The sequence below is a fragment of the Schistocerca americana genome, chromosome 8, assembly GCF_021461395.2.
Source record: "Schistocerca americana isolate TAMUIC-IGC-003095 chromosome 8, iqSchAmer2.1, whole genome shotgun sequence".
NCBI lineage: Eukaryota > Metazoa > Arthropoda > Insecta > Orthoptera > Acrididae > Schistocerca > Schistocerca americana.
Window position 1 is genome coordinate 142464912 of NC_060126.1, and position 72089 is coordinate 142537000.

The following is a 72089-nucleotide window of genomic DNA, read 5'->3' on the forward strand; positions in this document are numbered from 1 at the left end:
CCAAAACAGAGTTGGCAAGAGCTATGACCACTTTCCTTGTGTCAAGTTGCAGCCCTAGAATGGCGCCATTTTCCTGACTACAACAGAGTTCAGCGCGAGCTACTGCCACTTGCCGTATGTCCAGCTGCAGTGCCAGAGTGACGCCGTCTGTCTGAATGCAAAGGGGTTTTGCATGTGCCACATGCTGTGTGTCCAACTGCAGCACTGGAATGGCAGTGTCTGCCTGACAACCACGAAGGTTTGTGACAGCGATGGTCCTTTCCCATCAGCGGCAGGACGATATCATCTGCTTGAATATAACGGAGTTTGGTGTGAATTGTGACCACTTGGTGTGTGTCCAGGTACAGCGCTAGAAGCGCATTGTCCACCAAATTGCAAAGGAGTCTGATGCAAGTTTGGCCACTTGCCGTATGTCCAGCTGCCGTGGCAGAATGACACTATCTACCTGAATGCAGTGGACTATGGCGTATGCTGTGGCCACTTGCCATGTGTTCTGCTGCAACCCAGAATAGCATTCTCTGCCCAAATGTAACAGAGCTTGTATCAGCTATGGCAACTTGCCGTGCATCCAGCTGCAGAGCCAGTATGGCGTTGTCCATCTGACCACAATGGAGTCTTGCGTGAGCGATGACCACTTGCTGTGTGGCGAACTACAGCACAAAAAAAGTGCTGTCTGACTGTCCACAAATGAATTTGTCAAGACCTATCACCTCTTGTTGTATGGCCAACCGCACTGCCAGAATCTTCAGCATGAGCTAAGACCATTTACCCTGTATCCAGTTACAGTGTCAAAACAGTACCATCTGTCTGACTGCAACGTATTTAACATGAGCTATGGTCACTAGGGTGTCTGACTCATCAAGAAACAAATCGACAATCCCTTTGTCATTGATAAAAATGATGACATTCATGTTTTTTAATTCCTTTTCAAATTGTAGGCTGGAAGGTCCGCCAGTTATGCAAAACACCGTTTTTTCCCAAACATGTTTCAGCACCACTCTGCCTTCATCAGTGGGTATCCGTTTCATTTAATCTGTAACGTGAACATTTTTACTAAATGATTACAAATGATGTGGACATTTAGTTCAAACTATAATTTGTTTCTTTCTGTTAATACCTTTACACTTGGTGTGCATGATTTTTCACGACCACTTGTGTATTATTTACTACAGGTAGCTTGTCATCTACAACCAAACGGTGTTGATAAGAAATTTTGTTCGGAGTTAACCTGTCATCTAGACGTAATTTCCTTTGTCGTGATATTTCGTGCCTATATTGCTTTTTACTTACGTTATCGTGTGGTGAACCCTTTTATTCTCAGCATCATGGTAAGGTGTTGTGATGCACATGTAAATATAACACGTATTTTCACAAAACTGTGTTTTGGTGAAGTGCACACTGCTTTCACGATCTTATTTGTGAAAATACGTGTCATATTTACGTGTTCATCGTAAAACCTCACCATGATGTTGAGAATAAAAAAGCTTGCCACACAAAAGCGTAAGCAAAAACGAATATAGGCGCCAATATCAAGACAAAGCAAATTACGACGAGATGACAGTTTAACTCCGAACAAAATTTCTTATCAACACCGTTTGGTTGAAGATGACAAGCTACCTGCAATAAATAGTATGCAAGTGGTCCTGAAAAATCATGAAGATCAAATGTAAAGGCATTAACAGAAAGAAAAGAATTATTGTTTGAACTAAATGTCCACATCATTTGTAATCATTTAGTAAAAATTTTCGCATTACAGATTAAAGCTGGCCGGAGTGACAGTGCGGTTCTAGGCGCTGCAGTCTGGAGCCGGGCGACCGCTACGGTCGCAGGTTCCAGTCCTGCCTCGGGCATGGATGTGTGTGATGTCCTTAGGTTAGTTAGGTTCAATTAGTTCTAAGTTCTCGGCGACTGATGACCTCAGAAGTTAAGTCGCATAGTGCTCAGAGCCATTTGAACCATTCACAGATGAAATAAAACCGAAACCCACTGATGATCGCACAGTGGTGCTGATACATGTTTGGGAACTTGGAAAGAACGGTGTTTTGCACAACTGGCGGACCTTACATCCTACAATTTTAACTGCAAGCACTGTAAACACAAGGAGCTGCAAATTCAAGATGAATATCTTTTTCAAATGTTTACATATATATGACTTCCTGTTACACCATATAGTTTAGTTTCAAATAGAATTTTTTTTAAATAATTTCAGTATATGATGGTGGAATGGGAAATACAACAACTCCCTGTCCAGGTTGTGTTCAAGTAAGATCTATGCCCCATTAAGACAGCCAGTGTTTGAGGCAGAGAATTTGTACATTGCCTTCAATACCCCAAAACGTCAACACTTTTAAAAGAGCGTTCGCTTGCTCTTTACTAGATCTATTTCGTAATTCTGGAACACCAACGAGCTGTTCACTGTCTCCAAATGTAACAATGGTTGGAAGTCTTTCTTCTTTTGGATCGCTGTATTTTATGTGGCTAACAGTTTACTATGCCAACGTGCAGTAAGCACTGCAGGGATATCTTTCTTGAAAGCTGATTTTATTGTTTCAGACCGTTCTCTTGTCTTCTTCTGTCGAATTCTATGAAGAGCAGATTTATTAATACATAGCTCTTGAGTATTGTGACCAAGTACTTCTCCTGCTGCCTGAAAAACACATACATAGTCACTCAATTGGCATCTATCCAGTGCAGTCACTAATGTTTCAGTAGTGAAATCTTTGGCACCTCACCTTGAAGCATTTTCCACGAACTACGCTTAGAAATACGTTCTAAAAACTCACCACCAGCAACGTCAACTTCATCTGAAGTTGAAAATGCCATATGTGACTCTTCATATGATGAAGAAGGATGTTCAGCAGGGGATGTAGAAGTAGATCCTATGCACTTTTGTTTTTCTTGTCTTTCTCAAATTCCTTTGCGTCTCTGTTTTTTCTTTATCGAAAACACTCGATCTACTACTGTAATGCAGCCTTTACCCTCTGGCTCTCTCTATCGAAATAAAAACGTCCAGTCTTCTTCCAACTTGATTATTTGCAGAGCACTGGCATGCGTAAAATCAAATAAATTGTCCAGATTATTTATAAACTTCTCATCATGGCGCTTAAACACGTCTTGACACTTTATTGCGTTCTCCACTCCGAATTTAGATTAATATATTTACGTGAGTGATGTTTAACAGCTGTGGCCGGTATTCATGCTTTCTCCCAAAATACAATGCACTCGAAAATCACAAATTAGTACTTGGTTCAAATGGTTCAAATGGCTCTGAGCATTATGGGACTTAACATCTGAGGTCATCAGTCCCCTAGAGCTTAGAACTAGTCCTTGACAGGGAAGGTTCTGGAGCTGAGACGGAGTTGACATCTGAGCTGTACCTGCGCATGTGCTATCAGGGACTGAGGATCTTGCTGGCTATGGGAGTACCTGCAGATCACACAGACAGTTCGCAAAACCACATGTCATATGTGGATGAGCATTGCCCTGTTGCAAAATGACATCTTGAGACTGTCGCTTTACAGGCAATATGTGAAGTTGTGTGATGTCCATGACACACAGTTGCACTCTTAGAGTTTCCTCAATCATTACCAGTCGCGACTTGAAGTCATACTCGATGGTTCCCCACACCTTGATACCAGTAATAAGACTACAGTGGCCCTCCAAAACAATGAAACAATGGAAGAACATGACCTCTCCCTAAGCCGCCACCATAGTCCAGACAATGGTCATCTGGGGTAGTGCAAACGACGATACATCGCTGAACACTATGCGACGCTATTCATCAGCTGTCCATGGTTCTTGCCCACGGAAGCACTATCTAGAAGCACCTGTTTGTGTTCTTCTGTTAACGGCAGGCTAGACATGGAACACTAATTCCCTAGTCCGGCTGCTGGAAGTGGGCCACCAGTGGGGTGGGATGAGATGGAATGAAGCAGGGACTCCACTAACTGTTCTCAGCTGGGAGACGCAGATTTGTGCTTGGTGCACAATATAGCGATCCTTCTATGCGAAAGTCAAACATAGTCGAGTGGAACCTTGACGACGAGAATATCTTCCCTCACTTTCCCATGCCGTCCATCATCGGACCGTCCCTAAATGCACCACAGAATCTGTATACTGCACGATTCGACCTGCTAGCCAGATTGATATCCGTAATGAAGTCCCTTTTAAATTCTGTCAGGTGTTGATAACTGTGTATTGCGCCAACACGGCGTCTTTTTGTCCTTCACAGTGATCACCCAGCATCTGACACTGCTCACGCTCCTTATAGAAACTGCGTGGCCTAATAACTCTACTAAACGTGAACAACAGTTATACATTCTCGTAATAGACTTACCACAGATTTTCTACTCTAGCATTTACGCATCCCAATATTTGAAACATGGCTGCGAAACAGTAACTGTGTAAATCTGAAGAGGTTTGTAATATTGGTAATTTTCGGCTCACAAACATTAGTATACGCTAAATAGTAAATGCCTGATTTCCTGAAGTTCAAACAATTTGAATGTAAAAGAAATGAACCGTCGTATAGCAGCAACAGAATCTATTATTCTTTATCTTTGCCGCTCCTGCGCTGCGGCTGTAAATCTCTATGTACACGTACCGATTAATGAAATAAAAAGAATTCTGTTGTTTCAAGACAAATGTGGCCTTGAGCGCTTCACCTATTACTGTTACGCGGACTTGCTGCGTTCCGCAATCTGTGTTTTATAATTTGTACAAAAGAGTCTGTAAATGTGATAATCATCTTCTAAATCAGAAAACATATACTTTTATGTAATTAATTACGAGCGGACACCATCAAGAAGACATTAAGTATTGCCTGTGATGTGCAAAGCTTTTGTTAATACGCACCAGCTATTGTATCTGTAATATAAACAGGTACGTAGCATTAAAAAACGTGTGTTATATATAAAGTGTGCTTAATTAGACAAATTATCCTAAAGTATCTCCATCTCCTAATTACTTCAATGTTCCCATTACATCCCGAGATATTAAGACGCGAAGTTGACGCTTGAAACACCCGACATGCGCTGCTAGCGCACGTCCCGAGGCTCAGGCATGAACCCCATGCTGCCCGTAATCGCGATGTGATTGACATGCGTAATCACACTTCCATACTTACCAAGAGGTCCGAAATGAATAATACGGTCTACTGCCATCCTGCATTAACGTCATACATTCCAGCAGGTATTTATCCCATAGCCTAGTAATGATGCGGTTCTGTAACATATATGTGTACTGCAACGTTAGTCACAAAGTTAACTTCGCTTATCGTTAATCCGTTACTAAAAAAGGTAATGCCGCTCAACGTTAAAACTTTACATTACTGTAGATCTAGCGCAAGTGACAGTTAATCATTCACTCGTAATAGTAAAATTCATGGCCGGCCGAAGTGGCCGTGCGGTTAAAGGCGCTGCAGTCTGGAACCGCAAGACCGCTACGGTCGCAGGTTCGAATCCTGCCTCGGGCATGGATGTTTGTGATGTCCTTAGGTTAGTTAGGTTTAACTAGTTCTAAGTTCTAGGGGACTAATGACCTCAGCAGTTGAGTCCCATAGTGCTCAGAACCATTTGAACCATTTTTAAAATTCATGTTGATGGTTTTAGTGAAACGAGCAAGTGGACTAAAAGTTTTACCGTTGCTTAGGTAAAAATGTTTTGATTTGGGAAGTTCAGGTAGGGCATAGAAGATGAATGGAAACATGTTTAACCAATTAGTTTTATTATCACATAATTATCAATGTTATGTTTATCTAATGCGTTAAATGACAAATTGTTGCAAACAAATGTTTCTTAACATCACTGGGTAAAATGGCCCTTTGTAGAAACTTCCACTGTGATACCAGCACTACATACTAAACATAGTGTTCAAATCTCATTCTCAAAGTTATGCCCATTGGCTTGCATACATAGGGTTACTCTGCGGATGAAGGATGCCCTACTTCGTGCTACTGTTTCCTCTTTGATGGCTGTACAAGCATCAATAATGAGTTGCTTCATGTCCCCTGGTGTTGTTGGTTCATGTTGGTAAACAGCATCCTTCACTGCTCCCCAAAGAAAATAATCCAGCGGTGTAAGGTCCGGAGATCGGGCAGGCCACCTAGCTGGGCCATATCGTCCAGTCCACCTACCAGGAACTTACGGTTCAGAAGTCGTGCTCGTAAGGCGTTATGTGCAGGGCATCCGTCATGCTGATACCACATGACCATTCTCCGGTTCAGAGGTACGGTGTCCAAGAGAACAGGAAGATTGTGTCGTGTAAATCTGGAGTATTGTCTGCCATTTTGGACGCCATTTATAAAGAAAGGTCCGATAATGGTATCTCCAATAATCCCACACCAAACATTAACTTTCCACGGACGTTGATGCTCTACCTGACGGAGCCATTTTGGATTGTCTGCGGACCAATAATGCATATTTCTCATACTGACAATTCCTTTGTTGGAGAATGATGCCTCGTCGGTAAAGAGAACATCTGCAAAAAATTTCGGATTAGTCAGAAGTTTTTGCTGAGCCCACCGACAAAATGTTACCCTATTGCGGAAGTCATTTCCATGAAGATCCTGGTGTAAATGAACATGGTAAGGATGAAATTTATGACGTTTAAGAATGCGCTGTGCACTTGATTTCGACACACCAACTTCACGTTCAATTTGACGTGTGCTGATTTGAGAATTCACAGCTATGGTAACGAGCACAGCAACTTCAGCACGTTCATCTGTGCGTGTTCTAGGACGATGTCGAGGTCTTGGATTTAAGCTTCCCGTTTCACGTAGACGAGATGTGAGACGACCAAACATCCGGCGCGAAGGCGATGGCTTGTCAGGGAATCTTCTGTACAGTTGTCCTGCCTGAACAGCATTTCGTCCACCTACAACAGGGTACAGTACAGGTATGTAGATTAGGGTAGAAAACAGACATATTAACTTAATAATCATAATGTTCGCTAACAGTACTATCAACAAACAAGCAATCTCATAACGTATTTCCCGTCAACGTACATTCTCCATAGATCAGCAGCATTTCTACCATATCTTCATGTGTGTACATTCCACAACACAACGTTTATTCACAATGTGTACTACCTCCGTGCCGTCACTAGATTACTCTGATGCACGACTACACTGCCAAGCGGTGTACTGCACGTCAAAGCAACAACAAATGGGATGCTCGGAGGGTGGTGGAGTACAGGAGTTTGCATGGGTCGCAAATCATAAACAAGGCGAAGTGGTAACTGTGGCAGTAGTGGGAACTACGTTGGAGACTTGACTAGGTAGAGCCAGGTCCTGCGCGACAGGCACAATAGGTCATATAACGCATTAGATAAACCTTATTTTGGGTGTGCAGGATAAATAAGACAACCTGACGGGTGTACACCGATCGGTACTGGTTCATATTGTGTACGTAGATACGTATAACGTGCAAGAGGGAAACCATTATGTGCTTATGAGAGTTGATGGCAGCAGACCGTATTATTCGTTTCGGACCTCTTGATAAGTATGGAGGTGTGATTACACATGTCAATCACATCGTGATTACGGGCAGCATGGGGTTCACGCCTGAGCCTCAGGACGTGCGCTAGCAGCGCATGTCGGGTGTTTCAAGCGTCAACTTCTCTTCTCAATATCTCGGGATGTAATGGGAATATTGCGATGCAATCAACGCCATTATGTATATGCTTTGTCATGCTATGGATTGCTGAAGTAAAAATATAGGAGGTCCATTTAAAAACAACATAAGTTTGTGTTAAAAAACACATACGCTTTCGTTTTAGATTGCCTCCAAATATATACATTCATGGGCCCCAGCACTACATTGATACCGGTGAAAGTCGTTTTCCAATAGCTGTTATTGTTCCAGAGATATTTTGGGTGGACAAGATAGCTGGGGAACCGACAGACGTTGTCGTGCATGATATTTCAAGCGATTAGGATATTAAACAAAGTATGAAGTGAAAGACAAATAATATAATAATTTCATTATTCTTTATTTTGAAATAACATCAATTTTTCTAAAAACAATTCGTTATAATCAGTAATGTTTGTTTAATTTTATCTTCATGTGAGTTGATGAACAATATTTTAGTCAATTCCTGAGGAGTATAAATGAATAACTTGACGGTTTTCCGACGTGAGAACACGCCACATATACCTGGCCATGTGAAAAGACCGGATTTTCTACATCCAACCCACAAATCGACATGGTTTGACCTTGCATGAAAATAAAATATTAGGTAATGACACGTGTAGATTGTACCTGTTGCTGGATTTCTTTTTTTGATATTTAAATGATATCCATCTTCTCCTTCCCAAAATATCAATGGATATTCCAAAGCATCGTGAGAGCGATGACTGTCTTCAATCGTATGCACTGTGTTATCTCTGCGTTGGATCCGTATATCTCGACGTTCAAATGGGTCGCCAACCATAGCAACTGCAACTTCATTAACGGTCGGCGCATTATACTGGCCCGTGTGCTGCCCAGTTGGTACTTCGTCTGGTTTGATGACGATCGTATAGTTGTTTTGCAGTCTGTTTGAAACGGTATTGAACAACTGGACCAACTGGTTGTGATTCTGTAAAAACGCTTCTAAAATACCCACAATTTCTCGCTCCTCCATCTGCTCGATATGGTTGTACTGGCAGCGTGTGTTTATTTGCTGCTCCTCATCGCCCATGAAGTAGATTTGCAGAAGTTTTGAGTCAGTACCAGGCATCGGAATTAAAGAACCAATATGATGGTACACTTGGCCCTGAATCTTAAACGTTGATTGAAAATTGGGACCATCCTCATTCTGAACGATTTTTGTTGCTCCAAATAATGTCATTTGAAAGCACGAATTGAATTTGCGAATTTTACGCAAAAACAATTTAAATTGAGATATAGCTCCAGCCAATAGTGTTTTAAATGGTTCTGGCGGCGAATTCAATGGTGGCAATACAAGACGCGCAGCAAAACCGGACGATTCACCCTTGTATTTGAGTGCATGACAGTGTTGGCATTGTTTGTTCATAGCACCGATTACAATTTGTGAGTGTGACGAATAGTCTACGTCCGACTCATATTCAAACGGAAGGCGAAGAAGTGACGCACGTGTCAATGCGCGATACTCTTGCAAACGCTGTTGTTCACGTGTTCTGAATGTGTCGGTGACTCGTTGACGGGCCAGTCTTTGTCTCAATGGATTAGCTCGAGGGCGTTCGTTGCGTTGCTTTGACTTTCATTAGCACGTCTGACTGGAGCCAGGTTTCCTAAATTTTGATTGTCCGTCAGCTGATTTTCTGCCGATCTATTTAAGCGACGGTTCTGAACTAATTGTGAAATCCGAGTCCGTCGACTAATATTTCCTCCTCGTTCACGAAGACGTGACGTTGTTTTATGTACGTAACTTATATGTGAATATAATACACTTAATATTCACTGGAATGCGATACCTGAAACATCAAGACACCGTACAAAAAACATTAAACTGTCAAAATAACAGAACACACTTAATATAATACACTCTTATTAAAATGTCGGAAAATAAACGAAGTCCTATGCACGCGACTTATATCTGAATATAATACGCTCAATATTGCACACAAAAATGCAACTCCACCTACCGTGCTGAGTTACGATTGTAGATTTTCCAGGCCCCCACTTGAATGCATACACAAAAATTCATTCAAGTCGATCCAGCCGTTCAGTTGCAATATAGATAAATAACCTAAATACCGACTGTAGCGCCATCTGCCGGGCTGATTTGTGAATCTAAACCATCCAGAGCGCCACCTAAAAACATACAAAAAAATTCATTCAAATCGGTCCAGCCGTTTAGGAGGAGTTCAGTGACATACAGACGTACAGTAGATATATAACACTACAGTCTGAAAAATCAGCCAACCAGCTGCAAACAAAGATGTATCAGCACTTTACCTAGATTTAGATATTTCTAAAAATATCTTCTTCAGAAGTAGTGGGCCTTGTTACATTACGTGATGGTACATTACAAGAAGACATTTTTACACATATCGAAACCTAGGTCAAGGGCTGATATGCCTTTGTTTGCAGCTGGTTGGCTGCACATCGGCCGATGGCGTGTACGTATAGGAACCTAAATTGACATCCCATTCCGTCTTCTAGGTACTTCATTTTTTGTAAGACAGTGTGCTTCGCGCCGTTCTATTGGAGTGTTGCTGTTTCAAAAAAATGCCTTTACATGGTCTGTGGTGTCCTCCTTGGACGACAGACAAACGCCCTTTCGCACCCAGTTGCGGGTGCCCTTCGCTGTGGTCGACACGCCACCAGAGGTTCGCGTGACTCACGCAGGCAGCGAGTCGCGAAAAAATCGCAGCGCCGTGCCACCGCGATCGAGTGGTCTCTCTCTCCTTGGGCGCGAAAGAGGTCGCGGCGTCGGGTTTCGGCGCGCAGAAGCCGGCCGGGATCGGTGGCGCCTCGGAACGCGACACCTCGCCTGGCTGAGCTGCTGGGCGGCGAGCGGCCGCCCGCAGCCCGCAGCGGGCGGCCAAGCCGCTTCCGCGCCCACGCCTCGCTGGAGGACCATCGGTCGTGACGAGGCGTCCGGTACAGTGAACGCGCGCGCCTAATGGCAGAGCAGCATGAAAGTTGTCCCGCAGGGGTTTCGGGAACTTTCCAGCAACTGCGTCACGCAGCCTGACAAAACAAATGAAGCAACCATGGTCGGATGTCAGTGCGACTTCGTTCATGTGCACACCCTCCATCCTACGTAACTGATTAGAGTTTCAGCTCTCCGTGACAAGTAGAACAGACACCATAGCACATAAATACCAGGTGATCAAAAAGTCAGTATAAATTTGAAAACTTAATAAACCACGGAATAATGTAGATAGAGAGGTAAAAATTGACACACGTGCTTGGAATGACATGGGGTTTTATTAGAACAAAAAAAAAAAAAATGTTCACAAAATGTCCGACAGATAGCGCTGGACAGCAGAACGTCAGTGACTGCTACCGCGACGGGTGAGAGGTACGCCGATATGTTACAGAATCGCATCATCCCCAGCCTGGCTGATAGACACCTGCTGGAACGTACGATGTTTATGCAGGATGGCGCTCCACCCCATATTGCTAGACGCGTGAAAGATCTCTTGCGTGCGTCGTTTTGTGATGATCGTGTGCTCAGCCGCCACTTTCGTCATGCTTGGCCTCCCAGGTCCCCAGACCTCAATCCGTGCGATTATTGGCTTTGGGGTTACCCGAAGTCGCAAGTGTATCGTGATCGACTGACATCTCCAGGGATGCTAAAAGACAACATCCGACGCCAATGCCTCACCACAACTCCGGACATGCTTTACAGTGCTGTACACATTATTCCTCGACTACAGCTATTGTTGAGGAATGATGGTGGACATATTGAGCATTTCCTGTAAAGAACATCATCTTTGCTTTGCTGTACGTTGTTATGCTAGTTATTGCTATTCTGATCAGATGAAGCGCCATCTGTCGGACATTTTCTGAACTTTTGTAATTTTTTGGTTCTAATAAAACCCCATGTAATTCAAAGCACATGTGTCAATTTGTACCTCTCTATCTACGTTATTCCGTGATTTATTCAGTTTTCAAATTCATAATGACTTTTTGATGACCTGGTATTATTAGTGTTTAGTTTTGTTCTCCAGGTTTTATTTTTTACTCTGGCTTGCACGCAGCTGAACCTTTTATGGCCTGTGGTATCTCGTACGATACACGTCGTACTTGCACAGCTCACTTGTTCATCCTTATTAGATTAGATTAGATTAATTATTCATTCCATAGACCCACAAAAGAAGGGATCCTCCTGGGTGTGGAACATGTCAGATAAACACATTACAAAAATGTAATTAGGAAAACTTGAGTTTCATTAATTTTAATGATCCTCAGTCTATAAACAGTAAAATTATGTACATGAATTAAAATTAAACTTCTAATATTTACAGGTTTAATATTTACATTTGCTTTCATTAAAAAGATCATTCACACAGTAGCTAGTTACTTGGGTGTTAGTTACTTGGCTATTAGAACCAAGTATTGTCAAAAATTAAAGTAAATTATTCATTTCAACGATCCTCAGTTAAGAACAGTTCAAATTATGTACAAGATTTAAAATTAAACTTCCACTATTTACAGATTTAAGACTTACATCTGCTCTCCATACATCCATCATTCACACAGTAGGTAGTTACTTGGCTGTTACAACCAAATATTGTTAGAAATTAAAGAATAATAAATTTTCGTTAATATGGTCTACTGCACTTGTTGAGAAATTCCTGGTTGGAATAGAAGGAGTTGGCACCAAAAATACTTTTAAATTATGTTTAAATTCTGCCTTGTCTGGAACTAAAGTCTTAATGGTTGCTGGTAACTTATTGAAAATATGCGTTGCTGAATACTGGTCTCCTTTCTGGGCAAGAGTAAGTGATTTTAAATCTTTATGTATATTGTTCTTATTCCTGGTATTGATACTGTGTACTAAGCAGTTAGTTGGAAAAAGAGCACCAGGCACCACGCGGTGCCAACAGTGATTGCAGACTTCGGATTCTGCACTACACAGCATGTCTACGCGAAAAAACGGTGAAGACGTACCTTTTCCTAATTACAAGTGTTTTCATATGCTTTAATAACTTATTAAAGCTGTACGGACGTTGCTCCGTTAATAACTAACTATAAATTAATGGTTTAATTGATTTATAAGCTTTAAACCTTTGGGTATCATATGTGATACCTCGCGACTCAAAACTAACTTTTCTTACGTCAGGGGAAGTGGGATTATTTTTCCTTGATTACTAGACTTCACTGCCATGTTTGACACCACAGGTCGAAATGCCGGGCGGAAGGTTGCAAAGGCCATACCTTTGTACGACGTGAGTAGTACAAAGCGTTCTCCTGCTTCACTACTGACAGGAATTGTTTCAGACGTCCCAAAAAAAAGGACTAATTGTGTTTAATACACTTCAATGTGGTAATATCAGGAAAAGCAGAAACACTCAAAAAAATTTTGCTATGATAAATTTGGTTTAAGTATTTCAAGTTGTTTACTGATGGTCATTGAAAGTTTTGCCATGAAGTGCATATTTTTCCTATCTTGAAATCTACAGCAAATGTGAGGATATGTGTAAGATATATGACTCTGTCTTTAATAAAACGACAAGAAGCGGGAAAGTGGTGTCTTCCTTAAAGTCCTGAGGTATCAGATGTGATACCACCTGCGAAAATTCTCTATGGTTTCAAAAAAATACTTTCAAGGTTGTTCTTTGCTAACTAGTATTAACACATAGCAATTAACGTATTAGCAGCCCACTTGTACTATTAATGCGTGATCTGATCTGAAGAGGTTATTTAGGCCTGGTAGGATACATAAGCGCGATCAGCGACAGATTTTTTAGTAATCACTGTGCAGCAAAAGAAGATGCTGCGTACTCGTGTGAGACACCGTTATTAGCACTTGACGAATTTGAAAGAAGCATCATTGTGGGTATCCATTTCGCCAGCTGGTCTAATAGTGCAATACTCAGATCTGACGGCCATTCCGATGTTACAGAGGCCCGATGGTGAACTGAATGAGAGCGTGAGGGAAAGCATACTCATCATCTAGATCCCAGAAGACCACGTTCGACTACCACAACTGATCATCGCCGTATCTTGCAGCAAGCACGTCGTAACCCCTTCACATCTGCGTCTGCAGTCCGAAAACAACTAATGGACACCCTGCCACTAACCCCTTCACATCTGCGTCTGCAGTCCGAAAACAACTAATGGACACCCTGCCACATTCTGTGTCGTCCAGTACCATTGGTTGGACATTAGCAGCAGCACACAAGGCAATTACCATCTACTGCACAGGCTGCTGTTAGCAGTCAGAACACAAACGGCTGCCTCTAGGGCAGTTCCGTCTTGCTGGTACCGATGTCATCTATGACGCACGAATTAAACACATTGCTGTTCTGCTCATAGATCCAGCAACACTTAACCCAGGAACTAAAATTCTTCTGCTTAAAACTGTTTTGTTTTGTTTTTACTTTTGGTTACATTTCCTAGCATTTACTTGACTATTGGATAGATGGATAGATATTCAGCGATCACAGGCCCTGCAGACCACGCGCTGCTTCCACAAACTGCCCCCATTCCCTCCTGATTTGTGCCCGGCTCCTGCAGGTGTCTTCGATTCCCAGGGCTGCTAGGTGCTTCGCCCGGTCGTTCATCCAGCGCTGCCTTTGTCGTTCAATGGGGCTTTTGGTGTTTGGTTTCCCCTCTAGTGCCATCTTCGCCTGTCTTTCCTCTGGCATACGGGCTACGTGGTCCACCTATTGTATTCTTTTGCTCTTTATCTTCTGTAGGTTAGCTGGTTGTCGCATCAGAAGGTAGATTTCCTCGTTTTTCCACCTTCTCCATTCTCCGTTATCTAAAACTGGTCTGACTATTAGACACCAATTTTCAGTTTTCGTATAATACTTTTAAGGCCTTATTACTGAACACAAACTAAATATTTTTGCCAATTTTATGTAATTTCTACAACATTTAGTCTTTTCGGTTCGTCTCTGAGAATTGCAGTGACAAAAAAAAAAAAAAAAAAAAAAAAAAAAAAAAAAAAAAAAAAAAAACACACAACGCAAAGAAGGAGTTGTCTAGCATAATTGGAAGTTGGTAGGCTCGTTTCTCCAGCTGAAAGATTATGTCTTATCCCCTTTTCACACCAGTCACGTAAGAGTGGGACTAGTTGCGCCGCTATGAGGATGCAGATTAGCTTTGCCTTAAATACGAGCTATAACGATCGTGAGCAGTAGTTATCTTTGAGATTCGACGTGGTGAGTTGATGTCAGTCAAAAATGTCTTTAAGGTGAAAAAGAAGCCATTGTAAACACCTCACTGAGTTTGAACGAGGCCGTATGATAGGGATACGAGAAGCTGGATGCTCCCACGCGATATTACGGAAAGACTTGGCAGGAATGTAGTCACTGTACATGTTTTCTAGCAGCGGTGGTCATGGGAATCTACGGTCGCAAGAAGACCCGGCTCCGGACGGCCACGTGGTGCCACCGAGGGGGAAGCACGTCGTCTTCACTTATTGGCTCTGGCGCATCGTACTGCATCTGCAGCAGCAAATTAGAGCAACGGGTGGCACCACAGCTACACAACCAACTGTTACGAATCGATTACTTGAAGCACAGCTCCGAGCCAGATGCCTTGAAGCGTGCTTTCTAACCACCACAAATCACCGCAATTTGCTATTTCAGAAGTGTCGAGCGAGAGCTCATTGGAGAGCACAGTAGAAGTCTGTTATGTTTTCTGATGAAACTGGTCCTGTCTCGGTGTCAGTGAAGACCTCGTGTTCGTTAGAAGACGACCAGTTGAGGACCTGCAACCATCCTGTCGGCATGCTAGACACACTGGCCCTATAGCTGTAGTTATTCTCTACAGTGCGATTTCGTATGAAACCAGGACTACTCTCGCGGCTATCCCACCTACCCCGATAGAAAATTTGTACGTCAGTCTGGTGACTTGACCTGTTGTGTTGCCATTCATGAACAGAATTCCAAGGGATGTTTTCCAACAGGATAACACTCGTCCACATACCGCCTTTGTAATCCAACATGCTCTTCAGGGTGTCCGCATGTTGCCTTGGCCTACTGAGTCACCATATCCGTCTCCAGTCCAGTACATATGGGACACCAACGGACAACTCCAGCGTCATCAACCAACATCATTAATCGTCCTTGTATTGATCGACCAAGTGTAACAGTCATGGAACGCCATCCCACAAACTGATATCTGTCACCTGCACAACGCAATGCATGCAAGTTTACATAATTGCATTCAATGTTCTGGCGGTTACACAGGTTATCAGTGTACTAACATTCCACATTTACAATGGTTTATCTCGCGATTACATTAACCTTTGATCTTGCAATGTTTGTCACTTAAATATGTTAGCTAGACAAATGTATTCCCGTAATTTCATTCCTCCCCATTAATTATTTTTTGGTGCTGCGATTTTTTTTTCTTTACTGCATGTCCATTTGCGTTGAATCGGTACGTAATGCAGGAGTATATCACTTTCGTTATTTTACTATCGGAAAATGCATGTAATGGGTGCAAAATCAAATGTTGGTTCTATAAACATAAGTACACGTCGTGTGCGCTCTGTCTTGAAGCCACTTCAACGATGTGTGTATCAGCGTTGCTTATTACTTTCTTGTCTTTTGGCCTCACGACTGTTGTACGTTCTTACCACAGAAAAAAAGAAATGTTGGTAATCAGGAATCGAGTCAGGACTTTAGCGTAAATTGTCAGAGAAGACAGAAAATAGAACAGGTTGGAGATTCGTAACTGGCACAAAAACAGTAACTGGAGAATCATCACATCACCTGTTTTCATTTTGCTTTCAGAAAAAGGCTGTCGAATTTTTTTCTGTTTCGCTTTTTGATTTGCCTTTACTTTGAGTAAAGGTATCTTTTTCCGGAGAGTCAATATATTGGTATAGTTATAGGAATTTTGTCATGCATGCTATATTAACAAAAAATGGTTCAAATGGCTCTGAGCACTATGGGAGTTAACATCTCTAGAACTTAGAGCTACTTAACCCTAATTAACCTAAGGACATCACACAACACCCATGTTATATTAACAGATCATCGCATGTCAGTGCCTGGTGTGCGTGATATCTGGGCATTGATTTCTTCGACTTCGTTCTTTTCTTCTACTGAAAGCACTTCCCTCAAATGTCGATTCATAGACACATCTGTTTGAACACCGACGTCTGTTTTAGCCATCCACGTCCTCACAAGCAGAAATTCGCTTCAGGCAAGGAGCAGTATTACATTTCTCACTAATACAGGCTTCAACGCCACTTTCTGTGGAAGGTTGAAACACGCCAGTCTTTTTCTGGACTGACTCGTCGTATTTTTATTTAGTTTCCTTAATTCGTTTTCGTATCTGAGACCATCTTGCAGCAGTAAAACACATCGATGCTGATTACGAACAGCCTCAGTAACAGCAACGACTAAGCCAGTAATTCCTGTTTTAATATTCTCTCCACTGTGGGCAGCTATTGCATGTGAAGTTTTTCTGTAGCTGCATGCCCAGATCGCAAAATGCGCTAAGGAAGGGATGGACAAGGTCTGGTAACTCCTGGGGAGTCCTCGGAGGCGGGCAAGGGGTGGGGGTCTGGGTGAGGGTGAGGGGATTGGGGGATTGTGGGGGAGGGGGTAGTGCCGCTGAGGTTCAATGACCCTCACGCAGGACAGACAGGTCCCGTCTATTTCGTTTAGGCCAGCCGCCATCGCCAGTGTTTGCTGACGTTTTCCCTAGATACGATGGTAAGCCCAGCAGGAAACTCGCTTTGAAGCGACGATGTAATGAGTCGTGGCGAAGACTTGGCCCCGTGTAGAGTACTGCCCATTTTTACAAGCCGAAGCGACTCGACCAGAGCATGGTTCTGTGAATTCTGGTTTTTTGTGGACAGCATCACATCGTTTTTTGAGAAAATATGTATTTGACACAGACATTTTGTCATAATTCATGGTGAAATCGAACCGATTTTTTTAATTCAGTAGATAGTTGTGTAATGTGCTGCGAATACATAGAAAGAAAGATCCCTTATCATTTAGCTACAATATAGCAGGTCAGCAACTGGAAGCAGTTAATTCCATAAATTATCTGGGAGTACTCATTAGGAGTGATTTAAAATGGAATGATCATATAAAGTTGATCGTCGGTAAAGCAGATGCCAGACTGAGATTCATTGGAACAATCCTAAGGAAATGGAATCCGAAAACAAAGGAAGTAGGTTACAGTACGCTTGTTCGCCCACTGCTTGATTACTGCTCAGCGGTGTGGGATCCGTACCAGATAGGGTTGATAGAAGAGATAGATAAGATCCAACGGAGAGCAGCGCGCTTCGTTACAGGATCATTTAGTAATCGCGAAAGCGTTACGGAGATGATAGGTAAACTCCAGTGAAAGACTCTGCAGGAGAGACGCTCAGTAGCTCGGTACGGGCTTTTGTTGAAGTTTCGAGAACATACCTTCACCGAGGAGTCAAGCAGTGTATTGCTCCCTCCTACGTATATCTCGCGAAGAGACCATGAGGATAAAATCAGAGAGATTAGAGCCCACACAGAGGCATAACGACAATCCTTCTTTCCACGAACAATACGAGACTGGAACAGAAGGGAGAACCGATAGAGGTACTCAAGGCACCCTCCGCCACACACCGTCGGGTGGCTTGCGGAGTATGGATGTAGCTGTAGATGAAGATAGATGAAGCTTTTTTTTAGCGAAATTAGTAGGTTGCTGCGTAAGTTCGTGGCGTTTTTCCATACCTTTACGGTACACGTAACAGAGGCTTTAGTCATCAATAATACACTCCTGGAAATGGAAAAAAGAACACATTGACACCGGTGTGTCAGACCCACCATACTTGCTCCGGACACTGCGAGAGGGCTGTACAAGCAATGATCACACGCACGGAACAGCGGACACACCAGGAACCGCGGTGTTGGCCGTCGAATGGCGCTAGCTGCGCAGCATTTGTGCACCGCCGCCGTCAGTGTCAGCCAGTTTGCCGTGGCATACGGAGCTCCATCGCAGTCTTTAACACTGGTAGCATGCCGCGACAGCGTGGACGTGAACCGTATGTGCAGTTGGCGGACTTTGAGCGAGGGCGTATAGTGGGCATGCGGGAGGCCGGGTGGACGTACCGCCGAATTGCTCAACACGTGGGGTGTGAGGTCTCCACAGTACATCGATGTTGTCGCCAGTGGTCGGCGGAAGGTGCACGTGCCCGTCGACCTGGGACCGGACCGCAGCGACGCACGGATGCACGCCAAGACCGTAGGATCCTACGCAGTGCCGTAGGGGACCGCACCGCCACTTCCCAGCAAATTAGGGACACTGTTGCTCCTGGGGTATCGGCGAGGACCATTCGCAACCGTCTCCATGAAGCTGGGCTACGGTCCCGCACACCGTTAGGCCGTCTTCCGCTCACGCCCCAACATCGTGCAGCCCGCCTCCAGTGGTGTCGCGACAGGCGTGAATGGAGGGACGAATGGAGACGTGTCGTCTTCAGCGATGAGAGTCGCTTCTGCCTTGGTGCCAATGATGGTCGTATGCGTGTTTGGCGCCGTGCAGGTGAGCGCCACAATCAGGACTGCATACGACCGAGGCACACAGGGCCAACACCCGGCATCATGGTGTGGGGAGCGATCTCCTATACTGGCCGTACACCACTGGTGATCGTCGAGGGGACACTGAATAGTGCACGGTACATCCAAACCGTCATCGAACCTATCGTTCTACCATTCCTAGACCGGCAAGGGAACTTGCTGTTCCAACAGGACAATGCACGTCCGCATGTATCCCGTGCCACCCAACGTGCTCTAGAAGGTGTAAGTCAACTACCCTGGCCAGCAAGATCTCCGGATCTGTCCCCCATTGAGCATGTTTGGGACTGGATGAAGCGTCGTCTCACGCGGTCTGCACGTCCAGCACGAACGCTGGTCCAACTGAGGCGCCAGGTGGAAATGGCATGGCAAGCCGTTCCACAGGACTACATCCAGCATCTCTACGATCGTCTCCATGGGAGAATAGCAGCCTGCATTGCTGCGAAAGGTGGATATACACTGTACTAGTGCCGACATTGTGCATGCTCTGTTGCCTGTGTCTATGTGCCTGTGGTTCTGTCAGTGTGATCATGTGATGTATCTGACCCCAGGAATGTGTCAATAAAGTTTCCCCTTCCTGGGACAATGCATTCACGGTGTTCTTATTTCAATTTCCAGGAGTGTATGTTCTCCTCTACTATTTACAATTGTCTGCCAACGCTGCGGTAACTTTTGTATTCCACGACTGTAGAAATCACTTGGTTTGGAAGCGAAGACCTCGTCGAGCCATGTTCGCAGCACATTTTCACCCGGAAAGAAAGTTCCTTGAACATTGTTCGATAGAGAGCGAGAAAGTTGAAAATCTGAGGGTGCAAGGGCACGTGAGTAAGGTGGGTGCGGAATGACTTCCCAACCCAACTCCTGTATAGTGTCTTTTGTGAGTCTATCAGAACGCGGTGGAGGGGGCGAGTGTTATCGTGGAACAGCATCACTTCAGGCAACTCTTCCTGGCAGTCATGCTTGGACTGCGTCTGCACAATGTCTCAGTTACTAACAATAAATTTCAGAAGTAGATGTTACACCTCGGGTAACCAATTCGTAGTACACCACACGGTCGCTGTTTCACCAGACGCATAACACTATCTTTTGTGGATGGGCGCAGGTCTCCGTATGGAGAGCTGCAGCTTTGTCTGGGCTCAGCCATATCTTTCTTTTCCTTCTGTTGGAGTAAAGACACTATATCTCGTCACTAGTAATAATACAGGACAGGAATGGTTGATGTTCTTCACGAACCAATTGATTAAGAGCAAGCGGAAATGCACATATGGTCACACTCTGATTTTTGTGACAGTGGTTTAGAGCATCTCGCACCGATACACCAGATTTTTTAACCTTTCACATTGCATCCAAATGTCGCACGATGGTGGTATGATGACAATGCATCACGCTTGCCGTTTGCCACTTCTCGAGTGCTCTGACGTGGATCGTTGTGCATTAAATGAAACAACAAGTTTACTGTTACCAGTCACTGTTTATTTATCTCCACGACGCGTTTCAAAGGTTTAAACCATCATCAGGTGGATTTACATTTGTTAATATGACATTTGTGTGTGTGTTGTGTTAAGATTTTTGGAGGAACTTGTAGCACTGTCTCCAGTGGTCACAGCAGGCCTGGGTGGCCGAGCGGTTCTAGGCGCTACACTCTGGAACCGCGCGACCGCTACGGTCCCAGGTTCGAATCCTGCCTCGGGCATGGATGTGTGTGATGTCCTTAGGTTAGTTAGGTTTAAGTAGTTCTAAGTTCTAGGGGACTCGTGAGCTTAGAAGTTAAGTCCCATAGTGCTCAGAGCCATTTGAACCAGTGGTCACAGGTTCCTTTCACTGTCGAACCACATGACATGTAGACTGTCATATTTTGTAAACAAATGTGGTGTCGGAAACTAATGTGAATAACAGTCACGGTAAAGCCTAACCTAAAATGTTCGTTGTGGATTAATGAGTTCAAACTATCTTCAACTAACCCCGAAGGTCTTCCTGAACATGCAGAGTCCCTAACGTCAAAATGATTCTCCTTATAACAATAAAACCATTTTCTTGCCGTGCTCTGTCCAATGGCACTATTCCCACACACGGCGCAAATGTTTCTGGATGCGTCCGCTCCTGTCGCCCCTGTATAGAACTCAAACAGAAGAAAATGTCGATTTTTTTCGATTTCTTAACTTGGCACTCCGTTTTCTAGCGTCCACAGCTACACTCACTATCACCAAATGACAATATTTAAGCTCAGATAGCAATAGTGAACTACAAAAGACAACGGCAGTCGTTAAATAAATCCGTTACAACCGGAATACCAACAGGCAAAACAAATACGCAACGAACATAAGCACCGTCCGAAAATACAAGGTGATTCAGGAGGAATGTCACTTAATTTATGAGGTGATTCTGTGGTGTCACCGCCAGACACCACACTTGCTAGGTGGTAGCCTTTAAATCGGCCGTAGTCCGTTAGTATATGTCGGACCCGCGTGTCGCCATTATCAGTGATTGCAGACCGAGCGCCGCCACACGGCAGGTCTAGTCTAGAGAGACTTCCTAGCACTCGCCCCAATTGTACAGCCGACTTTGCTAGCGATGGTTCACTGATTACAGACGCTCTCATTTGCAGAGACGACAGTTTAGCATAGCCTTCAACTACGTCATTTGCTACGACCTAGCAAGGTGCCATATTCAGTTACTATAATCTGAATGGATAATATTGTGAATCATGTACTGTCAAGAGCGACGTTCGTCATTAATGGATTAAAGTTAAGTATCAAACTAATTACGTCCGCTTTCTGAATTCTAATTCCTTGTCATGTTCCAGACCTCACGTCAGTATAGTTCTTCCCTCCTCACGCCAGCCTGCGTGAGCTAAAACCCGTGCATTTCGGCATCCTCTAGTAACCCGGTGTTGGCTCTTCTGCCAACACAACAGATTCTACATGTGAAAATAATCCAAAGATGCCTAACGACCGTGTGTCCGATTTTCGATCGTTACGGAACTGGAGCGGATAGATCGATGAATTGATATGATCACAAGTGTGACTATTACTCACCGAAATGCTGCGTAGGAATTGTCGTGGCCAGATCCGTCCTACAAGACATCTGGGGAATCTCCAATAGACGCCAGCACTGTGATGTCGCAATGAGGCATAGCTGCAAGTGTGCCCAGTGTGCAATCGTGGGTTGGATCAGTGAGCAGGCATGACGCAGTGTGGGTGTCTTGCTTGAATGTCTTTAACTGAGGAAGTCCATTGTGTCCATGAATATCAACACGACGCATTCGTTTGTCCATGCAGAGTACGCGGACATGTTGTTTGTGAACTGGTACTGCGACAGAATAACAGAGACATTTTCCAGACCGATGAACATCCTGTGCTAGGATATTTGCCAGGGTTTTTGATATCTTACTTAAGCCTGGAACACTACCCAGTGTACATGTAACATCAGAAGGAGAAGCCGTCCAGTCAGATGTGGAAGGGGAAGACATTATTGCAACGGTACAACGGAGGCCCACCGACAGTACCCGGCGCGTTAGCCATCAGCTCGATATTCCGGAAATGTACGTTACATTCTAAGGGCTTGTAGCCATTCCATGGGCAGCCTATGCAACGTCTGATCAGGGTGACGCAGCAAGCAGACAAAAAGATTGTGAATTGTTGGCTCTGCACAGAGACGTCGCGCAGTACATTCACTTGCAGATGTGGCTAGATTTACACACAATATCTTGAACATCCGTAACACACATGACACAGGGGAAACGAGATCCCAAGTTAGGTTCTCAGTGAAAGTGTGGTATGATTGATGACGTGGTGATAGGACTGTGTTTAGGAGAGTGCTTAGAAAATGTAGTCCATCAACAAAGGAGGTGGCTTACAAAACTCTCGTTCGACCTATACTTGAGTATTGCTCATCAGTGTGGGATCTGTACCAGATAGGTTTGACAGAGGAGATAGAGAAGATCCAAAGAAGAGCGGCGCGTTTCGTCACAGGGTTATTTGGTAACCGTGATAGCGTTACGGAGATGTTTAATAAACTCAAGTGGCAGACTCTGCAAGAGAGGCGCTCTGCATCGCGGTGTAGCTTGCTCGCCAGGTTTCGAGAGGGTGCGTTTCTGGATGAGGTATCGAATATATTGCTTCCCCCTACTTATACCTCCCGAGGAGATCACGAATATAAAATTAGAGAGATTAGAGCGCGCACGGAGGCTTTCAGACAGTCGTTCTTCCCGTGAACCATACGCGACTGGAACAGGAAAGGGAGGTAATGACAGTGGCACGTAAAATGCCCTCCGCCACACACCTTTGGGTGGCTTGCGGAGTATAAATGTAGATGTAGATGTGCTCCTGCCATATCACATGGCAGCCGCAGCACACTCACGTTTCCTGATGGAAGACCTACCTGCCATTTTGGCAGACGTGACGTGAGAGCAACGATGGCAAATGTAAAAGACAAATGTCCTAGTAGCTGAACAACACATTTTCTCAACTGTGAACCGGCACTGACGGACCTGTCAGATTACCTGACCTAACCCCATTACACTTCTGTTTATGGGCCGGTTAAAGGGGAAATGTGTACATACACGTGAAGAACTTGTCGCTCGCATCACCGATGCTGTTGCCCGCATTAAAGCCCGCCGAGATGATGTTCGATGTGTAACGCCTCACAGCCTGCAACGCTTTGATAAATGCATTTGGATAAGGAATATTCAGACTAGTCTTCATAGTCATTCATGGATGTTTGTAGTCTTCAACCCGCCCCAGTTCCGTAACGATCGAAAAACAGACACAAGTTCGTACTACCTTTTTTGGCTCATTTTCCCACGTAGAATCAACTCACAAATTATGTGACATTCCTCCTGAATCACCCTGTATATGCTTTTTGAAACAACCAACACCAGGACACATTTCTTAGGGCCATCCTTTTCATCACGTTATTCTGTTGCGCGACAGTTTTTATTACCTCGTCTGACTCTATGGGCAGCGTCTACCTCTCGGATGGTGCGACTGATGCAGACGGATGTGGCAGCCAGAAGGCATGACCAGATGGGTTGGCGTCTTTCAAGGTGCTGCAATTTTCTTCCACGAATGAGCTATTCTTCTCATCTTAGCCGGCCGCTGTGACCGAGCGGTTCTAGACGCTTCAGTCCGGAACCACGCTGCTGCTACGGTCGCAGGTTCGAATCCTGCCTCGGCCATGGATGTGTGTGATGTCCTTAGGTTAGTTAGGTTTAAGTGGTGCTAAGTCTAGGGGACTGATGACCTCAGATGTTAAGTCCCATAGTGCTTAGAGCCATTTGACCATTTTCTTGTCATGTTAATGATGTCTCAAGTCATTCTGGCAGTGCGGATTGTATAGAGCTCGCTCAGGTTTTGCAGAAACAGAGAGTTTCTGAACCTACTTATCCGGCCACGAGGCAGGAGCAGAGTCCCCATATAAAGAGAAATGGGAGAAAATGGAGAAAAGTGGGCCACAAGAATAATATCGTATTCTAAACGACAATATTAGTTTTCGTTAAAAGAGAATACTTCAGGCCTTTTTTTTTCAAAAGTCAGCAAACTATGCGCTTATAATTCACAAAGATTATAATCTGCATCTTGATAGCTGGAAGCTTGACGTATATGCCCGTTGGTATCGGCGCGGCGTAGTCTTTTCAAATTTTAGTTTCTTTCCTTATGCACCATCATCTTTAGGTTTCAAATTTTTATCGCAACCACTGTCAGAATGTTCGATTTTATACTCAGTACTAAGTTCCTCGTAGAATTAAATTGCATCACAAACGGACGCAAATTGCTCGAGTCGCTTACTATGTCTGTCATTAACAGAAGACTTGCAGCCCGAGTTACAATGGGATACGAAAAGTCTTAAGTTCGTGTCGCTTGTTGCTGTTATTAGCTTAATTTTATCTTCACTGTACCTTCAGCAGTGCTACTGAGTGTCGTGTAGCGTATTCCAGATACTCCCTAAGTAATGATGTTTGTAAAATTCGAAGTATGTTTTTGCGGGATTGACTAATATGTCTGTATCATCTTTCAGACTATTCGCCTTGAAAAGTCTTTTCAGAAACGTTATTCAAATTCAGTTGTATGTTACTATCTTAAGAAAGAACAATGATTTAACATGGCGTGTCTAAAAGACCATGCAACGAACAAAAAAAGCAAGAAAGGCCAGCTGTAACATAGATGACAGACTTCTATGATGGTATGATACTAGTCATACAGATTCTCTGTTACCAGGGGATACGACGATTAAGATCTAGAAGACATGCTACGATCTTTGGTGCCTTCAGAAGTAAAGTAATGCAAAGGTTAGTAGCATGACTCTAATTGTAACTGCGCATGTAAACTTTAAACCGTTTCAGGGTATAACGGCGATGATCCATGCGCATACCGGGACCCTGTATCTATCTATCTATCTGTCCAATAACAAGTGAGTGTCGGACATTGTTGAAGATATGAAAGCAGAAGACGGATAAGGTGAACAGCACGGTAGTGTTCTCTCTGCTCCACTAACAGGCAGTAGGTGAACGATAAGCTAGTATGATTTCTACGGTTGAGGATGTGCTTCGCCGAAAGACACCATTAAGTTTCACAAATTATGTGCTCCTCAGTTACTCTTTTTCTTGATAAATTACAAGGTAAGGATGATACGAAAAAAAGTTTTTTGCTTAGCGGTTGGCTGCGCAGCTGTTGGTAGCAACCTGAAACATGATACAGTATTTCAGAGCCAGAGAGAATCGTGTTGCATCCAGTATGCAGCTCTAATTTCTTCCGGTTTTTTTCCCTATACCTGCACAGGCACTATAATATTTCACATTAACTGGAGGTATTTCCTCTTAGCTGTTGCATTTACTGGTTAGTATTTTCTAACAGACATTTGCCCAAATTTTTCGTTCAAAAATGAAATTTGGTTGTCTTTCTTTCATCTACACTTTTCTTTAAATGTTTAATAAACATGTTAGACGGCTCCACTGCATGTTGTCAAGCTCCCCGTTGTAGAATCCCGGCACATTTCCCCCTTCTTACACCCGTACCACTCCATTCTCTGTCTATCATTGTACCAAAGTATACATAAAGTTTCGTTCTTTAATACTGTTGTTACACATGTCTTCACGTTATTTGGTACGACCACTGTATGCAGTCATTGTGGTAAACGTATTCTGACAAGTTTCATTATTTAGAATGCGTCACGAGAAATACATACTACTCCGCAGAAATTAATTCTTGGCTTCTGCACCGAGGGTTGCAAAGACCAGACCACTTCACAGCTTTGGAGTAGGGTAAGCTGTATAATGTCTTTTGTCGATGTCAGGAGGATTAGCGCTGGTTGTAGTAGTGAGTGTCAAGGCATTTTCGCTTCATGAGCAAACTATAAAACTACCTACTAAATTTTCTACCATATGAATTCGGTATTGTCGAGCAACATATACGTTACAAATCAAACATTACTTGCTACATTCGTTACTGAATGTCATTAGATTTCAATGGTTTTTTGAAATCCGTAATGGGCCCATCTATGACTGAAAATGACTGTCGATTCAAATTAGAATCTCATTTATTTCCTGGCTCTTCTCTGAAGAATCCCAGGCCGTTTGCTCATTTTCCGCTTCATGTTGATAGTATTGCAGAAGGAGAAAAAGTACATTATCGTTAATGTGAACTCAAATTAATAGCACAATAAGGCCTTGTAAAATAGAACTAATCTCTCATTTCAACTCAGTTCACAGTATATTTTTACAACTGTGCTGAAGGTTTAGTAACAAACGCAGATACTTGTACGTCGAACTAATTGATATCGGAGAAATACAGTTCTCGCACAAGTCACGCATGTCATTTATTGCTGGGGAACGGTGTTTAAATTCAGAGGGTGCATGTGAAACCTATATGGTAGTAAGAAATTGGAGATTACAAATAATAGCGACAGTAGTAATTTTATTTATCCGTAGATCGCTTCTGCAAGAATATTGTACATGTCATGGTAATACAGTTTAGCAACAAGGAGATAACAAGCTCCATATAAGTCACTACTCTCCCAAATACAAGGCCAGTCCGTTTGAAACAGTGATACATCATTCGGTTTACCCCTAGTGTACAATACTATTTTGCAAAGAGATTATTTAATAAAGTAAAAATTTAGTGGTACACTGGTAATTCATTTCTCACTCCCAGTTACTACAGACACTACACACACATACTACAAAATTATTTAATGCAGTAATGATACTCACACTATTGGTTGACCCGAAAACCATAGTGTAGAGGTCTGGTTTGAATTGTGTATCCAACAGATTCTCATTTGCTAGCCTCAAAAACCAAGTCAACATCCCTCTATAATATGCAAAATGTTGAGCTCAGAGGTAGGTTAAAATATTACTGTTACACGTTGCATAACTCTGGTAGTAAGGTTTTCCAGAAAAGAAAAGTAAACAAAAGAAAAGAATTAAACTTCTTGTTAAAATATTATGTGAAATGGTAGACGTTTTTTTACCGTTATTATTGTATCTTTGAGTTACATTAGGTACCAAACTACCTGCGCTATGCTATCTAAGTAATGCTTCATTTATAGAATATATTGTTAAAATATATTTTGAACTAACTTTTTCAATAAGATCATTTTAGTAATCTTTTTAATCCTCCTGGTAGAAAACGCTGTTTCTGCTTTATGTTTATTCTTTCTTTATAAACGTAAATTCAATATAAATCATGTTCCAAGGTCGTTGAGAGAGCTGTTTTTGGAGTAATTATCATTCCTATTTTTTGAAGAGCACAACTGATTTGTAAATGTAGTCACATAGTGTAGTTAGCATCCACTGTGTTTTGAAAAGATCAATGTAAAGAGCTTGACTACTATTTTAGCTTATTAGTCTTGTGGTCCCTTTGTGTGGTTTGAAAACTATGGTCATAATAGCCAAGAATTTGATTTCACAGCTAAGATCTGAGTGTACATTCGAATATAAAGTAACTGAGAGGTGATACACAATGACGATAGTCTAAGGGCATAACATGCTGATGACATCTTGTTTGGTTTATATGTTCATGTCTCTTCAACTGAAAGTCGGTTTTCAGTCGTAGAAATTTTCTGTTTGTTAGTCAATCTACACAGGTACCACCTACAATTTATTTAACAGTGTAGTTTTTCCATTGCCAAACTGAAATTTATGGTATTCATTTTCTTTCTCTTTATTACATATTGACAAATCGTAAACTGCCCTGGCTGTTTCACCTGAGCTCTCTGCAAGGAGTTCTTTTGTTTTCTCAGTAGCTACGAAATTGCCCTCATCAAGAGCAAACAGAACTTTTTTTCGTCGTGACTAACATTACTGGGAAAGTCGTCGACGTACATCAGGACACCCTGAGGAATCACTTCATAAATATAGTTTGTTACTGATAAGTGTTTACTAAAAGTTTTCTCTCTTTTTGGATGTGTGTAAGGTTTTCTCTTTGTACGCTATCTGCTAGGTATGAACAAAACCAAATAGCTATACATTTTATTCCTGATTATTCTAGCATATCCAGTAGAATGTTACGATCAACACTACAAAAAGCCTCAGGCAGATATCAAAACATTTCTGTGACACACTCATCTTTATCAGGATCATTAACTAGTACCTCTTTTACGAATTCATCTGTAGCTGCTACTGTACTTCTACTACTTCAGAAACCAAATTTTGATTGACTTAGAAGATTATATTTATTCAAGTAATTGATTAATCTGTACTTCATGACTGATTCTATTATTTTTGAGCGTGATGACACAAAATGGTCCAGTAGTTCGCTATGTCTGCTGGTTATCTTTCTTTCGCGAAGGCGCTTGCCTATTGTAAGTAACCAGAAAATCTGCCTGATGTGAGTTACTCATTTATTATGTTTGTGAAGGATTTTCTATAATTTTAGGCATTGTTTTAGTGCACACATTGGTACTTCATCTAAGCCTCTTGACTTGTTATTTTTTAGGTTTTGTACATTTATACTGACTTAAATCTCCGTGGTTATTAGTGACTTCATTATACTTTTTTTAGGGAATATTTGTTGTGATTCCTCTGAAATACTGGGGAAATTCTCATTCACACTGCTTGTTAAGTGGAATGGATATTTTTATCCGATCGTGTTCGCTTTCTCTCCGCCTTCTTAACAAATGACTGTTCCCAACCGCCTTCCTCCTCTCCGTCAAGTCTTGATCCTCATCAATCCTTTCTTCTTTCAACTGTGCCTAAGTGCACGTATTATCCTTTCCTCCTTCATAGTCAAAATGTTCCTGCTGCGGACTCTGCATTTCCAGAAAAGAGTTTCTTCTGTTATCTTAACGTTCTTCCTACTACATTACAACTCCCCCCACCCCAGTGAAAAAAATTCTTGCGGGTTTGGCAACAAATCCTCCTACTCACTATAGTGTAACAGGTCCCACATTTAACACTGACGGTCAGTTTCGAAAGAAGAATTAAATTTCCAGGCCATGTCGGACGCGAACTCTGCTCGGCAGAGAAAACGTGGCAACTGAAAATGTATTCTGTACTCAGTGTCACTACCGATTTGGCCGCTGTGAATAAGTGATCGGAGTAATTCAAAAACTGTCAAGTCGCTACGAACTGCACGCAGGGGAGGAAGACAGGCAAGCAGCGAAACGTTTCCGTTCATCCTTATCAGCTGTAGATAACAAATTGTTGGGCGCGATATGCGTGTGGCAAGAAAATATGCAAGAAATGAAACGTTTACCGACAGTATGATGATCCTGTACTTCCAAGGACCATATTTAGGACCTGTACGCCACTAGAGTGAACTTGTGGGGCATACCCTACCAGCCGAAATTTTGTGATAACTAAAAGGCAAAATTTTGAATTTTTTAGTCTACGAGATATAATTTTACACGTGTTATTTAAATCTGTAAAATGCTATGGTACAATATGTTAGCTATTGAAACTTCAAAGAAAATGAAAAGAAATGGAATCATTGAAGTGTTCAACACGGTTTATTGAATTCCATGAGAAAAAGAGAGAAAAAAAAAACAAATTATTGAGATTCAAGCCCAATCAAAGCTCTATATTTGAATTTTAATAATAACAGGTTTTAACTACAAGTCATCATGTTCAGCAGCAATTGCAAGATAACTGGAGGAAAGTAGCTTTCAAGCTTATTTTACTGACATTAAATTGAAATCAATAATTTTGTGCTATCTTGTTACCAAATAATGTTACTTCACGATCTCAAGAATCTGCACCTGGTGACAGTCAGTGAAAAACTAATCAAAATAAAGGCTGAGTTCCATATGTGGATTGAATAAGATATGGAAAAGTCACATTTCCGAGGATTCGAAAACGCTCCAAAGCGCCAAAAGCCCGGTAACCACTTTCAAGCGACTTAGAAATGTTACCGACTGAAGTGTTCTGCGTTTCGCCGGACTCCACTGTGAATTCGATGTGACTGAACGTTAGCTTTGAGGGCGAATGCTGACTTATTTCACATCAGGTGGGCACTGAAATATTCGCTCGAAAAATCCCAGAGAAAATAATTGCGTCTGAGTCTTTTACAAAGGTCCGCACTGCGGTACTGAAAACAAAATCTTCGTTGATGAAATCTCGCGTTGTCTTTCGAGTCATGGGTCGTGTCGTCGCAACGTTCCGACGAGTTTCGCATTTATCGTCTTCAGGAGCTAAAATGCCTGAAATGCCTGCAATCCTGCAAAGACGTTTTGGTTTTTAAAATGTTGTGGTGCTGGCCACTCTGGCCAGGCTTGTGATTAGACAGCCTGCATGTCAATGTGGCCATAATACTTTCAGTCCGGCCGTGTGGTGTGGCCGCGCGGTTAGAGGTGCCATGCCACGAACCGTGCGGCCCCTCCCGCCGAAGGTTCGAGTCCTCCCTCGGGCATGGGTGTGTGTGTGTTCTCCTTAGCATCAGTTAGTTTGAGTTAGTGTAAGTAATGTGTAAGTCTAGGGACCGATGACCTCAGTAGTTTGGTCTCTTAAGAATTCACACACATCTTTCAGTCCTGTGGTGTATTCGTTACTAACGAATACACGGGATAACCGACAGCTGCAGCACAGAGCGCCTGAGCCCGCATTTCCGCTGCCCGTTCTGCTCGCTTGGCGTTCGCTGTGACCAACTATCGGTGTCACTCGAGAGCATCGGCAGCGGCGGCGGCCTTGCTCGCCTGGCCAGCTAATGACAGACACGTGCTGGCTCTGCCTTCCGTCGCCTCGTCCCAGGAGGGGGCCTAATCAGCAGTGGCTGATCTAGAGCCTCGTAAACTACAAGCCACAGCAGTGCGCCTACAAGTGTCTGCCGCAGCCGATTCACCATCAAAACCGCGTTTACGCACATCTATACATACCCCACGACCCTATTGTCTCGAGAGCAGTCGCTTTTCCTACTCATCTCAGATCATTTTCGGTCGGGATTCCGTACTGGCCAGTGCATTTCATGAATATTACTGGTTGCAAAACATTGCTGATTTATGAGAGGGTGCATTGTCATGCTGTTACAATCATCGTCTCCGAGCTGTTCCTCATTCCCCAGGTACCTCCCACACCCAAATTCTTCCGAAGTATTCCCACAGTGTATTATTTGAGTCAGCACTCGAAAGCACTCGCTTCCAATCACCTACTGTCCAGTAGCGTCGCTCTTTACACCTCGTCAAGCGCTGCTTAGCATTGTCTACAGAAATACACATATCAAAACAAGTTTTGCATCACCTCGGTTCCAAGAGCTCCGGGACCTGCACAGAAAATTGGAATAGATATCAACATAAACATCATTTCCGGCCTTTCTATTGCTCATGGAAACTAAACATTGCATGTTGTACCACACTACAGCGAGACCTTCGTAGGTGGTGGCCCAGATTGCTGTACACACTGGTACCTCTAATACCCAGTAGAACCTCCTCTTGCATTGATGCATGCCAGTATTCGTCGTGGCATGCTGTCCACAAGTTCATCAAGGCACTGTTGGTACAGATTGTCCCAATCCTCAACGATGATTCGGCGTAGCTCACTCAAAATCGTTGTTAGGTCACGTCGTCCATAAACAGCCCTTTTCAATATATCCCCGGCTTGTTAGATATGGTTCGTATCTGGAAAACAAGCTGGTCACCCTAGTCGAGAGATGTCGTTACCCTGAAGGAAGTTATTCACAGGATGTGCACGATGGGGGCGCATATTGTCGTCCATGAAGACGAATACCTCTACAATATACTGCCGATGTGATTGCAATATCGGTCGGAGGATGTCATTCACGTATCGTACAGCCGTAACGGCGCCTTCTATGACCACCAGCGGCGTACGTCGGCCTCACATAATGCCACCCCAAAACATCAGGGAACGTACACCTTGCTGCAATAGCTGGACAGTGTGTCCTAAGCTTTCAGCCAGACCGGCTTGCCTCTAAACACCTCTCCGACTATTATCTGGTTGAAGGCATATACGACGCTCATCGGTGAAGAGAACGTAATGCCTGTCCTCAGCGGTCCATTCGACATGTTTTTGGGCCCATGTGCACCGTGCTGCATGGTGGTTGCAAGTATGGACCTCGCCATGGACGTCGGGAGTGAAGCTGCGCATCATGCAGCCTATTGCACACAGTTTGAGTCGCAACACGACGTCCTGTGGTTGCACGAAAAGCATTATTCAACATGGTGGGGTTTCTGTCAGGTTCCTCCGAACCATAATCCGTAGGTAGTGGTCATTCACTACAGTAGCAGCCCTTGGGCGGCCTGAGCGAGGGATGCCATCGACAGTTCCTGTCTCTCTGTATCTCCTCCATGTCCGAAAACACATCGCTTTGGTTCACTCCGAGATTCCTGGACACTTCCCTTGTTGAGAGCCCTTCCTGGTACGAAGTAACAATGCGGATGCGATCGAGCCGCGGTACTGACCGTATAGGTATGGTTAAAGTACAAGGAACACGAGCCGTATACCTCCTCCCTTGTGGAATGACTGAAGCTGATCGGCTGTCGGATCCCCTCCGTCTAATAGTCGCTGCTACTGCATGGTTGTTTACATCTTTGGATGGGTTTAGTGAAATGTAAGGTACTATGTCTCTGATACAATATCGACAGTCAACGTCACTCTCTGCAGGAGCTCTGGAAACCAGGGTGATGCAAAACTTTCTTTGATATGTGTATATATCATATAAGGAGCTGCTCGATTGTTGTACTCCAATCGTTTCAGCTCCCTACAAACGGTCATTATGCTAGCTAAATTGCTGGCAGCAGATTGGAACTTACGCGTGATTCCTTCTGTTGATATCAAGACATTTTCTACACTACCCTCCACACTATTAGATATTACCTGTCCGTCACTGCATGAGATCTTCCTGATCTCGGTTTGTCTTTGGATGTTCCTTCGTATATCCACTACACAATTACATTACCGACATATGACTTAGGTAGTTTTGGAAAGGTGCAAAATGTCGCTGACGGATTTATCACTCACGTAAAATCCAATGGGTAGTATACTCTAAGTCACTGAGAGTAGTAAGACAAAGTTCATTCTACGCCAAAATACTCTCTGTGGGTGATAGATGTGACAGTGTCAACATCACCACCCCCACTCCTCCCCCTCCACCTTCTCCTCCTCTCCCCCACTTCCCTCTCCCCCATCCACTCTTTCTCCCGTCCCCCACTTGCAAATTAGCGGGAGCAAGACACAGTCTGCAGTGAGCTACTGGAGAAGAAGGGCGTAAGGTGCCATCTTGGGACTTGTGTTCGTACGTTTACATTTGCAGAATCCCGATGGAAGAATTTCCTAAATTTTGGTGGGGAAACCGAACTGATAATCACCCCACAACCATACTGCTTGAAATTCAAATAAACACAACTACTTAAAAGTGGCGGAAGAAGACTCAGTTTGTACCGATTTGCTGGAGAGGAAGGGCATTAGGTATTTATTTATTTATTGATTTTTGGTAGAAGATGTATTCAATTGACGAGGTGTTTGTCTTCGACAGAGGGGAGTTTAATAAGTATATTATATGTAAGCATACAGCTGAGTACTGCGTCCATAGCCTCCTGCATAAGGAATGGAAGGAACTGATAATGGATGAGTGTATGCGGAACACTCTTAAGCAAATAATGATGATGCAACAGGATGGACTAAGCAGACATTACGCAACTCATAGAGACTACTGTTTGTGCTGGAGCTGCTCGTCTTTTTTGAAATAAATGGTCAGTCCACAGTGGAGGAGACCAGCGTTCTTTTCGACTACCTCGGACTAAATGAACCTTCGTGTATGCAGCTCGACTGAGAATGCTTGAAACAGTTTTTGTTCCCCTTTCTTATGGATCCTGTGCATATTTTCACCTTGCTGTGTGCCATAGTCCACACTACCACTCTAAATTCGTGGGGAACTGTCCTACAGTTGCTGCTGGAAGAATTGCCTCCTACAGATCTACAAGTGCATAGCTACTGAGGAACTTGTACACAGATACATGGTAAGAATGGACAGGAAAGCAAACTGTCACTGAAGTGCAGGAAGAGTTGCCTCCTTAGGTCTACAAGAGTATAGGTGCTGAGGAACTCGTACACGGATACGTGATCAGAAGGGATAGGACGGCAAACTATTACTGAAGTTTAGGAAGGCCAATACATGCTACCAAAACTGACATAAAATGCTTCACTTCCATAACAACACATCTAATTTGTCGTGAGAAAACCACAACTTATAAACAATAGATCATAATGCAGCACACAAATTGTGACAAATCTTTGGAATAATACAACTACAGCAAAAACTGACATGAGACGGTGGCAGCAGCTGCACATGTGTTCACCTCGATGTGTGGATAGACTAAGGAATCTAGGAGCAGTCTTACCTCCCCTCGTACCTCTCATCTTCCCTCCCTCTCCTTCCTCCCTGTAAGTACAGATATCAGTTTCTCTGACCTGTTCTCACCTGTCACAGACGGTACACAAAGAGCGACATCTGGTGCAAGTGATTTTTCCTGGTTTGCAGAAATCAGTCACAGACGGAGAAAAGACTCAACAACAGGATGCTTCATGCAAGCCATTAGAGATATTTCTCAGAAAGACTAGCCCCCTGGAAAAATAGCGAAATATCTGATTATGCATCACAGATGAAGAACTGAATGGACAACAGGAGGGTGCTTTCAAATGTTTTCGATGTACTGACACTGTCTGAAACTGGTTCTCATCTAGCAAAAACATTGAAATAAGTCCCACATAAATGACATACAGACAGATTCTTATACCATTCGTATACCCACTCTGCCATTGACAGCTGAAGAGCAGTGCCTGCACTCGCTAGGCTCTGCTGCTGCGTGTGGTTATAGCCCGTAGTCACTCGCGTTTATTCTACTTCTTCAGATAAACTGTCCAAAGGCTGTCTGGTATAGGTTTCAGATGCTCCACTGTATTGGGCAACAGCTTTGTATATATGTGTGTGTGTGTGTGTGTGTGTGTGTGTGTGTGTGTGTGTTGTGTATCTGTTTGTATACTATGAAAGTACCGTACAGATGGCGGAGGAACAGAGGGTGGAAGAAATGTAAACAGGTCACTTACTCCTTGTAGAGTAACACATTGCTTGTCAGCCTAAAGTGGTAACTCACTCTCCAGATGCGATTCTTATGCTTGTTACAACGAATATGGTACCATCAGACCTCAGCTCAGATCGTGTAAATGGTGTAGTCCTACGCTTTTAAAACGAATACCGTGATGGCAACAGTGCAAATAGCAATTATAGTACAAAAATCAATATATTCTCCTGCTAAATAAGTGTAAACTCTCTCTGCAATGAATACTGAACTGAGAAAATTGAATTTTAAATAGAATGTACTACAAATTAAGCACTTAAAACATCCAACTGTCCTTAAACGTGCATTCAGCCAGCAAGTTCCAAACGCTATGATGAGTATAAAACTTCACCAATAACGTAATGGTGCTAGGCCCAAACAACAATACGATAACCAACATTGAGTAAAAATTCTGGGTGGATGGATGGATGGACGCGTTTTTCTTGTAAATAGTACCAGTGTGTCATAAGAGGACAGAGATTTAATCCACTTATAAACCAGCAACTATTAAAAAAACACAATAGCAATGATAATATTAGACTATGGGTGAACTCTTCCCTTCGTTTTGCAAAGAGATGAAATATGTAATGTCATCACACAACCTTCGGGAAGAAAACCTTCCACCAGAACAGTGCATGCCTCTTCATCTCAGTGTGTGGATACAGACTAAGCAACTTAGAACCAGTCTTACCTACCCTCCTACCTCTCCTTCTGCTTCCTTCTTTTCATCCCATAGGAAGGGATAGTGGTTTTTCAGGCTGTTCTAACCAGATGCTGATGGTACACAAAGAGGTCTATCCAATGCATGTGCTCTGCTTTGGTTAATATTGCGCTGAAAACATATACCGCCTCCAGCCTGTGGCTGAACTCTCACGTAGGCTATGGTTCTGCTTTCCAAGCCCTGTTCTAACATTTCAATGATGGTACTCGTAAAGCTCCTTCTGCTGGCGATCTGCTTTAGTCAGTATTGGCTTGACATTGAGACACTGCTACACTGTTTCAGGCTGTAAAAACCAAATGCATTCCTAGAAAATAGCGACCCCTGGAACAACAGCAAAATACTTGGCTATTCATCACAGATGAATCAAAGACATCTCTCCAGGTGAAGAATAGAAAACAGCATGCTACTGCCCTCGGATATGTCTGGTGGAAGGAAGAGGCAGCTCCAATGGCTGCACACGCCACAGGCGCAGACGCTGTGACCAGGATTTTCTGTGGATGGTCGTTATTCAGGTCACTGGCCCCGACCACCCCCCACTGCTGCTGGCTACTTCCTGTAACAACCCATAACCGGCACACTCTCCTAACGTCCGAGCACTCAAAATTAGTGTCTGAGGAAGTCTTGTAAATAAATTGTCATGCATGTGAGTATTACGAGTACATACATTTCAGATGCACAAATATCAACACAGAACAGCGGCTTTCACACTATTTATTCACATGCCATAAGGAAACATATACACACATCTTTACGGCTGATAGCAAGCTACAATTCGCATCCCCTCCCTCCCCGCTATTTCGTAGTATCCAACTGGGTTGACTTACGAATTCGGCCTATGATAATGTTGGAAACGTATGAGCAGCCTGCCGACGTCGGAGATCTATAACAATCATCTATGTCGCATTTTCTTCAGTTTTACATATCTTTGATCAATTTTCGCAATTTCACCAGGCTTCAAATATTTCAGCGCATGTTGCCCAATTACTCAAGCTCCAAATCTCTGCTCTCACGAGTTCTCATGTCAATAAAACATCTCATTGCATCGATCACGTGATACTGTCAGCCAATGACATTGCAGCATGGTTCTAAATTTCTATATTATTGCAAAACCAGACCCTCCATTACTTTGCCGGTGCTATTTATATGTACACATATCGTGAACACTGTTACACTGTACACATCACATGACGCAAATACTGTATCATAATTGGGAAAAAGCTAGCTGCAGATAGTATGTGCAAAAACTACGTTTCTTAGCTGAAACACTTTATTAATTTGGTAAGATTTCATCATAACTGGCCATCTCTCCATATGTGGGCGGGAGTGACAAAGCATTCCCACATTTGTAGGTTAAAGTCACAGATCTCACTAACACTTTTGAAGATTACCACCCCAACAAACGAATCATATTCATAGAAACAGTCTGCCCTTTATTTCGAAATGAACTGCCCTTTCTTGGAACCTCTTGCCTAAGGACCCTGATCAAAATCCTAGTTATTCTCTGTATGCATCTTGTAACCTCTGTCTTTAACCAACCTTTCCTACAACAGTCTCCATTTTAATTTTGAGTGGACCAGTAGTTGGAGGATACAATACCCGCTACATTCGTTGGCTCACGGAGGAACAGAACGAGCTGATTTGCACGTAATTAATGTACATCGATATTTTGATTTCAGAAAGAATATGTGTTCCTAACTTGCACGCCGGCCGGAGCGGCCGAGGGGTTCTAGGCGCTACAGTCTAGAACCGCGCGACCGCTACAGTCACAGGTTCGAATCCTGCCTCGGGCATGGATGTGTGTGATGTCCTTAGGTTAGTGAGGTTTAAGTAGTTCTAAGTTCTAGGGGACTGATGACCTCAGTAGTTAAGTCCTGTAGTGCTCAGAGCCATTTGAACCTAATTTGCACAACCTACCAATGCTTGTGACTCAGATCGGTATTCCCATTCCATTACTGTAACTGCCATTCTGCGAATACTCTTCTGTGGCTATGTTACTTACGTCATCCATCACACTACACATGATCTCTCTAGATGCACGCATGCTGAGGACATTGAAGTTTTGCAGTGGTATAACTGATGGTTAAGAAGAAGAAGAAATGTATGGTTTATGCGTGATGGAGTGCCAGGTGGAAGCACTGTGAAAAATATTATGTAATCATTTGTACTATCAGTTCTGGAGTGTTGTTCTGGTGGAGGAGGAGGAGACTAGAGTTTAATGTCGCTTTGACAATGAGGTCATTAGACATGGAGCACTCACTCAGATTAGGGATTCGAGCTCATATACAGTTGCATGCTCTCTACCTGTAATCACTAACACCAAACTGCCCCGCACCTCCACAGCCAACAGAGAACCTCCAATGCATGTGTAATCAATCATGTTCACCAAACTGATGGAAAACCTATTTCAGCACCCTCCTCGAAATGAGTGAGCATGCATGTGAAGTACACCATTTCACCACCACATCTTCGACATAAATCAAGTCTTCAGTTTCATAACTGCGGAGATGACCCATATACAACTGCATGTTCTGGGTACAGCTTAGTGCCCTGTATACCCACAATCGTTAAAAGCAAACCTCTCTATACCTCAGTCAGCAGAAGACTTCCAATGCATGTTTGATGAATCATGTTCACCAAACTGACGGAAAACCTATTCCAGCCCACACCTCTAGATGAATGAAGATGCATGTGGAGTACTCCATTTCCCTGCCATTTCTTGGACATAAATCGAGTCTTCAGTCTCGTAACTCCAATGATTCAAGGTCAGTGACATAGGTTTACGAGGCACTGCTATCCCTGTGTACGTATTTGCTTGGCAGTTATTGTGTGTGGAACAAATGCGTTATTTCCGCAGAGTTAGTGGAGCATGGCATGTAATTACACATGTCAAACACTGTTGCTCGGCATTCATCTGTTTCTGCATAAGATGCTGTTGTTTCATGGACTTTTCTTTGCTCACTACCATTGTATAATATGTATGTGAGGATAGCATATTTTCCAAGCCATAATGGAATATGAACATTGGGTCTAAACATCTGTGAAAAACTATATAGTGTATATAACACGAAGAATATATGCTTTTCTTCCTTTGATGTCGAAAGTAGTAGTTTTATCGTCTTAAGGCTTGTCACCATAGTGAGTGAGATAGAATAGTTGCAGGGTGAACGTTGTGTCAGCTTTTGGGAATATATTTCCTGCACTGGAGTATTAACAGCGTTACATTCGAATACATCAGAAACCACAATGCTTTAATCTTATAGCACGTTTAAGTGCAGAACTGTGCAGCCTTATGAGTGTGTATTTATGTTCTATGGTCATTTCTCTCTTTCCAGTACATTCATGGTATGCACTCCAAACACTTGAACAATCCTCCAGAATTGATAGCACAAAAAATTTGCATAATATGTTTCAAACTTCTTCTGCCTGTAGCTCCATCATACATAAATCATATATCTCTTCTTCTTCTTAACCATCTATTATATCATTACAACACTTCAAATGTGTCAGCTTTTGCTGGCCACTGTGGCTGAGCGGTTCTAGGCGCTTCAGTCCGGAACTGCCCTGCTGCCATGGTCGCAGGTTCGAATCCTGCCTCGGGCATGGATGTGTGTGATGTTCTTATGTTAGTTTGGTTTAAGTAGTTCTAAGTCTAGGGGGCTGATGACCACAGATGTTAAGTCCCATAGTGCTTAGAGCCATTTTTTGTGTCAGCCTTGTATCTACTATACACTAATAAGGAGAGCCAAGCTCCACAGCATGCATGCATCTAGAGAGGTGGTGTGTACTGTGGTGGGTGACATGAGTAATGTCGGTAGAGAAGAGTCTTTGCAAAATCGCAGTTACAGCATGGGATGAGAATGCCGGTATAAATCGCTAGCATCGGTCTGTTCCAAATTAAACTGGAGACAATGTTGCAAGAAGGGTTGCTTAAAGACAGAGGAACAGTTACAAAATGCACAGAGAGACCATCTTCCGTCTTGCTCAGGATCCTTAGCCGATAGGTTAAAAGAAAGGAAGCTCGTATCGAAATAAAGAACAGAGTGATGCTGGGGATATGATTCGTTTGTTGGGGTGGCAATCATCAAACGTTTTGATGAGGTCTTTCATTCTCCAACTTTACCCTGCAAAAGCGAGAATGTTTTGTGATTCGCATCCACATGGTGACAGATGGCTAAACGTAATAAAATCTTACAGGATTTATAAACTGTTGCAGTAAGGAACGTAATTTCTGCACCTCCTCTCTACAACTGGCTTTTTCCCACATTACAGGACAGTATTTGGGTCCTGTGGTGTAGGCAGTGTAACAGAGTTCATCATATGTGGACATGCAAATAGCACTGGCAAAGTGATGGAGGGACTGGCTTAGCAATGATACAGAAATTCAGAACCACACTGCAGTATTATTCGCTGACAGCATCATGGGTCCGCGCAATGAAACCTTTTATTAACATGACATGTCGTGAGAGCAGAGATTTGGAACTTGAGTAAATGGGTAAAATGTACTGAGATTACAGAAACCTCGTAAAATTTCGAAAATTGATATAAGATCCATAATACTGAATAAAATACAACCATAAATGGTTGTTAAGAATCTCTGACCTCAGCAGTTTTCTCATCCATCATCAAGAACGTATCATAGATTTAGTTCATGTCCCTATTCAGTTGGATGCTATGAAATAACAAGAAAGGAGGGGATGCGAATTATAGCTTGCTGCCAGGTGCAATGATGTGTGTTTTCTTCTGAGAGCCACTGTTCTTGGATAAGCAACTGTTGTGTGTTGATATTTGTGCATCTAAAATGTATGTAATACACACATGTATAACACTTCATTTAGAGGACTTCCGTAGATTTTGAGTGCTCAGTGGCTAGGAGGACTCACAGGCTACATGAGGCTGCTAGTAGTGACTGGTGGCAGCAGTGACAGAAGGGGTGATGACACAATAATATTGAATAGCGGCCACCCAGAGCGACCTCAACGGTCACTGGTCATAGACCCCACCCCACTGGTGAGCGCAGCCCATAGAGGAGTCTTTTTCCACTGCGAGATGTAGCTGAGAGCCATAACATGCTGTTGGCTGTTCTCCTGGAGAATTGTCTTGCCCCATAGTCAAGAGTGTCACTATTGTTGCAGAAGTCAGCACTTCCTAGGAATTCATTTGGTTTCTGTAGACCTGAAACAGTATATCATTGTCAGCCAAACACCAAACAAAGCAGAACATCACCAACAAATGGATCTCCTTGTGTACCATCAGTGAGAAGTTAGGACAGGCTTGTGAATGCAGAACTACCTAAGGGAGGGTCCAGCTGCCGACCGTAAACATTATCATTGTCAAGCCGATACCAACGTAGGCAGAACACCTGCAGTGGACGAATGTCTTTGTCTGCCACCAGTAACAGGTTACAACAGGCCTTGAAAATCAGTATACATACCTACAGGGTGAGAAGAAGGGGGTAGGAGGGGTGGTAGAAGGGGAGGCCGGAGGAGAGGTAACATTTTTCTAAGATGCTTAGTCTGTATCCACATATCAAGGTGAATACACATGCAGTGTTCATATATCAGGTGTTTTCTCGATAGTTCTGTGAAGTTATTACAGTGTTTCGTCTTCTTGTACAATCAAGAAAATTGGCAATTTGTGGTAAGGTCTTACAGAACCAAACTGCTAAGGTCATCAGTCCCTAAGATACAACACTACTTAATCTAACTTAAACTAACTTATTCTAAGGACAACACACACACCCATGCCCAAGGGATGACTCAAACCCTCCACTGGGGGAGCCGCACAGACCGTGACTAGATGCCTCAGAACATGCGGCTACCACGAATCAAGAAAGAGATACACTCGCAGTGAAACACAGTCATTGCTATTGAGCATTTTTTTTAATAGTTAGTCTTTTATAAGAAGATTACATGTCTCTACTCCTAAGACACACTGGTACCATTCACAAGAAAAACACGTCTATCCATCTCAGAATGTTCATTCAACATTGGTTATCATGTTTTTGTTTGGTCCAAGCAGCATCACGTTATGGTGAAGTCTTCTTCTCACCATAGTGGTGCGACTACCTAGTGGAATGTTTGTTTAAGGACTGTTAGATGGTGTTAGTGCTTATTTTGTTGTGTATTCAGCGCAAGATTGAATGTTATCAGTTTAATATTCATTGTAGCAAGCTTAAGAATCACACCTGGAGAAGGCACGATGGTAATACTTCATTCAGAATGTGAGGGTTTTTGTCTATTATGTCATTTTTTTTACATAAATGAGCTGACATTACAGCGGCTGAGTTGTTAAAAATGGCATCTCTTTAGGCAGGCATGCAGTATCTAATTCCACAAGGAGCAAATGACCTGTGTAAAATTCCTGCAACATCTATTCCTCCACCGCCTGTAGTGTGGGAACCTCATCCTTTTACAGTATTCGAAAACACGCACACACACACACACACACACACACACACACACACACACACACACACACACATGCACGTACACACATAGAAATGTTATTCAGTACAGTGGAGCATCTATAACCTCTGCCAGATAGCCTTTGGACTGTTTACCTGAAGATGGAGAAGAAGCGTAAGTGATGTCTGGTTATGGCCACATGCAGTAGCAGAGACTAGCGAGTGTGGGCACTGCTCTTCACCTGTCTGGGGCAGGGGGTGGGGGAGTGCAGATTGGCGCATAGCGAGTTGAATAGTGTAATAATCCGCCTATATATCATTTATGTGGGATGTATTATTTCAAAGTTTCCCCTACATGACACTGATTGCATCTAGTTGAGGTCCACTTTTAGACAGTGTCAGAACACCCAGAATATTTCAAAGCACCCCACTGTTCGCCATTCCGTTCTCATCCGTGATGGGAAGTCAAATATTTCGCTGTTGTTCCAGGAGGACCAGGCTTTCCACTAAATATATTTCACAGTTTGCAAGAAGCATTGAGCTCTGCATTTTTTTTTACAACTGTGACTGATTTCTGCAGAATGGAACGGTATATCACTGACAGTAAACCGACCTCTTTCTCTAGCATTAATGATATGTTAGAACGACCTGGAAAACCGATACCCTACTAATTGGAGGGAGGGGGGGGGAAGGGGATGGAGAGATGGAGGTAAGAATTTTTAGGCTGCTTAGTCTGTTCTTATCGATCTGAACACACATGCAGCTGCCCCGCTGTCTCCTGGCGAGAGTTTCTGGGTTCGATGTTTGCAGTAGTTGCGTTATTAAAACGATTGTTCTCAGTTCCCAGTGCATGTGTTGCATTATGATCCACTGTTAGTGAGTGGTGTCTTTTACACGCAATTTCGATGTTTAATTAGGGCAGTAAGACAGTTTCCATCGGCTGTGGTATCGTGTATGAGCTTCCTACATTTCGCTCCACTATCCTTTCTTACCCTGTACCATTGTACAAGTTCCTCAGAAGCTGCACTCTTGTAGCTCGGTAGAAGGCAACTCTTCCTACACTTTGAGGATAGTCTGCTTTCCTATCTCTTCTTACCGTGTACACTATATCATCAAAAGTATCCAGACACCTGGCCGAAAATGACTTTCAAATTCGTGGCGCCCTCCATCGGTAATGATGGAAGTAGTATAGTGTTGGCCCACCCTTAGACTTGATAACAGCTTCCACTCTCACAGGCATACGTTCAGTCCGGTGCTGGAAGGTTTCTTGGAGAATGGCAGCCCGTTCATCGTGGCATGCTGCACTGAGGAGAGGTGTCAATGTCGGCCGGTTAGGTGTGGCATGAATTCGGCGTTCCAAAACTGAGAAGCACCCACATGCCTTGCTCATACTGTGGCATCAAGCAGTCAGGCCTGCAAGATGAGTGGTCTGCCAAGCGAGTGGATTCATTCTTATTTATCGAGTAACATGAACTCAAGTACTCACACTTAAGTTACAAGTTATCCTCCTATATGATTAATACGCAATGGAAACACGCATCTGACTATCAGTAATTTACAGAACTCTGACTGGACACTACGCACTGGCAATACCACATTTTCTTTTTGTCTTTTATTTAACGGCTTTTGTCAACACGTGGCCACCGCACACATTATAAATTCGGGACATTATGACAACATACAATTCGAAGGAAAAGTCCACCAATCTTTTTCTTTTCACTATCTTATTTATTTCGATAAATTCTCTAACCTAAACACACAAATTCTACAACCTACAACAATAACACATGAGAAATTCCGCCCAGTGGGCATGGCTTTATAATGGTGAATCTCTATATTATGGTCTCGTAATTATTTTTAACGCTACAGTGCACTTTCTGGATAGGATGGTGGATCTTTTATTATACCTCACACTTCCACTTTCAGAATCATCATCACTAAACTTTCCTCCAGACCGAGCGGTACTGAAGGAACAAGCATAACCCACTAATCTTTTGAAACTACTTCGCTACTCTCCCATGCAAACCACACATACCCAAATTACATGACATACACCACACTACAACATGAAATACTACACAGAGAATAGTCACAACATTATCACTTTCAGCTTTCCCACTTCAATTAATATTTATCCCAGTTTCACACGACACTGCCCCACTTCATAATTCTACTTTCCTACTATGAACTCTGGAGATATTTGCACGTCTTCCTGTGCAATGCAAGCCAAGTGGCGTTGCTGGATAGACGGCCGACTCACCTTGCTTCTCTCTCAGAGTTTGAATCTAGCGTCACACGGAATCATATCACGCAAAGTAATATTAAGAACGTATTCATCACACACGCGAGTCCTCAACTGATACCATGGACGAGTACTTCTCTTTATCTTTTGTCTCATACACAGTTTGAGACTCACACAGTACTCACCACGTGGAAGTACTCGTCTCTAATTTCAAGTCCTGCACACGCCATTTCTTAAATATTTCAACTTATGGTACACACGCTACTTCTTAAATATTTCAATTTATTGTACACACGCTAGTAATTCAGCTTAACTTAAGCACACGGAAGTATTTCAACTTAGTGCTACACGTGGTTTCATTGTGACCATTGGTCACTTCCGAAGATTCCTACAATCCCATTAATATTACCTGCCTGACATTTAATTCTCCCCACAAAAGTTCCTGAAATAGAGAAATTAATATTTCAAACTACTCTTAAATATTCCACATGCATACCATGTCTCCACTCTTTCGTCATTACGGAGCACAACTAAAACAGGTCTTAACAGCACAAGATCCAGCGGCAGAGTGCCGAAACATGGCCGTTCTCTAGGTCCTCTCCCATCTCTGTCGAGGTGGGGGAAGCACCTTGCTATCGTATTGGTCAGCCACATTTCAGGCGCTCAAAGCTCTGCTAAATTTCATCTCTTTGGTCCCACCAAAGGTGGCCAAAGGATCGACTCAAAGATGATCATATATTCACATTCACTATCTGCGGTTAGCAGACGACCATACATTCATTCATTTCACAGATCTCACCAAACTGGATGTAGGGATTTACTTTGTGGTAGTGCACATGTGATCAATTAAATAAATAAATTGTCATTCTTTCCCACACTGGTATCCAGCTTCGCTGTATTAATTGAAATTGAGTTATTTTACAAAAAAATGTGTTGTTCTGACAAAAATAATGAAGTATGTTGTACCTATTTTCAATGTCGGGCGGTACTGTACCCTTTCAAAACATCCGAAAGGTATTCTATAGGATTCAGGTCAGGACTCTGTGCTGGCCAGTCCATTACAGGAATGATATTGTCGTGTAACCACTCCACCACAGGCCATGCATTATGAACAGGTGCTGGATTGTGTTGAAAGATGCAATTTCCATCCTCGAATCGTTCTTCAACAGTGAAAACAAGAAGGTGCTTAAAACATCAATGTAGGCCCGTGCTGTGGTGGTTCCACACAAAACAACAGAGGGTGGAAGCCCCCTCCATGAAAAACACGACCACACTATAACACCACCGCCTCCGAATTTTACTGTTGGCACTACACATGCTGTCAGATGACGTTCACCTGGCAATACCCGCACCCTGTCATTGGATCGCCACATTGTGTACCATGATTCATCACTCCGCACAAGGTTTCTCCACAGTTCAATCGTCCAATGTTTAATCTCCTTACACAGAGCGAGGCATTGTTTGGCATTTATCGGAGTGAAGTGTGGCTTACGAGTACCCGATCGACCATGAAATCCAAGTTTTCTCACCTCCCACCTAACTGTCATAGTACGTGCAGTGGATCCTGATGCAGTTTGGAATTCCTTTACGGTGATGTGGATAGATGTCTGCCTATTACACATTATGACGCTCTTCAACTGTCGGTGGTATCTGTCAGTCAACAGACGAGGTCGGCCTGTATGCTTTTGTGCTGTTCATGTCCTTTCACGTTTCCACCTCACTATCACATCGGCAACAGTGGACCTAGAGATGTTTAGGATTGTGGAAATCTCACATACAGACGTATGACACAAATTACACCCAATCACCTAACCACATTCGAAGCCTGTGAGTTATGTGGAGCACCCCATTCTGCTCTCTCGCGAATTCTAATGATTACAGAGATCGCTGAAGTGGAGTACCTGGCAGCAGGTGGCAGCACAATGCACCTAATATGAAAAACGTATGTTTTTGGGGGTGTCCGGATACTTTTGATCACATAGTGTATCTGTATACAATTTTCTCAGCAGTTTTACACTTGTAGGTAAGAAGGATGCAATTCTTTCAGCAGTGGCTGTAGGATAGATCCCCACCAATTTTGAGTGGTGTTGTGGATTAGGGCACACAACAAGGTGAACATATACACATAATCAGAAAGGAGAACAAAACCCATTTATGCCCCATATATGAAGGTGAGCACCTCTAGTCCATTCCCTCCGGGGTAATGAAACAGGATGAAGTTGACTCCTGCACTGTGTATTGATTAGCCATTTCAAAAAACACAAACACAGGCAGTAGTCTCTACGAGTTGTGAAACGCATCCTCAATCCATTCCACTGCTTCACCACTTTTTGCTGAGAAGTATTCCACCTACACTCATCTATCATCAGCTACTTTCATTCCTCATATGGGAGGCTATAGACGTTGTCCTCAGCTGTATGCTATCAGGTAATATGCTCATTAAAGTCTTCTCTGTCCGACATCAATATCTCATCAACTGTGAATATTTCCTGCCAAATATAAATAAATACCTTATGTCATTCTTCTCCAGTAGCTCAGCACAGACTAAATCTTTTTCCCAGTAAATTTAAGCAGTTGTGTTTATTTTAATTTCAAGCAGAAAAGCTGTATGGTAACTGTCAGTTCGGTTTCTCCACCAAAAGTTAGGAATTCGTCCATCGGCATAATGCACATACAAATAAATGCACCCTATTCCCAAGATAATCCTTACATCCTTCTTTTCCAGCAGCTCAGCACAGATTGAGTTTTTTTCCTGCCAGTTCACAAGTGTGGGAAGAGAGAAGGAGTGGTGGAGGGGAGAGGGAAGTTTTGAAGTGGAACAGAAGTGGGGAAAAGGGACACATGGCGACGGTGAAATCATTCGTGCGACATTGTCACGTTTACTGACCCATGTGGAGATGGGTGTACCACCCAGGCAGAGCTATCAGTGGCACAGAACGAACTTTGCCCCACTACTACTGAGCTTTCTTGACAGACCTATTCGGCTGGTGTTGCTTCTCTACTGCCAACACATTACACCCCGCCTCCTTTTGTATTGGCTGATCAACTTCCCATGTCATCTAGTGGTCAGTTTACTGGGGTGGCGGGGGAGGGGGAGGGGGGGGATGTCTGCTTACTTTTGATCAGATAGTGTATTCAGAATGAGATTTTCACTCTGCAGCGGAGTGTGCGCTGATATGAAACTTCCTGGCAGATTAAAACTGGTAGGAGACGAGATACTGGCAGAAGTAAAGCTGTGAGTACCGGGCGTGAGTCGTGCTTCGGTAGCTCAGATGGTAGAGCACTTGCCCACGAAAGTCAAAGGTCCCGAGTTCGAGTCTCGGTCGGGCACACAGTTTTAATCTGCCAGGAAGTTTCAGATAGTGTATTATTAAATTAAACTTTCGCACCGCATTTTTCTGTCTGTATGTGAAGGTTAATCTCAGGAACTACTGTAGGGATTTGGATTCGGTTTTTCCTAAGAGACAGACTGACTAGGAAGGAAGCTTTGTCAATGCAATTTATTACCACTAAGCTACGAACGTTGTCTGGCCACACATGCTTAGTGCTACCCAAGCGAACCCTGAGCAGGTTGCTACCGTGAGCCATAGTTGTGCCGGGAAAAGAAGAGCTTCATCTACATATATACGCCGTAAGCCGTCTTCCAGTGCAGGATGGAGGGTATGTTGTACCGCAACTAATCATTTCCCTTTGTGTTCCACGCGCAAATAAAGTGAGGGAAAGACGACTATCTACATGCCTCCCTATGAGCCCTAATTTCTCCTTCGTATGTTCGTATTTATAACGCGAAACGTGCGTTGGGGGCAGTAGGATCGTTCTGCAGTCACCCTCTAATGCAACTTCTCTAAATTTTCTCAATACCGTTCCTCGAAAATAACATACCTTTCACTCCAGGGATTCCCATTTGAGCTCCCGAAGCATCTCCGTAATACTTGCGTGTTGATCGTATAATCCGGTAAGAAATCTAAGTCTACATTCGAATTTCTTCGGTGTATTTTTTCAATCCGACTTGTGGTGGATCCCAGACATTCGAACAATCCTCAAGAATGGGTCGCCATGTGTTCTCTATGGGCCAACTTTACAGACGATCCACATTTTCTAAAATTCTACCAGTAAACTGAAGTCGACGATTCATCTGCTCCACCACAATCTTTACATCTTCGTTGCATTTCATAGCGCTTTTCAACGTTACATCTAGGTATTTAATCGATCTGACTGTCAAGTAGCACACCACTAATGCTTTATTCAAACACTACAGGTTTGTTTTTTGTATTCACCTGCATTAACTTATATTTTTCTATATTTAGAGCTAGATACCATTCATCACACCAACTATAATTTTTTTTCTAATTCATCTTGTACCCTCCTACAGCCACTCAACTTCGACACCTTACCGTTTACCACAGCATCATCAGCAAACAGCCGCAGATTGCTGCTCACCCTGTCCGTCAAGTCATTTATACATATAGAGCATAAGAGCGGTCCTATCACTCTTCGCTGTGACAGTCCTGATGATACCCTTGTCTCTGGTGAACACTCGCCTTCGAGGACTTGATTCTATTACTTAAGAAATCCTAGGGCCATTTACATATATGAGTATGATCGTACTTTCGTTAACACTCGGCAGTGGGGCCCCGAGTCAAATGCTTTTCGGAAATCTAGGAATTTGGAAGCTTTCTGTTTCCCTTCACCAGTAGTTCACAAGATATCATGTAAAAAAAGGCCTAGCAGAGTTTCGCACGAGCGACGTTTTCTAAAACTGTGTCAATTTGTATCTACGAGGGTGATTCAAATGAAAAACTTAAATTTGTAATAACAAATCGAAATTTCCCGCCGTTATCTTGTAAATTGGTAAGCGTGCTACAAACAGCTTGCAGAATGGCCTGTACGTGGCAGCATAGTGCAGATGCACACATACCGTCGCAGTATCAGTATAAAGATGGCCGCCCCACTTGCGACTTGCACCAGGGAAGAACAGCGTCCTGTTATTCGGTTTTTGCGTAGTGATGGTGTGAAACCGATTGAAATTAATCGACGAATGAAGGTTCAGTACGGTGATGCATGTTTGTCACAGCATAAAGTCTACGAATGGAGTAAGAAGTTCGCAAATAGCGTGACTTCAGTGGAAGATGCTCCTCGTCCCGGTCAGGCACAACGAGTTGTGACTCCACAGAATATTGCGGCAGTTGAAGCCATAGTGAAGGGAAACCGCCGAGTGAGACTGAATGACATTGCAGCATGATTACAAATTAGTCATGTGTCAGCACACCACGCTGTGCACGATGTGCACCAGTTTCACAAAGTATCTCCAAAATAGGTGCCACGGCAGCTGACTCCTGAAATGACATAACGACGTATTGATGCTTGTGAAGAACATCTTCGGCGCTTTGAACGAGAAGGTGATGGCTTCCTTGCGAAAATCGTTACTGGGGACGATACCTAGGTTCACTTCGACAACCGGAAACGTAGAGAGCGAGCAAGAAATGGCGCCATTCCTCATCACCAAAACCAAAGAAAATTCGAACAGAACCATCAGCTGGGAAGATTATGCTGACTCTCTTTTGGGACGAAAAAGGCGTCGTGTTGGAGCATTACATGTCTAGAGGGACCACTGTCACCAATGCATCATACACAGATCTCCTAAAAACTCATCTGCGGCCTGCAATCAAATCAAAGCGACGCGGATTGCTTTCAGGAGGTGTACTTTTGCAACATGACACTTCAAGGCCCCACACTGCCCGTAGAACAGTTGCAACAATCACTGACCTACATTTTGAGTGTCTTCCTCACCCACGATACTCACTACACCTTGCTCCAAGTGATTTCCATATGTTTGAACCACTCAAAGACGGAATGGGAGGAATAAGTTCCGTTCTGATGAAGAGGTACGCCACGCAGTGCCTGAGTGGTTGCGCGGACTACCAAAAGAATTTTTTTCTAAAGGAATTTATGCACTTTGTAAGCGCTGGAGGACTTTCATTGAGCATGGGGGAGATTAAGTTGAAAAGTGATACAGCTTCGTACGACTTCTGCGCAATAAATAATATTTTAAAAAATATTTAAGGTTTTCATTTGACTGAACGTCGTACATATACATGGATACTCTGAAATCACATTTAAGAGACTGACAGAGAGAAGCTTTTCCCTTTCAAGGAACTTCGTTATATTTCAATTGACAATATGTTCAAGAATTCGGAGAAAACCGATATTACGGATATTGATCTGTAATTTTATGGGTCAGTTCTTTTACCCTCCTTAATACGGGGGTCAGATGCATTTTCTCCAGTAGTTTGGAACTTTGCTCTGGACTAGAACTTCGCGATAAACGCAAGTTGAGTAAGGGGCCAATTCCGCAGAGTACTCTTCATAAAACCGAATTGGGTTTGCAACCTTCCCTGGTGCCTTATTTGTTTTCAACTCTTTCAGTTGCTTCTCTACGCCAGGGATGCCTATTAGAATGTTGTGCATACAGAAGCCTGGGCCTTGGCGAAATGACGGGACGTTTGTACGATCCTCTTGCTTGAATGATTTCTTAAAGCCGAAATTTAAAACTTCAGCTTTATTTTTGCTGCCTTCTATTGGCACATCACATTGAACAACAAGTGACTGGGCAGAAGCCTTCGAGCCGCTTAGCGATTTTCCGAAGAATCAGAATTACCTCGGCTTCTTAACTAGACCCTTCGATAAGGTAGGACGGTGATATGGTTTCGTAATTTGCGCGTTGATTATTTTACAGACGCGCGAATCTCTACTAACTTTTGCCTTCAGTCAGTTGCACGTTCTAATTTCAACCGAGAGTGCAGTTGCTTTATACGCGCGAAGCACGCAGCAACTTCCTTAACCGGCTGTACTATAGGCTGCAACCTGTAGACCCACACTACCGAAGTTTTAAATAAGAAAAAGGAATTTTTTCCAGTTATGTTGTGTCGGCCCGCTTACAACACATGTTCACAAAAAAAGCAGAACACTTTGAACGACTAGAGGCGTTCATATTCACAGGGCATGTACATTAGTATGTTCTAAAGGAATGATTAGTATTTTTGTGACTTAGGTTCAGCATGTATCCCATTGCCTAGCAGGCACAGGGTCCGCCGTGGGTACTGATAGCTTGTTCCATGCGTGACGGTATCTAGGCGTATAAGGCGCGAACTGCTTCCTGTCGTATAGCCATCCATGCCACATTCACCTGGTTCTCAAGCTCATATTTGGTGGTTGACACTGAGTCACAGTGCTGCATCCATCGTTTCACCATATCCCATACATTTTATATTGGCGTCAAGCCTGGTGATCTGGTGAGCCTGGGCGAAAGGCTGACATCCTGTGACACCAAGACGGCACCTGTTCGTGCCGCAACATGTGGTCGTGAATTGTCGTGCAGAAAAATGGCTTCTGGGGTGTGGTGCAGAAAGGATACGGCTACGGATAGCAGGATGTCATTCATGTAGGTCACTATGGTAATAGTGCCTGAAAATGCACCAACTGTGATTTGTGGTTGTGCTTAATAGCACCACACACCATAAAGCCTAGTTGGCGCTGTATGTCTTTTGCGAATGCAGTCACTATGATGCCGCTCCCCCTGTCTGGGCGAACCAAAATGCGGCCATCATCTTCAAACAAACAGAACTTGGATTTGTCCGAAAACACTGAAATACTGTCTGATGCCATTCATGTCCCCAGTGACGTCGTTCCATAGATCATTACCGTCCAACACGTTTCTCCGCACTCGCCAACGGTAGACGGAGAAGTGAGCGACGCACACGTAACCCGTGACGTAATAAACGGCGACGGACGGTCACCCCTGATAGTGTAACATGTGTTAGACTGTTCCACTGTTGCATCAAAGCCGAGGAGGACAGATCAGTCCTGCAATACCATTTGAATGAGGTGTCGATGTTCTCGAGTGGTAGTGTGGATGTTGCGACCTGACCCTTCTCGTTGTGTTCTACGGGTCTGGTGAACCATTCTGTCCACACCTGTTGCACTGCCTAAACACTTTGTTCCACACGAGCAGCAGTTTCACGGATGGACGCATCACATTCTCTCATGCCAATAATGTGCCGTCTTTGGAACTCTCTGATTTGACGGTACGGTTCGCCCATACGTCTGCGAGGCATCCTGCACTTCTGCTCAAGTCCCACTGATCCACTACCTTTCGTTTATAGCGACAACGAGAGCCTCAGGCACATTTTATCGGCAGGTGCTGCTGCGTCGCGGTATCGATGTAGACCATGAACCCGATGGCCGACATGGTTCAAATGCTAATCATTTCTGCTGAACATACTAATGTACATGTTCTCCGAATATGAATGTCCCATTTGTAATCGTTCAATGTGTTCTGTCTCTTCTGAACATGAGTTTATGTGTGGAGACAATATTATCTTGTGTAGACGTATTCGGCCGATTTTTTCAGTGGGCCTTTTGTTATAAATTAAGTGAGCATTCACATCTAAAGCTCAATGATCCCTTGCGTAAAATTCCCAGTAGTGCCTTGCCAAATACGAGGCACTCTAGTGACAAAAATCATCATGACTTTTAGAAGAATAATTAACGGAACTGTTGAACTTTTAAGTGCATTCTATTTCGCGGAAATCATTTTTCTACCATTCCTTATTTCATCCAAACTAGGACAGATAATATCTGTTAGTTCTGGTTCGCAGACCCGGGTACTTGACCTCTATAAACTGAGGAAAACCGTTTTCATATAACTTCATTCGTTATGAGGGTATTACGGGCAACGTACAAGATGTCTTATTGCCCATAGCGTGAAAGATAACTTACGGTCTCGTAGCGTCATAACATGTCAGATTCTTCAAACACCTTAAAACGTTTCCCTTACACCGTCCTTGCGCTGCGGCCACCATGGCTGCAGATTACTGACACGAATTACTTACAGAAAAATGGAAAAGATGATAGAGGCTGACACTTGGGACGATCAGTTTGGGATCCGGATAAATGTAAGATTGCGCGTGGCAGTACTGACCCTTCATCGTATCCTAGTAGATGAGTTAAATAAAGGCAAACTTACGTTAATAGCGCTTATAGGAAGACTTTTACAAAGTTGACTGGACTAGACATTGAAATTCTGGAGCTAAAATGGTTAAAATGCAAAGAGCGGAAGGTTATGTAGGACCTGTACAGAAACGAAAATGCAGTTATGAAAGTCGATGGCCATGAATGGGAAGCAGTGCTGCCATAAGCAGTTATATTTCTCTGCTGTTTCCTCCATGACTGGGATGCGAGGTGACGCTGTTGCAATTCTACTGAATTCCCATTCGTCAGTATTATGACTCATATTCGCATTTGGACATCCAGATTTAGCTTAAGTCACATGTCCAAATGGTTCCTGTGAGAAGGACTAGAAAGCATTCCTTCCCCATTCTCTTCGCATTTGATGCTTTAGCCTGTCTCCAGTGACATCGACGTCAGCGAGACATTCATCACTAATCTCTCTTTTCTCTTTTACACCTTTTAGTGGCAGATTAACTAGTGCTCAGCGCAAATCTGATGAAAGGAAATTAAAAAATATATATAAATTATCTGTTGATAACTAGGTTGTAGGATATGGAATCAAAACTGGATTTATAAAGTGTGTGATAAGATGCCGACCGTCTATTTATCACAACAATCATATTAGTGTACGCTGTTACCGATTAATCACAGGATCCTTTACGTTTGAATATTGGAAATGCGATCTGAACACCGCTACTGCCAAATGCAAGTGCAGATCCTGAAACACAATGCCATCTCGCTTTGTAACGCAAGTATAATCTGGTCCCTCATGTGGTGAACGTTCTCTATGGATGTATTTCTTCATTTAATCTATTAGTACCAGTTCGTTCCTTGTTAACATGTTCATTTAATTTTTCACATATTCGTGTGGTAGTATACCTCAGTTGCTCATATTTTCGACTCTCCAGTTTCATATTTCTGTTTTACAAAACACAAATTGAGAAACTTATTTGCCAGTTCAAGCAATGATTTATCTCCACAGTTTTACCTGTTTCTGTGCTATACAGTCTTTATTTCAGTCATGCTTCACCCATCTGTCATATTCTTACCACCTGTCTGTCGTATTCTTACCGCCCTTCTGTAGTATTTTTACTTTCTGTATTGAATAATGTATTCTGTTTTTCTACTGCATGCTCGAGAATTAAGACGTACCTCCTTCATTACTTCTGACTTTCTTTTGCCTAACTTATGCATTATTGTTAATGATACACTGAACGAACCCAGTTCTGTTACTTGTAGAGTAATTCGAGAACTCATATGTCCACCACGTTCGGTATTATTTTATGAGATATTAGTTGTACCCGTCCATGCGTTGCTGTTGCTAACTATGGTTAAGTAAAAGAAACGAAAGAGAAAGCACGTCTCCTCCCCCTTATATCTCCATCTACTCCTGCCCCCTCTCTCCATCTCCCCCTTTCCGCTCTATATGTCAATTTCCTTCCACCCCTCTGTCCACCTTGTCTCCCCGCTCCCCTCTCTCCGACTTTGAATCTTGTTTCTTGTTATTACAAACTCAGTTTCTGTAATTTGAATGTTCAATAGAGTATCGTTTAAAATTTGAAGTAGATCAATTGAAAACTTTTCGAGATTTTTACTGACAACATTTCACTAAAACGTGTAAAAATTTGAAGTAAATCGATCAAGTACCTTTTGAGAGTTTTGGTAACAATGTTTTCCCTTTATATACTACATATTTACTGCTAGATTACATATATTTAAAAAATAGGCAATTGAAAACACTTGCGTATCCGAATGCAACGTTTTGTCAGAATTTCAAGTCAATCGATCAACTGTTTTTTTTAGAGTACTGGGAGTGTAAACACACGCAGGTTGATTTTTTATTTGTAAAGATTAGAGATTGTACGTGTAAGTGGAAGCAGACTACCAGTAACATGATCTTCGAACTGAAAGGCTGAATATAAAATTAGATTTTGAAAAAAAGTTTTGTGTTTTAATCTTGATTTGATAAATATTTTGTGCATCTCACAAACAGTGCATCTCTAGCGGAATATAGATGTAAAATACAGAAACAATGTAAGAGCATGCCGTACCGTTGCCTGGAGACGACTCCCGGTGTTCCCGACTACGGCCACGAGGTAAACTATTTCTATGCACTTTGTATCGCAGAATTTTACTTTCGTGACTTAGAAGCAGTGGTGAGTAAGGTAAGCCATTAGTTGCATATTTGACTGTCATTTTTGCCGGCCGCTGTGGCCGAGCGGTTCTAGGCTCTTTAGTCTGGAACGGCGCTGCTGCTACGGTCGTAGGTTCGAATCCTGCCTCGGGCATGGATGTGTGTGATTTCCTTAGGTCAGTTTGGCTTAAGTAGTTCTAAGTCTAGGGGATTGATGACCTCAGATGTTAAGTCCCATAGTGCTTAAAGCCATTTGAACCATATGAAGCCGCGCGGGATTGGCTGAGCGGTCTAGGGCGCTGCGGTCATCGACTGTGTGGCTGGTCCCGGCGGAGGTTCGAGTCCTCCCACGGGCATGGGTGTGTTTGTTTGTTCTTAGGATAATTTAGGTTAAGTAGTGTGTAAGCTTATGGACTGATGACCTTAGCAGTTAAGTCCCATAAGATTTCACACACAACCATTTTAACTATTTGCTTTTGCCAGCAGGAACCTAATCTGCAAATGTAGGTCAAGCGTTGTGAAGAACCCACATACCACTACAGAATTTCTAGTCACTATAGGATAGTCAGGGACGCCATGTTGGAAAGTGCAAAACTAATTAATCAGCAATCCAAATCTACAGATTCAGAGACTATAAATGTAATGAATTGTGCCATTGGCCATTACAGTCCTCATTTCTTGTGCCCTAGGATGTAACCGTGCAATGGGTCTGTCAATCTCTCTTGGAGTCGTATCTCGGCCATATTCTTTTTTATGATTCCACTGTAAAGGAAGAGTGTTGTACCAAGAGAATACTGTGCCTACAAAGAGGAGCCGTTTTTTTTCTCGGTACTGCAGTCTAGTGAGAGTTTATAAATTCAAACGAAGGAATGAGCACTATAGACATGAAATTGTGTTTTGCGCAGCATTTGTAAATGTTTCGCGTTCTACATATATAACTGCTGTATAATGTATTAAAGCTATTTTGAATGTATTGTTCATTGTTCAGGTACAGAATGTTGTTGTGATCTTCAGTCCTCGGAGTGGTTTGATGCAGCTCTCCACGCTATTCTGTCCTGTGCAAACCTCTTTATCTCCGAGTAACTGCTCTAGAATCCGTATTTTTGAATCTGCTTACTGTTTCAATCGCTTGGTCACCCTCTACAATTGCTACCCCTCCCCCCCCCCCCCCCCGGCCCCCCCACTTACCTCCAGTGCTAAAGTGGTAATCCCTTGCAGTGTCAGAACGTGTCCTATCAACCAATCCCTTCTTCTAGTAAGGTTGCGCTACGTATTTCTTTTCTCCCCCAATTCTGTTCAGTACCTCCTTATTAGTTACACGATCTGCCCTTATAATCTGCACCATTTTTCTGTAGTACTATATTTCAAAAGCTTTTCTTGTCCGAAGAGTTTATAGTCCACGTTTCACTTCCGCAAAAGCCTACATTCCAGGCAGAAACCTTCAGAAGTGACTTGCTTACACCTAAACTTATATTCCATGTTAACAAATTTCTCTTCTTCAGAAACGCTTTTCTTGCCGTTGTCAGTCTACATTTTATATCCTATCTAGTTTGGCCAGCATCAGTTATTTTGCTGCCGAAATAGCAAAACTCATCTATCAATTTTAGTGTCTTATTTCCTAATCTAATTGCCTCAGTAATGTAAAATGCTATATATTTTTAGAACTATTTACATAACATTTGGACTGTTAAGCTATGATTCGTCGGTCGTATACCAGCTTGTACCTTGAAACAGAATGTGTTTTAGCATGAAACACATGATACATGCAACTGAGATGCGTTTTTTTAATGTCTTAACAATTTTACCTGCCTTGTGTATGGAAATTTGAGTTAGTTTCCAGCAGCTTCACTTTCAATACGTATTCAACTTGTAACTGTTGTAAGACAATAATTCTGCTAGATTTGATTTCACTTACTGATTGCTGGTGTGTACTGGAGAAACAATTAACAGATAGATTATTAAATACAGTACTGACAAGATTTTCTTAAGTGCAACGGTTTTAAATTTCGATCGAACATTTACTCCTAGGTATGTGACTACGTTTTACCTTGGAACATGTTCTCATATTTGGAAAAACCCTAATTTTTGGGAGAAATTATTTTAATTTCAGAAAAACAGTGAAGCACTAAAAAGTGAACGCCGTTATTTAAAAATGCAACAACAAAACATATTAAACTGCGCTAACAAGGCTGATGAGATACAAAAGTCTGAGAAGTGTACCAACGTACAACGATCTCCCATACTGTCTGCCTACACTGTAGAAAACTTCAGGAATCTTAACTAAGTAACTTTGAAAGTAGACTTCAGAATCAGCTACAAGAAGTCCAGAATTAACGAACACTGAGGTAAACTGGAAGTTTTACACAATGAAACCGTAATTCGATGTTTTACAAACTTTTTAGAAATATTCATCAAGTAAGTGATTATACTTTCATTCGATTCGGACTTAATGTCCGTCACCAACATCAGCACAAAATGCGACTCTCCCACGGGCAGGAATATACTCATTCATTCGTTGTGGCGTGGGACGTGGGAGCAGATAGCATCTTGAATGCGGATCAGCGCGTGGTCCGGTTCCACTCGTCTGCTTTGACGCATGACGTGATATTTAGAATAAGTCGTATAGCTTAAGCCAGTTACGAAGACCACCACAGGTAACACTTCATAACAGATCACTTACTTCTTTTAAGATGGCTTGGTAGATAGCTACGGCCGTACACAAACATAGGAACACATGAAATATTTCAGTAACCTGATGATATGAACCCTATGAGACTAACATCCTTCCATGGCAACTAAACAATTGAAATATAACTCACACGAAATCCTCCAGCATAACTCGAACAAAAATATGCAAAAAACACACAGTTGGAATCGAACAATTCGCTTTACCAACAATTCAAACGAAGATAGCGATACAAGACACCTCTCCTCCTCTCGCCCTCAAGTACACCATAATAATTAGTAATGCAAATTTAACTTGACAACAGCAAGCCCCCTACAAAAACAATCCATTTCAAATACGCTACGCTCCCACGACGTCACATTTGAGAAAATAAAATCAAACATTAGTAAGAGCCAAGATTATAAATGCGATCACTGTTCGTTTCACTCACAACAACTAGGGATGTATTCTTAGATCTCTCCCAAACCTCGCTCTTGAAAAATGTACCACTTTAGAAAAACAGCCAAATATTTTTGAGAAACAAGATTACAATCATTAATCGTTCCAGTCGCAACAATTTAAGTTGCGATCTTAGGTTCCTACCTAATCTTACTCTCAGAAATTGTGCCACATACCTGAAGAAACAACCAGATATTTGTGAGAGCTAGTATTATAAATTATAAAGTCAAATACTAGTAAGAACCAAGACTATAAATATGATCACTACTCGTTTATCTTGCAACAATATAAGGTGTGCTCTCAAGTCCCTGAGTTACTACATCCTCGTACATAACTATGTATTTGGAATAGACAGCATAATTTGTAGCACTTACTAATACAATCACAGATGACATTTACTAACGCGCTGCTTAGGTCCTTCGCTTCGTAAACTTATATCGTCACATAGGACGTCACGGGTCAAAGCAGACGTGCGGAATCCGACCGTGCTTGATCCTCTGAGGTTCATACTAAGAAATTACTAGCCAAGACTTACAAATATGATTTTGCCAGTTCAATACGACTGCAAAGTTGGCATGAAAATATACGTTTCCAATCGAATCCCAGACATGTTTCCTGGGTGGCAAGTCACAGAACTAGTCAGGCTAGTAAAGGATCAGTACATTTATAAAGGCGTTTGTGGTGTGATTTCGGCTGTGTCGTCTTGCATTATCCTACTGAAATGTGTCATTTGGCGCTCGTGTAATAAACGATACCACAGCAGGTTTTACCACAGAGACCACAAAACGGCGAGCATTCAGTGTCTGTTCAATAATTAGAAAAGCAGTCCTGTTGTCACATACAGTAGATCTCCACACCACTGTGTTAAATATGCAGGCGGTAACTGGAATTTTAGCGTGTCAGTTCAATGTATTACCCTTATAGACTAATTGTGAAATGACTGTAGGCTCAATTCGAAGCCGTTAATTTTCATTTTAACGTGACACGCGGAGATACATTAACACTCCCTTATGGCCACAGATTATTATATACGGTGAGCTTCCTCATTAATCAGGACTACTCATGGTACACGTGTACATGCGAACTGACGCGATACAGTGTATCGACGTTTGTATGTGGTGTGTCATCATTTTGTATCATAAAAGTTTTATTGTAATTCTTGTACAAATTACTTCTCATTTGTTTTGTTTATCTGACAGATACTTATGATGGCTGTGGCCGAAACGTGATAATTTGCGTATTTTAAGAAGTAACGATCAAGTCGAGAAATTACATCGAATCGATTTAAAGACAGGGGACATGAACAATGATTTTATATCATTTGCAGACAAAACTCTCGTTGGCACCTCTTCCTTGATTTCAGATGTTGCGATTGGCCTCTTCACAAGCGTCAGTCGAACTGTTCTACGATACTTCCGTGTTGAATTCCTTCTGGAAGGACCCGTGCTAGGGATAGAAAAAGCCGACCGTTTAAAACGGATACCTGTATTTTAGTTCTGAATAACCAACATTTATCAGGATATGTTTGATTCCGGTTATAACAGTTTTTCTTCGTTAACCGTGTAAAAAGAATAGTAATATCAATTTGTCATTGAAGCAGTATTAAAACTTCCGTTTTTTTATAAAACGTTCTTTTGCAAGTAATGTTTATTCGTGAGATTTTCCAATGCTTTGAAATACTGAATTATCAAATAAATTGGGAAAAGCGAACAGGACCATTTTAATAACAATTCTTATAGTTAGAAACTAGCACCAAACACATGACAAAGAATCGGAACAGCATTGCACAGACAATAACGTTCCTGTTGCCCCGTGTTGTGTGGCCACTTAGACGGTAAAAGCAAACGTGCTACGTTCAAGGCTTGCCCCCACCTGGTCTATACAGTAGTTTCTTGCTGTCGTACTTGGACATCAGTTGTATTCCAGTTTGGAAGTATTTTACGATGTGTGCTAGCTGTGAAGTGGAACGATCCATTTGATTTGAAAGATTAAAAACGGGAGGCGGCATAACGTACTTGCGACATCGTATAGGGAGAAAATCTCCGCAGTGTTCCTAGGAAGAAAATGTTAATTTGGTTGATATAACTATAATTTTACTGGCGTTGTATAAACTCGTGATACTAACTGAACCCTTGATTCTGATGGTCGGTTCAGGATGAAAAATCCAGACCTTCCAAAAGTAACTGCCGGGGAAGTTACAAGGTTGTGACGTTTCGCTGTCGCCCTCGCCGCGTCCGTTATCGTCATCTTCTCAGTCTTTGCTGCAGCCAGTGACACCGATACATGCCACAGCATATCTCGACCTCATAGTCCTTCACCTTCACTAAAATGTTTCAGCATTTTTTCGAAGTTTACGTTTATTACTGTGAGTAATGACAATAAAAAACAGAAAGCCTGTTATTTTAGAAAACCATCGAAGTCTGGAAGTGGGAAATGTTGAATATAGCAAAAATAAATGTTAAAAAAATGAGAAAAAACCTTATTACACTTCAAACAATTTGTATTTAATGAAATATAATTTCTGATATTTGACAACACACCCAAACATTTTAACAAACATTTGATACAGAGCACAGACTCCCATAAAACTGAATGTTTTTATAACACTGAATGTGCCGTGCTAATTAGCCAAGGAAACGCTCAATGTTCACTCAAGCTGTTACACCCTGATATCACGTATACTAAGTTGTTCATTCGAGGCATACTGTCACCAGATGGTAGGTCTGAAACTGTTCAGTACTGGCGAAATTGGATAATTTTTTTTTTTTAATATATATTTTGTCCGTCTCAGTTGCACTGATACAACATTCAGCTGTGGTGGTTTCAGGTTTCGGGCTGACACGCTTCTTTTCAAACCATACACCTTGCTACTAATAGTAAATACTATTACAATATGGCGCCAAAAGTGACAGCAAAGTGTACTGTGGGCAACATACTGATTTTAGACTGCGCGTCCGTTGCTACTTACTGACAAAACCAAAGATTCATAAAATGCTCTATATATATCACATCACAAAACGGAATCATAACAAATAGGTCCTTCTTTTTCTCTTCATTTAATTTGCTTGACACTGAAAGTTTGGGCTTATATTTAAGCCCGGGCTGAAATATTCTTTACTTGACTTTCTACTCCCGTATTGACTTTCTTCTCTAGCAAAACTATTAATCTGTGATTTGATTTTATTCACGCCTTCATCAATGATGTCTTTTTTATGAGCATGGGCATTTTCAATGTGTCGTCTACAGTCATTGTACATTGTTTCCCCTTTTTAAAGTTTCTTTGGAAGAGTTTGTAAGCATCGGGGAGAAATCCCAAAAACTGAAATGGAGACAAAAAGAATCATTGTTACCGAAAACCATTTGTTTCAGCGATAATCTCCATCCGCTCTTGTGCTTGCTCTACTTGCCACACTGTTGTCCGTGACGTCACGAATCGTTCTGCAGTCAGTCCATTACAGTCAACTGTCTGCACGATACATCGCTACAGCACTCTAATGGCTCTCATGATTCTAAAAGGTCCTGAACACGTCCTCAGGGTATTCTGCATTCCGATCTCCACCTGATAAGTTCCAGGAATTTTAGACACACTCAAAAACCATTTTATGCTCATACCATTTTTCATTTGTAGAAATGGCTTTTTTCTGTACTGCAAATACGCTCACACAATGACGAAATTTCTATCAACATATCGCACAGGAATGGTAATACTTGAGCATAAGTTTTATAGCTTTTGAGAACATAAGTTGTTTATTACTTGTGGTTGTCGATTGTCTTCGAATTTCTACTACTATCGTCATTGTTAACGTTTCTAGCGTCGATTGCACCCGATATATTTCAATTTATCTCCTAGTAGTTAAATTTGAAAGCAATTTGTATGCAGCTTTCTTCTCTACAGCAAAGGCACTGCAATTCAAACGATATTATTTTAACATATCACAATGTAATCATAATCATTGAGTGTGACTGGTTGCTAATAAGCTTTTTCCAAAGTGTGATGCCGGCCGCGGTGGTCTAGCGGTTAAGGCGCTCAGTCCGGAACCGCGCGACTGCTACGGTCGCAGGTTCGAATCCTGCCTCGGGAATGGATGTGTGTGATGTCCTTAGGTTAGTTAGGTTTAAGTAGTTCTAAGTTCTAGGGGACTGATGACCACAGATGTTAAGTCCCATAGTGCTCAGAGCCATTTGAACCATTTTGATTTGAACCAAAGTGTGATTCTTATAAAAATGTTTTACAGTATTTTAAAATGTTTTTCCACATTTATTTAGTTCTTAATTTTCCACAAAGTTAATGATCTGTAATTTTTTAACATGTAACTAGCTTCATACCAACGTTTAGTAAAGACTACTTGGTTTTAGTTTTCAATTACAATATCAGTTTTATAAAAAGTTGTACTGTAACTTTGAGTTGTTAGTGGTATAGACGGCGTTGCTCTACCCAGGTGACGTAAAGTGCGGCTGCTTATATTGCTCTGTAAACAACAGCCTCAGTTAGAACCTTCTGTATCCCGCCTGGAAGGCGGCGGGTGGGTCTGCTCCTGTAAACTGAAGGGTAGGCCGAGTGTAGGAAGCGAGTAGGAGCAGGTGAGGTAAAAATCTCGGTACTGCCAGTAAAGTAAAAGCAAGAGAAAGTTAGTCAATGACATACGTAATTTTTGGTAAAGTAGGTGCGAAGTCGTTGTCAATGTATCAAAGCCAGCAGTTACTAGTAGTTGGACAAACTATCATTTAAGTAACAAAGGCGAAGTCTGTAATGGCTAGCCCCCTATGAAGTAGAAGCTAAGTTGCTTTGTCGTCTGCTCTTGATCAACAGCGATGAATCCGAAGCGGCGCTCGTAGACCTGCACAGCGTCGGGTTAGAGGGCGCTGTGGTCGGTGGTGATCGTTCGCTCTCGTGGTGCCAACCTACGAGAGCGTACCTACGTTGTGGCATCGTAGCTATCGATACCACAGAACCTGGCCACGAACGCCTCAAAGTCGTATAGTAACGCGTTGTCAAAAGCTCGACGAGTCTATACGACTCGATTTAAGCGATACTACTGCTGTACAATGTGGTTTTAATTTACATCCTCGTTTATTTTCTCGTATATTTTTAGCGCTGAAGATAACTACACAACAGCTAAAATCTAGATTTGCAATAAAAATACAGAGTTGGTTTGCGACTGACTGCTGAATTCCTTTTCTTTCTTGGAATATAAAACAGTTTCTTCCCGAATACATATTATATTATACATGATAATAGAATTCATATGTCCTTCAAGAGGCGCTTACAGAATGACTGCAGGTTAAAATCACATACAATACCTTCTTTCTAATTAACAAATTGCCTAGAATAATAACCACACAAAATTCACAACGTGGTCGGCGGCTGTCGGCTGTTAACAAGCCCGTTAGCGTGTTGCTGCAGTTATTTTATGGCGCCACAGTTCATCAGCGACCTGGGTTACACACTCACAGAATCAACTTACAGCCGCTAGGACGCCGCCTGGCCAAATATTTGCCACGGCTCATAAATCACACTTCTCGCACTGAACGCGGAGCCAGAACAGCGCTTCTCAACTGAGTTTGTTAGCCTGCTGTTGGTAAAATGAGAGCGGGCGGGACGCGATATAGCTGTAACTGACTACTTACTTACTCCTTGGCGCTATAGCCCATGTAGGACCTTGGCCTCTTTGATGATCACAGCCCAATCCTGATGATTTTCTGTTCGTTTCCTCCTCCTCCTGACTCCAATCTTTCTCAAATCATTCTCCACATCCTCCAGCTTCAGGGGCCTCCCTTTGCTCCATTTGCCACCTAGATTTCCTGTGTAAACCTTTTTGACTGCTAGATCCTTCCGACATTCGCTCTACATGACCAGGCATCTGTAACTAATTAACTGATTCATTAATGTTGTATGGCATACTTTTCGGAATACACTATCCACGCTTTTTAATATTAGGGTGTCCCAGGAACGTTGCAACAAAGATGTAGGGTAGGTGGGGTACATCGTGAGGATTGAGAATTGAAGACCAATCCGTGATCTCTAACGTAACTGGTAGGAGAGACCGAAGATCTGAAAACAAGAGCGTGATTCATTCGAATCAGTTATTGGATACGATGAGTACAAGTAGTGTATAACATGGATGCAGGTCTAATGTTACAGCAGACGCTCTAAGTCTGCACCGTCAGGCGCTGCGCATGCCTGACACCTACGGATCACCGACTGTCGCACACGCTCGAACACACCGGGAACTTCTTTGATTGTAGCAACTGCACAGACGATGCTTGCGACGAGGTCCATTTCAAACTCCATAGGATCGCGATACATGAGAGATCTCATGGCTCCCCATAGAAAGAAATCAAGGCTCGAAATACTCTGTAAGCGTGAGAGCCAGGGAATCGGTCCACCATTCTCAATCCATCAATGCGTGAATGAGCTGTTCAGATGTCTACGAACATTCGACCAAAATATGAAGACGCCCCATCATGCTGCAACCACATTTGCGGGAACATCTTCAAGCAAGCCGGAAAGAACGGGTTCCAGAAAGATCTGAAAATACGCGGTGGTCAAGAGGGACGGTGAAAAGTACGGCCCATCTAAGCAGTCGCCGACAAAATTCACCCTCACATTAACTGTGAAACGATGTTGTGACACGTGGTGCTGCATGCCGTGGGAATTTTCTGCTGCTAACAGATGCTCATTGTGATGACTGAATAAGCCATCTCTTGTGAAAGTGGTCTCATCTGTGGACAATACATAAGGTGGTAAATGTACACCTCGGCCTCATTGGCGCAGAAACTATTGCACGAAACGCACACGTGCAGGATGGTTATTGGGTTGCAATAGCTACAACCTTTGGATGCGGTGCCGGCCACTATCCGGTCGGCCGCATTTTCAGATACGCTCCCAGCCAGTTATGCAGCCGTGTTTGCTACAGCCACCAACGTGGCTTGAAAGAACGATTACGCCGCTGCCAATGGAAGCATATCCTCCCCAAATCTCCAGCGGCGGGTGCACTTAAGCTGTAACGTTCAATCACTGGCCACCATTTTATGTGTTTGCCAGTTGAACAACAGTTACAGACTTTCGTAGTGCCCAGGGATGTTCTTCTTGCCACAATCTCTCTCTTCCTCATAGTCATTGTCATAGACTCTGTCTCTCATTGTTATTGGCTCTAACCCTCTTCCACTTTCTCCTTCTCTTTGTTTCTCTTCCACTGGCACTGTCTCCTTTTCTTTCTAGCGCTGTTCTGTCATTGCCAGCTATGTTCTCCTGCCACTGTGTCCTTCTCTTTCTCTCACACTACCACGGTCTCCCTCCCTCTTTCTATACCACAATCACTGTCTACTGTCCTCAAGCATTTGTTACTTTTCCATCTCCTTCCAACTGCCACCGCATCATCTCTCGGCATAAAAAATCGCGAATATGTTAGCATGCCAAAAATTTTTAGATATTTTTAAAACTGCTGAGGAAAGTAGAATGAGGCATCAGGTACCCCTAATTTTCCCGCTGGCTCCCTTCTTTTCCATTCTACAGACGAACATGTCACTCAGATGAAAAGTTATGTGTCAGTACAATTTTGATAGTTTATTTATGTGAAAATGAAATAACACAAAACTAACTTTACACCTCAGGCAGGATTCTACGTGCCCAAAAATTTTGCATGAGTTTCGTACTACAACATGGGGTTCCCAAAACCCTTCTGATGATAACGGAGACATTTTATAGCACTTTGCTCCGTGGTACGTAGCTTTATAAACTACGTTTTCGTCTCACACCAGATATCCGTGCATATTTTACGTATTCAACTAGGATAAATTTGAATCTCTATATCTCGGAAACGGATTAAGGCATCAAGTAAATTTTCAAGGCTGGTCGAGATCTGGATCTTAGGTATATAAACTGCAGTCATTTGCTGCTTGGAATCGGTGACTCTGTTTTGCTACCCAAAAACGACCTTTTTGGGTGTTTCTCGATAATGGATAAATATTTTGAAAACAGGAAGATGGCATCTCTAGAGAAATACCTAGAGATTATGCCGTTAAGATTTAGGCAATTTGGCGCTGTTATTAATTGCTTCGGTCTCTCCTCAAACCGGATTTTACGTGCTCACTTTACGTGTACAAGTAGTAGGCAATTTTGAATCCCTCTATCTCGGAGACAGATAAACATTTCACAGTAAAAACAGTCTTGGTTGCATAGTTATTTGATGTAACGCGTTTCATTCTTTTCGGGCATCAGCAGATTGTCTGAGCCACTTGTCTGCTTACATTAGGTTCAGCGCAGCAGACGAAAACCTGATCCCTTCTCCCGATGGTGGGATGGTGGTTCGCGGTGATCGTTATCTTGTTACTATTCTATCAAATTCGATAAATGCTACATCGTTTAACTCCTCTTCGGAGGTGCTTTCCAGTGCCACTTATTTGATCCAACACAAACTACCGTCCAGCCGTCGGAAGAAGAGATCACACTACCATCAATTATGACATATCAGTAATTTCCATCAAGCCTTGACAAAATGAAATCCATTTACAGTTTTTCAATCCCCTTATCGAAAAGAATAGTTTGATCTACATCACGATGACATTCTGTTAGGTCTTTCTTTTGGGGTTTTTTAAAACGATTTTGGTTTTTAACCCTTTCCATCCCTTTTATTCTAGTTCAGTCAAAACATTATAAGCACAATGTGCATGAAACTGGAACAGGCAGTTTGTGAAGGACTTCTAATGTCATTTGGATGCACTAAACTATCTGTGTTTAATTTACACAATACTTAATTTGAATCACTGTACATGTCATAACTCTGATTTAGGAGTTGTCTGATGCCATTCGAATGAGTCACTAGGTACTACAAGAAAACCAGCAGCCTCAGTTGACAACGCGTCGCTTTTGGCAATAGCATTTGCACGTGACGTTGTTTTGGTCGGATGACAGACGTGCACTTGTTGACCAGATGGCGCCACATTCTTTTTGCATATGCTGAAGTTAGCAACAGTAACTCACAAGTCATTAACCGAGCATATACATTTTGTTGTTTATAAATGCAACAGAAGTAAACAAAGATTATTGGAAGTGGTTATTTATCTATCAGACTGTAAATATGTATGGATGTGTATGTTTGTGTGTGTGTGTGTCTATGATCTCCTAGCAAACCTCTAGATCGATTTCAACTAATTTTGGCACACAAACAACAAACTTTACAAGTATCAGCACTGTGTGTTTATTAAGCTCCTAGTTCCAATAGGAGCAGAGATACGTGCTGGCACATGTTTTTGCCAGTCCCACTATACAGGCTGCCGTGCACAACAGGCATGTTTTGCAGGAACAATATTGATCTGCCTTATCGACTTTCTTTGCAGCACGGCCTACAAGTCAGTGGCACACAATAATTTGCAAGCACCTGATGTGCAGGCTGCTGTCCACAACAGATGCATTGTGAGAGTCACAGCAGATTGCTTCAGTGACCTGCTGTACTAGGGTTACACACACAGGTGGTAACGACTAGGGAAGTTTGAGATGGACACAAGAGGGATGATCATTTTGAGAGGGGATAGGATGGTATGGATAGGGAGGGATAGGAGTCTGGAGTTGATGGACAGAGAGAGGGGTGGCAGGAATTTGGACAGAGGAAGGAGGAGGAGGAGATAGACAGGGACAGGGTGAGCAGGAAATCGAAGTGGGGTCAGGAGGGACAGAACGAGGGGGAAGAGGAAATGAAGAATGAGAAACAGGAGGAGGAGATGGATGGCGAGAGGGGCAGAAGGAGCTGAATAGGGAAAGGTTCACTGGAGGATATGGATAGGGTGAGACGGACAGGGGGAGATGGATAGGGAAGGCAGGACTAAGTAAAAAGAGTTATAGTGCTAGAAGACTATGGGCAGGGAGGGACTATTATGAGGAGATATTCAGGGACAAAGGGAGGACGAAATCGACAGAGAGAGAAGAGGAAGGTGGAGATGGACAGGGAGGGTTTGGAGATAGACTATGAGGAAGGGCAGAAGAGTATGGGTAGAGATTGTGAGAGGAGGAGATGGGCAGAGAGGAAGAGGAGGAAATGGCGAGAGAGTTGGGGAGAACGAGATGGGCAAAGAGGGTGGCGATGAGGATAAGTGCAGAGAGGTGGGCGGAAAGGAGATGGGCAGAGCGGGAGGAGGGTAGTAGATGGCCAGATATTGGGTTTGGATGACAGCAGGAGCAATATCGTGGTTATCCCACGCACCATGACTGCAAATTTGAATGTCAGCCTTGTGATTCGACCAGTTGTGCTACCATTTATGAACAGCATTCTAGTGGGTGGATAACGCTTGCTAATATACCGATGCTGTAACCAAACATGCTCTACTGGGTGTCGACATGTTAACTTGCCCTCCTCGATCAACAAATCTGTCTCCTATCGGATACATATGGGACATCATCGGACGAAACTCCAGCGTCATCCACAAACAGCACTAACCGTCCCTGTATTGATCGACAAAGTGCAACAGGCATGGAAGCACATCCCACAAACTAATATCCAGCATCCGTACAACACAACACATGCAAATCTGCTTGCTTGCATTCAATATTCTAGCGGTTACTGTCGTTATTAAAGTACCAGCATTTAACATTTGCAATAGCTTATCACTCTCACACTAACCTGTGATCTTGCAATGTTACTCATTTAAATATGTTAACTAGATAAATGTATTGTCGAAATTTCATTTCTCTCCATTAGTTATCGTTTTATGGTGCTACGATTCTTTTTGCATCAGTGTTTATTATTAGTGTGGACTTCAGTTAACGTCAACTGTAACAAAAAACAGATACAACTCACAATCTGCACTTTCTGATTTTCTAAATAATTAGTGCCACATAGTTTATTACTATCATTTGGAATTTAAATTTATCTTAAGTTGCATGTTTTGATTTGGAGCAAACGAGCCCCGCCATCATAGTTATTTAAATTGTACTGTGCAATATTTAACGATAAATAAATTACTGTAAAACATATTGAGTGCAAGCAGTCCAGTTCTCCACATCTGCCCTCTAACACTTACCTGAAATGATGGTGAAACTTGGTTCACAATACAGTAGGGTGTAGAGCTTTCAGAGCAAGATAACTGAAATCCTTAGGGTTTTTGGAAGCCTATGAAAATAAGTGAAACGGTAAAAAAAGGAAAGAAAAATTTTTCTCGTATTTCTACAGTTTTATCAGTGAAACTTGTCTATTTCTACCTAGTTAGATTCTTGAGTATTTCCATGTGTTTTTCGCTCTTTCACTACAGCATTCCAGATGCAAACTACAATTTCAGACTGCAATCTCAAGTAATGAATAAAATTTTCTACTCATAAACTCTTAGACATTCCAGATATTCGTATCACACAGTGGCGTAATCGACAAAAGTCTCACCTTACGGGGAAGACAAATGCTATAGTGATACCTCGGCGGCAAAAATGTCGTACATTCGATTTCACCCATCTTCTAGAGACAGTTTGTACTGAAATATATCAACATTTGCTGTTGTAGCAAGACTTGTCCGTCTACAATGTGGGAGAGTTCTCAGGACGGCGTTCATAGTGGTAGCACGGTGATCACATAAAGGCACAATTTGGCGAGAGATGACGCTGCCGTAATAGTGGGAACTGACGTCATCGAAGGATACCCAAAACCTTGAATATTGGGATATCACGTAATCGAGGTGTTCATCCGTGCCTGATATTTATTTCGAGTGTTAAATGGTGGCGGAAACCGTTAAGACATTTACGCTCCCTCCATTGTGTCTTCGCTCCAGACAACAAAGGGTTCATCGCTCTTGCTTCTCGTAATGTGCGCATCTGCTGATGAATGTGACAATTGTTTACGGTCCATAGCGGGATCGCCGCAAAAGTGAATCGCCTGTATGTAGGCGTCATTGTTTTGCTGGCTAGAATGAGTAACAGCTTTTTCTGCGCTTTTCAAGGCGAACGTATTCCATTTATTTGTGACTGAATGAAAATTAAGCTTCGGAAAAGGTACAATAAATAATTGTGGCATGTTTCGAATAATCACTCCAGTATTCTAATGAGCAATTCAATTTGAGACAGTCTTGTGGCTGCAGTTGTAGGAGGCGGACACAAGGTAGACCTTTGTACTGCAAACACAAAGACATACTGATGCATATGTAAAAGTCACACAGTTTTATATGCAATACTTACACGTAACCAAGTTGACAAATACTTAACTTCCTCTGTTGCATGTACAGTGCTTTGTCTAACAGAATGCTATCGTTGGTTCGGCATACTTATAGCTTCTAGAAACTGATGATTGCGGAGCAGGATTCGTTGACAGTCTTCTTCTAAGGTTTGTCTCGCCGGATCTTTGCGTGTGCCGCCTAGTAAAGAGGAGTGGAGGAATAAAATCTGATCCGATGAGACCGTGGCCATTAGTAGCGACCTTCATCTGCATATGCAGTCGATGTTGCTGCGGCCGACGGGGTTTCTGGGGCGGGCGAAGTGCCCGGTGTGGCCAGAGTGGAGTCGATACGCATGCAACGACATGCGTTACCAATATGCTCCGAAACGCCGCTCATAAAACTGGATTATTCCGGGGCTCATGCCTAGGGTTCTGTTGGTGACAGAAAGGTAGGATCAAGTGTTTTGGGTAGCCTTTGGGCTAGGTACCATTTGTATACCAAACAGGATGATCTTCGTAATCTCACTGTCAGAGTACGATAATTACGCAATTCCAGCAGCCTAGGCAAACGGAGGAAAATGGTTGGTTCTTTCTGGATTAGGTTTGGTCTACGGTTGGTATTAAGGGACGTATGGAGGCGCCTTTAGTTCTTGGACGATTCCT